Source organism: Dreissena polymorpha, chromosome 9 (genome assembly GCF_020536995.1).
Source record: "Dreissena polymorpha isolate Duluth1 chromosome 9, UMN_Dpol_1.0, whole genome shotgun sequence".
NCBI lineage: Eukaryota > Metazoa > Mollusca > Bivalvia > Myida > Dreissenidae > Dreissena > Dreissena polymorpha.
Window position 1 is genome coordinate 60,269,290 of NC_068363.1, and position 60,948 is coordinate 60,330,237.

A 60,948-nucleotide genomic window follows, 5' to 3' on the forward strand; every position below is an offset into this window, starting at 1 on the left:
ATCCAAGAAGTGTAATATCATTAATTTTAAGTGTAAGACCTATACGCTGCCAATTACTGTGTATGAAACTCTGAGACATTATGAAATTTAACTTGCGTGTTACATATGGACATTGGTTGATATTTTATCTTAACGACAAAAAAACAATAGCGTCTACTCGATATTTTGCTATACGATACATTCTGACATGGGTAAGAAAAGATAGTTCATTTTACACCAACCACCGCACAATACATACAGGATTTATCGTGAACCACAGTCCGTTCACCAGTTCTTTTTTCTTCCAACACATTTGTCCAGAGAAGTACAATACCTTTCATTTAACCGTGCATACATTTTGTCTTATTAGTATCTGTAAAAAATATTCCTTGTATACTTTTTCGAACTTTGATAACATGTTTGGAACAACCTGGTATATGTTAAGACATGCTACGTCGGTGTATTCAGCCAATCTTTAAAAAAGCTTGATACGTTCAAGATGAATAATCAAAGATATGTTAAATTTGAAACCGTTTTGTTGAAATTGATCATTTAAATGCAACCTTTAAAAATGTTTTATTGGTGTTTTTCAGTTTGTTATTATGTCGACAAAACAGGCTATTAATCTGTTTTCAATCTTCCCCAATGACAGTGAACGGCAAAAAATAAAACATGTGATGCAAGATAAGCAAAAGTAAACTATTTTGGACGAAGGTGAATTAAACTTGTATTATACCATCGGTTGCAAACATTTACACAATATTCTCATGTCACTTAGATTTTTTTCTACATCATAATAAAAAGACACATGAGTGATGATATCAATTGAAAATGCTGCTAATAAAGAATTGCAGTTTCAACTGATACTAAGTAACGTGGATGTATGAATCTTACCCTATTATTGTCTCATTGAATTGTATTGCAGAGTACCGAAACTAAAGAACATAGCGACACTGCACAAGAGTACAATTCACAAGATGCAACAGAAAATATGTTGAACAGTGAATCATCGGATATCGTTGTACGAAAACTTATTACGATTTTGTGATTGCAATACAGTACACACATTTAAACATTTTATCTAAGATTAAATATAGTTCAGATTTTTTTTAAGCTCTAGTATCGAACTGTAATTAAGACATGCATTCTGGTAAGTGTTATGTTACACTTACACATTTTTTATGGATGTAGTTCACCAAAAACAAATTATGATGTTGTGATATTTTTATATTTTTATATGTTAATGTAAATAACATAAAAAACTACTGCTAAACTACTGCTACAATGTGAAGAATACAAATGAATTTTTTGTCAATTTTACAAAATTTGTTTTGAATGACAGGTGTCTTACTTGCAGTTGAGTACTTAAAAGTTACTTTAAAGTAAAAATTTACCAATATTTAAATTATTGCGTAAATATCGCACTAGAATTGATTAAATAGTTGTTAAATATTACAATAATTTCCTACACAGACTTTTGTGCATTTGTTTTGCGTGTAGATATTCACTTTAACTATCAATTCACATATTTGCTTTGTGTATATAATTGGTATGTTTATATGTTTTTCATATCAAAATTGCTTGATCTACAAAAATTCGCGAGGAGTTATGCATTTTTTCCCATGTTTTTATTTGAAGTTTATAATTCAACGACGATGAAAATTACTAAGATACCAGATTTAGTTATGTTTTTTGTCTCATTTATGGTTAAAGATCAATTAATATACCCATTTCCCAGACTAAGATATTGTTAAAACAATGTATCGCGTTTGCGACTGACCTCTTTTATGCTTTCTAACACAAACTATTTACTTGTTTTTTCGAATACTCTGCATATACACACACTTGAACAAGCTGTAGATTACCTAGAACAAAACATATTTGAAACATATATTTATATGTGATATGTAAATGCATGCACAAAGCTAATAATTAATCATGTTTATACACTTTGCGATATTATGCTATAATGTCGGTTGTTTTAAGTGATTAATCATTATGTTAACCATGTTATCTGCCATCTGGAATGTAATTAAGTGTTTGACATGTATGCGAAATCGATCTTGTTCGATTTGGTGCGGTATATTCAGAATTGAGTCACACTGTTATAATTTTCCTGTTGGTACATATTATTTTTAAGTTGGCACCAACAAGGGTCTAACAATTGATCCACATGTGCACTCCGCAGTAAGTATATATACTATAATGTTAGTGATTTAAAATAATATTAAACTACGTGTTTGATAAGTGTTTGCTTTGGTACATATTTAATTATTAGTGTTTTTATATAATGATAATAATGTCAAAGTCAGCGGTGATTATACGTGTATAACAACATTAATTATAACTTTTATCTTGTTTTCAACAAATAATATATGGTTGACACATCGGCATAAATTTTCAGTGCTTAAAATACACGCTTTCTATTATATTTTATGCAAAAATTAGGTACATAAGTTAGTTTACATAAAGGTAGTTTGAACAAAATACGTGAATTCAAATCTTGAAAAAAGGTGTTTGGTTTGCAAGGGAAAACTAAGCGATTGCCAGTGACTATTTTCCTTAAAATATAATCTGTTATTTCGACAGGTAAAATTAAATGTAAGTTCATTATTAACGTTAACCCGTTTTTGGCATTCTCTACTCAAACAAGTGCATACATACTGTTTTTTTTTAATACAGCACGTGTGTAATGGTATCACAGTTGTAGAATTGGAATTCATATATTATAACAATAAATACTGATCATTATTCAGATTGACCTACCGCCGTAGACTAAGTCACTGGCGCATCAAAATGCATTGTTATTAAATCGTTTTGCTAGTTTACTAAACTATTTTGTTTCTCAGGCCTCGCCACATTCGCTGTGAAACGTTCATGATTGTTTAAAGTTACAGATTTTATTATTTTTGAAAATGCAATAAATGTATTTAAGACAATTTAAGTGAAGTGGAAGTTGCCATGCGTGTGAATGAATTTTCTAATGTTTACCTGTTTCAGGGGACTTAATGCATGAGTTATTTTATAATGTCAGAGTAAGGACAAAGTAAATTTACACTACTCAATCTACATGCATATGGGCAGTTCTACTTTTAGGATAAAACACTTCACAGTACGTGAAAATCGTGAATATGTTTTCTGATGGAAATAAGGAATTAAACAAATAAGCCGCTTCCCCTTCTTCTTCATTCGGTTTGACAAATAGCGTGGCCTGAAAAAAATAACATTATTGTTTAGTTTTAAGAACGAATTGTATTCATTTGTTGATTAATTGCACCATGATTGTTATGGTATAATGCAGCATGTAGTCGGCTTATAGCTAATAAAGTCATAAATGTAAATTGTTTGATTTGCGTTGTGTCTTTTATGCTTATTTTGATGTGAATTATATTTGAGTCAATCAAATGAGGCATTTTTGTAGAACTTATATAAGGTCATATAATAAACATATTTAATTTAAATATTGTTTCATACATATTCTTTTCAATTTTTTTACTAACTTAAATATTATCCATGAACGTGCACGCCATTGTCCTATTAGCAACGGTACCATGATTACACACAATTACCCCTGTTGGTAAAAGCAAGTTCCCTGTTGGACATTATTGAAGTTCCACAGTGATAGCGCGCTTAAGTTCCTTTCTTGGTTAACACAATTCCCCTGTTGGCACACATTAAAGTTCAACGGTTGGTACGCACATTGTACACCTATTGGTATACATCGTTCCCCAGTTGGAACACATTGAAGTGCCACAGTTGGAACGCACTAAGTTCCCCTGTTGGTATACACCATTCCCCTGTTGGTACACATTGACGTTCCACAGTTGGTACGCCCTTAGTACCCCTGTTGGTATACACCGTTCCCCAGTTGGCACACATCGCAGTTCCTCATTTGGTACGCACATAATTCCCCGGTGTGCATGTAAAATTTTCTTTGATTTATTACCCTATTTATCATAATGTTTATGTCAAAATCGTATTTTAGGTTCGAAACTTGTCTGTTCTTTATCACTTTCAGCTTTCTAGAATATGTGGAAATGGTGGTCCCCGGTTGGTAGGTTTAGAACACATTTCCCCGGTTGGAAGGTTTTACAAGTATGTGTGTGTGCGTGCGTGCGTGCGTGCGTGTTTGTGTGTGTGTGTGTGTGCGTGTGTGTGCGCGCGAGCGCGTGCGTGTGTGTGTGTGTGTGCGCGCGCACGCGTGCGTGCATGTGTGCACGTTCGTTGGTGTGTGAGTGCGCGTGCGTATGTGCAAAGTGTGTGTTTGTAAAATGTAAACAGCTTATGTGTTTCGAGTCGTTAGTTCTCGATTTACACTGTAACCAAAAAAAGGGGCTGTGTCATATAACTATAACAAAAACAAGAAAAACAACACCATGGCACCTGTCGACTTAACGAAGCTACAATACTACTCGGTCCATACTAATATGCATACATAAACAAACGACTAATGTTTTACAAATATAATATTGTACAATGGCATATTACGGGTAATTGTTTTATCACGCTATATTCCCCATTAGTATATCAAGGCCTCTAAATGAGCAAATATAAAAGTATATATTACTACTACTTGCATGTGTGCGTGTGTGTGGGTGTGTTAGTGTGTTTGTGCGCGCGCGCGCAAGCGTGTGTGTGTGTGTTTGTACATGCGTGCGTGCGTTGCGTGTGTGAACTTACACCGTATGAGATTGTGTCTTATAACAATAGACACAGATTAAGATGGATTATATAAGTATGATATGCTTAAAAAAGTACGTATCTTTATCGAATTAGAGAGAGAAAAAAGTACTTAAGTTAGGAAATTACAAACAATAAAAAACCTAGAGAAAAACAGGACAAAAAAACACACAACACAGATATTAGGGTGGTTTAGTTACAATGTCATGATTAAACTGGTTTGCACACGTATTACAAATATAGACTGTAAATGATATGATATAACATAAAAAACACCGTCAGTTCTAACACGGAGAGCCCTATGTTACCGGCGTCGATTTGTGCTAGCTGAAACCCTGCTGGCGTACGATAGTGAAGCTACCGCCTTCGGCCAATGTTTGTTGAGCCACGTCTGAAAATCTTCGTAATCGATTATCTCAGAGCGCTCTTTACCTCTCTGAAGCGTGCATAAAGCTTCCATCGAACGACCACGCTCGCTCCACAGTCTCGGGGTCCTTCAGCCTAACGATCGCTAGAACTTCAGCGTATAATTTTGTTAGGTCTTCATTCAAGAAAACACCGGAACCTTTGATTAGCTTTGCATTTCGCATTACATCCGATTTTGTTTGGCGCCGTATGAACCTGACGATGACCGGTAGGATCTTCTCTCGGTGATATTTTCCTATCCTATGCGCTATGTCTATATCTTCTTTTTCAACGCGCAGACCAAGCTTGGAACTTAAAAGGGACGACACCTGTTCAGTCAACGCTATTGAGGACTGAAATTCTTCGTCTCCTTGTAGACCCGTAATTCGCAAATTGTTTCTACGGCTATACTGCTCGTGCTCATTTAAAATTTCTGCAGTATGCTTTTCTGAGTCATTCAGCTTTATTTTCAGGTCTTGTAGCTCTTTGTCTTTGCTTTTTATTTGACAATGTAACGATTCAATGTCCTTTGTCTGGTCGAATATGTTGCATTCATTGATTTCCAACCATTTGACGACGGAGCTCAAAAATTTATCTTGGACTTCATCGAACGTTTCCTTAATCATGGTACGAATAATGGAGGTGTAATCTTTCGTAAGGACTTGGAACTAATCTCTTCGAGCCGCGATTCTATTGAGCGAATTGATAAACTTCCATAGATTGTTGCTTGGGACTTTCATGTTCAACTTTTTTCTTTTTCGAGTCTTTCTTGGACGTCTGTCCCTTTAAACTTTCGAATACAGACGAGTCTTATGAGCTATTGTCTGTTAACTCGCTCGCAGAAGATGAATGCTGGCGTTTGTTCATGATTTCACAACTAACACGGGATTAACGGGACAGTATTCACAATAAACCCTTAAACACTCTTGTTCACTTTAGCTACTGTCACGGTGAACTATTAACATTGATGCGTCACGGAGGCGCCAGACAATGACAATGACAATGGCAATCACAATGACCTTATGTGTGTATACTAATATTATGTCAATATCCAGGGTCTTTCTCACACCCCACCCGTCAATAGAAAAATACAAAAGCTTGAGAAAAGGCCTTCTCAAAGTCGCAAACCTCGTTTTATTTTTTTACATGTCACATCCTGTTCAATAAACTTCACATCACTCACAAATGTTATTTGTGTGCCTCACACGCGTTTTTTAGAATTACATTTTAAATTGATGCTCACTCAGCCGGAAGCGGATTGTCTTCATTATGAAATTGGTATTATTGATTTTTTCAGACAAGTTCAAAATTGGTACTGATAGGTGGAGCAAAAATGGCCGCCATGGGGTGGAGCAGTTTTCCCTTTTCGTTTATAATATAAACATGTAAAAACTCTAGAAGTTGCATTTTTATCCCAATCTTCATGAACTTTGGTCAAAGCGTATGTTTCCTTGATACTTTTGTATTGTAAAATGGTTCTTGTCAATCAGTATTAAAAACCAGGTCGGGTAATTTTCTATATATGCTTATATTAAATACTTTGGAAGATCTTAACCTCGACTTGAAGTCAGCCTTTGTCATATAAATGCTCTGATATATTTGCACACGAGTTTAACTCGTCTTTAATTTTATCTCATTCCCTCGGGTGAGCGACCCAGTGCCTCTTAGCCCTCTTGTTTGTGTTACTTGTTTTTGTTGTTTAAGGACATATCATTTTCTGAAATAGTCAGAAGTGGTTAGAGTAATGTCAAAAAATAATTCCTCATATTAGCATTCTATATTAAGTTTGGAACAATATGCAGAACTAAAATGTCATATACTTCAGTGATACATGAACCAGTTCTAATGAAATCTTTCAAACAGAGTAAATAATCACATGATTTCACCTAATAAACCACTTTCTTCTCGTGCATTGTAAGTCCTTATTAATTTTATTTATTTTTTGTTCATAAATCCATTGATACAAGCTGGGACCTACACTACTGTTTATGAACAAAACAAGAAAAAAAGGACTTCCAAAGCCCAAGAAAAAAGTGGTTTATAAGGTGAAAACATGTTATTATTTACTCTTATTGAAAGATTTCATTAGAACTGGTTCATGTATCACTGAAGCATATGTTATTTTAATTGTGCACATTGTTCCAAACTTCATAATACAATGTTAATATAAGGAATTATTGTTTTACATTACCCCACTCACTTCTGACCATTTCAGAAAGTGATATGTCCTTAACTTTGTTTTCATTTGTCTTAGTTTTTCTGAATAAATACTGATGAACAGTTTGAAACTCATTAGCTGTTGTGTGTTTTATAAATCATCTTTTTAAATTGGATATTTAGAATTAGAGATTTATAATTTAAATTATCAGCTTCTATGCGAAGATTTGAAGGTCAACTTATGTTAAATCTGAATAAAGTTTTTATTGAATCGTATATTAATGCTCACCATTATGTATCTGCTTGATACTTCACTGCAGCTATTAAAGTGTTACCTTGAACGCGCTTTCCGGGCTTTTAAATGTAAGATGTTTACATATCTCTAGTTGAAAATGTGCATGTTTTGTGTGAGAAACTAATTGGCATAAAGCCGAATTAAATACCAAAACTAACGTACTTACATCGATGAAGCGAAGAAAAGAGCGTTTCAATTCTTATACATGCAATTACGATTATCATTCTGCATATGTTTTCAATGGTTTGGCTCAAATACAATATAATTTGGGATTTATTCGTGCATGAATTTAGTAGGCGCCCCTTTTACAATACGCAGTTTTGACTGTGTGCATGTCGCACATGGCATAATTAAACCAAGTTGCCCCACGCTCGATTTCCTCGTGCGCTTCATGGAGGCAACTCGCTTCATTGAATATTAAAGCCCAGTCAAATGATATACTATAGCCAATCAGAATAATGTACACTAGTGAAACATAGGGCAATTGTAATTATGTAATAAACTGCAAGAAAAATAAAATGTTATTAAAGTCAATCGTTACTTAAATATTCGCCGTGCATTTTTGTCGTTTTACAATGATGACTGCACATAAAATTAGCGATTAAATGCATAATATAGGGTCAGACCATAGACCGATCTAGTCAAAGGGTACGTGTATTACAACTCATGTAAAACTATACCGGCTCGTAAACAAATATTTCAAATTTTTGAAAATATTTTGATAAGTAATGTGCGATTTAGACATAATATGGAAATATAAGCAAACTACAACCTTACTAGCTTTGAAGACTGTTCATGTTTTGGTATTATTGACACAGCTGAGTAGGTTATTTCGCTTTAGTGCAAATTTTGACGGACAATGAAGAAAGACTGATCACATTAACTAGCCCTAAAATTAATCTACAAATAACCCAATTTTGTGTCACATTTGAATAATTTTCCATTTCCTCAAAAACGAATTATTTGAACATTCAAAAAAAAAGTAAAAATCTAATTGCAGTATGAACATTTATTTCAAACATGTACTTTATACACTGGAGTTTTAGGAACAGAAAATCAAGTAAGAAAATACAAAATAAACATATCATATATTTGCGACAGTGTTAATATTAAATATAAGATTTACAATAGTCGTTTTGTTTAATATACTGAAGTTTGAAATAAAATGTTAATACATCTTTTAAAAGAACTATATTTTAAAAGGAACATTCCACAATTTACGAGGATTTCATAACAAAATGACCGCCAAGTTTTCAAACAATTAGTAACGTTTCATTCATTCTTTTGCAATCTAACAATGAAATGAAGAACATTGTGAATCTGTTTTTGCCAAGTTTGCAATGTCTGTAAATGTGTACAACAATATGAGCTAATTTATTTTAGCAAACAAAATAACAACGTTTAACTACTTCAAGATCAATTCCAATAACAAGAATATCAATTTGTGTTGCTTATCGAAACATTGTAAATAAAACTCGAAACGAAACTAACTTGAACTAAACTAACTTAACAATTAAATTTGCAAAATATAACCAATTTTCAAGCATATATTTTTGCATATGTAATTAGTAACCATCCAATATTTCAGTGAAGGCCAATAACAAAGAAGTCGCACTTTCAATCGATTCAGGAACTGGCAGTTGCTCCCGCTGCATTTCACACACATGTTCTAGGACGGGTATGAAATCATCTTTACACCCAAACTGCGGCTTCTTTACAAAGTATCTCTCTTGAATACAATCAATGGTTTCCAATTCGCAAGGAAGCCGAAATGAAAAACCTCAGTGCCACTAAGACACAAATCTGCAATATAAAACAAAGTTTTGAGTCGTTAAACACACGTTTTGCATGTATTAGCTAAAGAGAAAATCTAAACGAATCAATCGAGATTTGAGCTCTCTAAATGCCCATAAAATCCAACTAACACATTAATATTTATTGTTTGCAAATGTTATTTTTACCTTTATACCAAGCATTCCTGATGTAAAAATTGACTGTCTGAGGCCTTGCGTGTTTCAAAAGAATATACCAGAAACTCAACATCTGTTCGACGCGGGAAGTCATGAACCAATCTTGCAATAATGTGATGATGTCCAAATTATATGACGACATGATATGAAAAAGGTGTCATGGCTTAAAAAATTAACTCATCGTGTCGACTAAAACTATGATGGCAAGTCATTTTCACAAAGGCATGACGTCAAAAATTATGTAGATTTGTCGACTTAGATCACGTCGACCAAATATATTTTCGGGAAAAGCCGGAAACATTTACGTCGAGACTTCAACTTAATGTCGTTATGACGAGTAAAATTAAGGTGGGAAAAGCTACAAAACTATGTCAACATACCATGTTATTTCACAGTAAGTCGGTATAAATTATTCCGGCATGACCACATTATTGGGGTGTACCATATACGTTTCCGTATGGAAACGTATATGGTACACCCTGATACTGTGATGATGTCAACATTCTATGACGGCATGATATAAAAAAGGTGCCATGTCGTCAAAAATAGCTCATCGTGTCGACTAAAACTACGATGGCAAGTCATTTTCAAAAGAGCATGACGCCTAAAATTATGTTGATTTGTCGACATAAGATAAGTTGTCAAGACTTAAACAACCCGCATGTTGGCATCAGAGCCTAAATCTCTGAAGATATTTGAACCTAGCCGTCATGTAAATTTAACTATTTCTGTGTTGTTTACTGTATGACGGCATATATCTTGATGACTTGCAAGTAACATAATGTTGACATGGCGATATAACTAAAGGAGTCGATATAATTTATGTGGACAAAGGGCGTTGTTTAAAAATTATGAAAGCGTATATGGTACCCAATTAATATGGTCAGGCCGGATTAGTTTATATCGACTTACTGTGAAATAACATTTTTTATAACATGACTGACGCTCCAGGAGTGAAATAACGTAATGCTCAATTTCGTTTATTACACGGGTGTTATTTCACTAGTTATATAACTATGCAAATTAGCCGAATCACTTAAAAGATATTCGTACGCGCTGTCAAAATAATCAAAAGAAACATGGCCTCATTTGACATATCTGTCCAGTATGTGCGACTTTTAATGTTTTCCGCGTCGGTTGCCTTTATTTAATAATTTAATGTAACTGCTTGAGTACAACAACAAAAAACACGATTGTTTGTCCAGACCTACTTCTCATGCTCAGGTACACACAATGACCGCATTGCTGCTTCGTTATAGATATTGACCTTTCCTCTATATGGCACGGAGGGGAATACATGTGTGTTTTAAAGCATTTTGTTGGTCATGTTTTAAATAGAATCTTGCATTCGTGGTCGTTTTGTATTGAATTTATTAAACTCGTCATCTAAATGAAGATAAAAACTCGGCAAGCCTCGTTTTTATCTTCATTTAGATGACTCGTTTAATAAATTCAATACAAAACGACCACTCATGCAAGATCCTATATAGTTAAGTCTTTATTGCGCTATATTGTTTTGTTTATTTTTGCTCATTTTAAGTTCAGTTTTTAACGCAAATGTTCTATTGAGCGTACTTCAGTACTTTCAGATGTAACCTTCATATTTGGTATGCATGTGTATATGTACAAGGTCTTTTCATACGCACATTTATTTTGACCGCTTTGACCTTGACCTTGAACTTAGGATCCGCGTTTGGGTTTCAAAATCTGTATTAGGGTTTCAAATAATGCTCATAACTTCTTTGTCGCTTCAGAGGTAACCTTCATAGTTGGTATGCATGTGTATATGTACAAGGTCTTTCCATACGCACACACATTTTGACCGCTTTGACCTTGACCTTGAACTTAGGGTCCGCGTTTGGGTTTCAAAATCTGCGTTAGGGTTTCAAATAATGCTCATAACTTCTATGTCGCTTCAGATGTAACCCTCATATTTGGTATGCATGTGTATATGGACAAGACCTTACCATACGCACACAATTTTTGACAACTTTGACTTGACCTTGACCTTGAACTAAGGGTCCGCGTTAAGGTTCAAGATCAGCGTTTAGGTCTCGAAAAAATCTAATAACTCTGTCAAAGCATTTTTCGGCGGCATATGTCATCCTATGGAGACAGCTCTTCTTTATGAAGGAAAGTACAAAACACTGTTATTCATGTCAATGTAATCATTCTGATTCGTCATTCTGATTCGATGTGTTATTGAAAATAATATTTGTATGTTTATGATATATTTTTCTCCAAATGATTGACGTTCAAATGTTGTTGTTTTTTAGCTTTAAACATTTCTATAATTCTGAAAACATTTGAATAAAACTACAAAACAATGTTATTCATGTCAATGTTAATCATTCTGATTCGATGAGTTATTGCCCTTTAATGCTATAGGCACTATAAGGTATAATCTTTAAGGTTTCTGCAATCAGCAGCCACTAATTGAATTTGTATTAAAAATATAGAAGTGCCAAGATGCGCATATGGTCACATGTACATACATACATACATACATGCATGCATGCATGCATGCATACATGCATGCATGCATGCATACATACATACATACATACAAACATACATAAATACATACATACATACATACATACATACATACATACATACATACATACATACATACATACATACATACATACATACATACATACATACATACATACATACATACATACATACATACATACATACATACATACATACATACATACATACATACATACATACATACATACATACATACATACATACATACATACATACATACATACATACGTACGTACGTACGTACGTACGTACGTACATACATACATACATACATACAAACATACATACATACATACATGCATACATGCATACATGCATACATACATGCATACATACATATTGGTCCTTTCAATGCCTATGTCAACAAATTGGCTGCCCAGTGTTTAGCTCACATAAGCTCTTTAGTACTCATGGTGATATTCGATCGACCTGTGTCCGTTGTGAACCTTTGCCTTGTGAGCACTAGAGACCGCATTTCTTGTCCGATCTTCATGAAACTTTGTCAGGAAATTGGTCCAAATCATACCTCAACTGAGTTCTAAACTGGTCATGTTGGGTCGAAAACAAGGTCACTTGGTAAACGAATAAAGACCTTGTGATGGTTTTATTTAAATCATGGACGAGTACGAAAATTGTCAAGATCGGTGGGGAAATATGGCTTTCAGGGGCAGGGGCAGTTTTCTCTATATGTATAGTTTGTTTGAAACTGGTTCTGGTCCGTCAAAAACATGGCCACCATGGGGTCATTTTCCATATATTTTATGTAGTAAAAGAAGCTTGTGAACACCCTTAAAATTACTTTTTTGCTAATCATTAGCCCAATCTTCATGAACTTTGGTCAAAACTTTTGTTTCCTTGACACTTTTGAGTTGTAAAATGGTTCTGGTCAATCAGTATTAAAAACTATGTCTACCAGGGGGTCGGGCCATGTCTTCCAGGGGGTCGGACCATGTCTACAAGGGGGTCGGGCCATGTCTACCAGGGGGTCGGGTAAACCATGTCTCCCAGGGGGTCAGGCCACGTCTACCAGGGTGTCGGGTAAACCATGTCTACCAGGGGGTCGGGCCATGTCTACCTGGGGGTCGGGTAAACCATGTCTACCAGGGGGTCGGGCCATGTCTACCAGGGGGTCGGGTAAACCATGTCTTCCAGGGGGTCGGGCCATGTCTACCAGGGGGTCGGGTAAACCATGTCTACCAGGGGGTCGGGCCATGTCTACCAGGGGGTCGGGTAAACCATGTCTACCAGGGGGTCGGGCCATGTCTACCAGGGGGTCGGGTAAACCACGTCTACCAGGGGGTCGGGCCATGTCTACCAGGGGGTCGGGTAAACCATGTCTACCAGGGGGTCGGGCCATGTCTACCAGGGGAACGGGTAAACCATGTCTTCCAGGGGGTCGGGCCATGTCTACAAGGGGGTCGGGTAAACCATGTCTACCAGGGGGTCGGGCCATGTCTACCAGGGGGTCGGGTAAACCATGACTTCCAGGGGGTCGGGCCATGTCTACCAGGGGGTCGGGTAAACCATGTCTACCAGGGGGTCGGGCCATGTCTACCAGAGGGTTGGGTAAACCATGTCTACCAGGGGGTCGGGCCATGTCTACCAGGGGGTCGGGTAAACCATGTCTACCAGGGGGTCGGGCCATGACTACCTGGGGGTCGGATAAACCATGTCTACCAGGGGGTCGGACCATGTCTACCGGGGGATCGGGTAACCATGTCTACCAGGGGCTCGGGCCATGTCTACCAGGGGGTCGGGCCATGTCTACCAGGGGGTCGGACCATGTCTACCAGGGGGTCGGGCAATGTCTACCAGGGGGGTCGGACCATGTCTACAAGGGGGTCGGACCATGTCTACCAGGGGGTCGGACTATGTCTACCAGGGGGTCGGGCCATGTCTACCAGGGGGTCGGGCCATGTCTACCAGGGGGTCGGGCCATGTCTACCAGGGGGTCGGGTTATTGTTTATATATGCTTATATTAAATACTTTGGAAGACCTTAACCTTGACTTGAAGTCAGCTTTGTCATATAAATGTTCTAAATTCTTTGCACACGAGTTTAACTCGTCTTTCTTTTTATATCATTCCCTCAGGTGAGCGATCCAGGGCCTCTTAGCCCTCTTGTTTGTGTTACTTGTTTTTGTTGATTAAGGACATGTCATTAACTTTAGTTCATTTGTCTTACTTTTTCTGAATAAATACTGAAGAACAGACTGAAACTCATAAGCTGGTATGTTGTTTTATAAATCATCTTTTTAAATTTGATATTTAGAATTAGAGATTTATAATTTAAATTATCAGCTTTTATGCGAAGATTTGAAGCTCAACTTTTGTTAAATCTGAAATTGATTCGTATTTTAATGCTCACTATTATAGTATCTGCTTGATGCATCACTGCAGCTATAAAAGTGTTATCTTGAACGCGCTTTCCGGTCCTTTAAATGTAAGATGTTTAGTTGTCTCTAGTTTACAATGTGCATTTTTTGTGAGGACCTAATTTGCATTAAGCCAAATTAAATACCAAAACTAACCTACTTACATCGATGACGCGAAGAAACGAGCGTTTCAATCCTTATACATGTAATTACAATTATCAGTCTGCATGTGCATATGTTTTCAATGGTTTGGCAAAGAGACAATATAATTTTGGATTTATTCGTGCATGAATTTAGTAAGAGCCTTTTCGACTGTGTACATGTCGCGAGTGGCATAATTAATCCAAGTAGCCCCACGCTTGATGCTCGATTTCATCGTGCGCTTCGAGGAGGCAGCTTGCCCAGTCAAATGATGTACCATAGCCAATCAGAATAATGTACACTAGTGAAACATAGGGCAATTGTTATTATGTTATCAACTGCAAGAAAAATAAAATGCCATTAAAGTCAAGCGTTACTTTTTATATTCGCCGTGCATTTTTGTCGTTTTACAATGATGACTGAACGTATAATTGGCAATCAAATGCATAATTCGCTTTCAATAACAATATATATAGGGTCAGACCATAGACCAATCTAGGTACGTGTATCACAAGTAGACACAACTCATATAAAACTATACCGGCTCGTAAACAAATATTCAAATTTTTATGCCCCGGGTAGGGTGGCATATAGCAGTTGAACTGTCCGTCAGTCAGTGTGTGCGTCCGTCCGTCCGAAAACTTAAATATTACTTTTTCAATATTGAACATAGCAACTTGATATGTGTCATACATGTGCATCTCGTGGAGCTGCACATTTTAGTGGTGAAAAGTGAAGGTCAATGTCATCCTTCAAGGTCAAATGTCAAATATATGGCGTCTGTCCGTCCGAAAACTTTAACATTCGCCATAACTTTTTCAATATTCAAGATAGCAACATGATATCTGGCATGCATGTGTATCTTAAGAAGCTGAACATTTTGAGTGGCAAACGGTGAAGGTCAAGATCATCCTTCAAGATCAAACGTCAAATATATGGCGTCTGTCCGTCCGTCCGAAAACTTTAACATTGGCCATAACTATTTCAATATTGAAGATAGCAACTTGATATTTTGCATGCATGTGTATCTCATGCAGCTGCACATTTTGAGTAGTTAAAGGTGAAGGTCAAGATCATCCTTCAAGGTCAAATGTCAAATATATGGCGTCTGTCAGTCCGTCAGAAAACTTAATTTTTTTATGCCCCTGAAGGGTGGCATATAGTTTTTGAACTGTCAGTCTGTCTGTTCGTCCGTCAGTCCGTCCGTCCGTTCGTCCGTCCGTCCGAAAACTTTAACATTGCCCATAACTTTTGCAATATTGAAGATATTTTGTATGCATGTGTATCTCATGGAGCTGCACATTTTGAGTGGTGACAGGTCAAGGTCATCCTTCAAGGTAAAGGGTCGAATTTTGCAATATTAAAGATAGCAACTCGATATTTGGCATGCATGCGTATCTCATGGAGATGCACATTTTGAGTGGTGAAATGTCAAGGTCATCCTTCAAGGTCAAAGGTAAAATATATGGCTTCAACCCGGCAAAGTAGGGGGCATTGTGTTTCACGAACACAATGCCCCTACTTTGCCGGGTTGAAGCCATTGACACAGCTGAGTAGGTGATTTCGCTTTAGTAACAATTTTGACGGACGACGAAGAAAGACCGATCACATTAACTAGCCCTGAAATTGATCTACAAATAGCCCAATTTTGTGTCACATTTTAATAATTTTCCATTTCCTCATAAACGAATCATTTGACCATTCAAAACAAAATTAAGATCGAATTGCAGAATGAACATTTATTTCAAACATGTAATATATACATGTACACTAGAGTTTCAGGAACAGAAAATCAAGTAAGAAAATACAAAATAAACATATCATATATTTGTGCCCGTGTAAATATTAAATATAAGATTTACAACAGTCATTTCGTTTAAAATATTGACGTTTGAAATGAAATGTTAATAAATCTTTTGAAAGAACCATATTTTCAAAGGAACATACCACAATTTACGAGGATTTCATAACTAAATGACCGCCATGTTTTCAAACAATAAGTGACGTTTCATTCATTCTTTTGCAATCTAACAATGAAATGAAGAACATGATTAATCTGTTTCTGCCAAGTTTGCAATGTCTTTAAATGTGTACAACAATACTAGTGAATTTATTTTAGCAAAGAAAAAAAAACAACGTTTAACTACTTCATGATCAATTCCAATAACAAGAATGTCAATTTTTTGTTGATCATCGACACATTGTAAATAAAATTCGAAAAGAAACTCACTTGAACTAACTTAAAGATTAAATTTGCAAAATATAACCACTTTTCTTTTTTAAGCATATATTTTTGCATATGTAATTAGTAACCATCCAATATTTCAGTCAAGGCCAAGAACAAAGAAGTCGCACTTTCAATCGATTCAGGAGTTGGCAGTTGCTCCCGCTGCATTTCACACACATGTTCTAGGACGGGTATGAAGTCATCTTTACACCCAAACTGCGGTTTCTTTACAAAGTATCTCTCTTGAATACGATCAATGGTTTCCAATTCGCAAGAAAGCCGAATTAAAAATTCTCTGGTTCCATACGCCTCAGGCTGCTAGTACATTACCGTCGGTATCCCATTTGGTGCTTCCATGTGTCTTTGCTGCCGAATCCGATGAGAATTCCATAGATGGGTAAAATAGTTCAGATCATGTTGTATTAATGGTATGAAACAGAATCTCAAGCATTCTAAATACACAGGATCATCAATCCGTAGCAAGCCGCTGTGTACCATGTCCTTAAAATAGTTCCTCCAAAACACAGTAAAACTGACTCTTAAATTTACCCAAAAACGTTCAATTCTTTGATTACCAGTGGATCTCCCAGTCATGTAATTGTTCATTCCAGCCATGTTATCTCTGTCATTAAACCTAAACGCTATTTGTATAGCCCGTACCTAAACGTTTTCTGTCCCTGCATCGTCACGAACCAGACGTGGAACGCGACCAATCCGTTTCACAAAGTTAACAAAGATGCCCGCAATAATTCGATGGTCATTATTCGAATAACATGCCTCCAGCCATAACATGCATCTGGAAAATCCATCAACCGCCCCGTGTATAACAATTTCAAAAGTGGTTAGCGTAACATACCCATCAATTTGTTTAGTAAAATTAGGGCCTTTATTGGTATAGACTATGCGTCGCAGGCGATGTGCAGACCTCAGAGCAACACCCTCAGGATCAATTACCTTCAATAACACCTTGTTGATTCTTGGGTAACTTTGACATTTGTGATTGTGTTGACCAGTTTCCATATAGTTTTATTACCACATTCAGCCATCCCTCTTTTATATACTAAACGAATTACTCCTATAACGTCTGGAAGAGGAGACGACGCGTTGCGTCTGTTTAGCCCTAACCTTCGCAGTATACGTTTCAGGTTACTCAAACTGAGAGCAGTGTTGTGTAGGAAAGCAAGAATCCACATAAATCCAGACGCGTATAGCCCTGTTTGTGATAACGCGAAATCCAAGCATCCCTTTCTTGATTTGAAAGTACAGCTAACGGTGAGTCAACATATATCAGTACCACTAAGACACAACTCTGCAATATAAAAAAGTTGTGAGTCGTTAAACACACGTTTTGCAAGTATTAGTTAAGGAGAAATATCTAAATGAATCAATCTCTCAATGCTCATAAAACCCATCGAACACATTAATATGTATTGTTTGCAAACAGTGTATGTTATTTTTACGTTTATACCAAGCATTCCTGCTGTAAAAATGGACTGTCTGAGGTCTTGCGTGTTTCGAAAGAATATACCAGAAACTAAAATTCTGTTTGACGTCCGGAAGTCATGAACCAATGTTGCAATAATGTGATGATGTCAAAATTTTATGACGACATGATATAAAAAAGGTGTCATGGCGCAAAAATATAACTCATCTTGTCGACTAAAACTATGATGGCAAGTCATTTTCACAAGAGCATGACGCCAAATATTATGTAGATTTGTCGACTTAGATCATGTCGACCAAACATATTTTCGGGAAAAGCCTGACACATTTACGTCGAGACTTCAACTTAATGTCGTTATGACGAGTAAAATTAAGGTGGGAAAAGCTACAAAACTATGTCGACATACCATGTTATTTCACAGTAAGTCGATATAAATTATTCCGGCATAACCACATTATTGGGGTGTACCATATACGTTTCCGTATTATGGCGAGTAAAATTAAGTGGGGAAAAATCGACAACACTCTCTACATACCATGTTATTTCACAGTAAGTCGATATAAAAAAATCCGGCATGACCATATTAATGGGGTGTACCATATACGCTTCCGTAGTTTGTTGACAGAGAAACGCACTAAAAAAATAAGCAAAACATTGTCGACGTGATATAAACTGATTTACAAAGAAAATAGGTTCTTCGCTGTGAGTAAATACACTTAATATAAGGACCCGGATCCGAATTATGTGCATAATTATTGGCTCAGTACGCCGAGAACACAATAATTTTATTTTTGGCGTCGCTCTGGAGAGCGGAGGCTAGTATGTATTGCATTTTATTTTCGCTTATGGGAGGATATTACCGATATTTTACCGATCAATGTATATATTTTTGTTTTAAGAATATCTTGCATAGTGGTGATTTTTGTGTAAATTAGTGTAAATAAGTACTGCATTTGGGCCTATCACATTTATTACAACATTTATTGCAAATAATGCAAAGCTAATTGTTTTAATTAATAACTAATCCACAACTGATCACAGGGGAAAGATCACAGGGACTGGGCAAATACGCGAAACTTTCTGGTTTTGTATGAAAAAAAAACATAATCAAAATATATTTATTTTGTGTTTTTTCTAATTTGCCTATTTAGTGGAGAATCAATATAGTACGATATTTGACGACCTATCGCGCAAGCAAGTTTATTGAAAGGCGTAGTGGTACGAAAACGTATTAGTATATTAATATACATCACCAAATAGCAGTACACAAGTGATGTCAGGCGGAAAAGCTCAGTTGGGAGAGCGTTAGACTGAAGTTGTTTACGCAACAATCATCTAAAGGCCCCCGGTTAAATCCCGGGTTCCGGCACGAACGGAACAGTTCGGCGGCTGACATTTTTTTTTCAGTCAGGTTAATAAATATAATAAAGCTTTATTTTATGTAGACATTTTAAAATACGTTTTACTACAATTGGACATTTTTGCCGCTTATCAAGAAGGAGCTGTGTCCCAGCAACCCGTTTCCCTAGAATCAAGCATTCCTCAGAGGTTTTTTTAAAGAACCACATATAGAGCGCGAAGCGCGACACGTATTGCTATCAAGGTGGTATGGGCCCTTTAGCATTATCCGACTATCAAGAAGGAGCTGTGTCCCAGCAACCCGTTTCCCTAGAGTCAAGCATTCCTCAGAGGGTTTTTTAAAGAACCACATATAGAGCGCGAAGCGCTACACGTATTACTATCCAGGTGGTATGGGCCCTTTAGCATTATCCGACCATTACGTCCATAGTTATCTTCCTTAGATATTGAGAAATTTTGAAATCGTTGTTGGAAGTCCAAAATTTTCATCCGATTGTTCCCAAACTTGCGCAGGTTTTTTTTATCAATGAAGACCCAACCAAAACTTTATATGAGCAATATCGGACCATAAGTCCAGAATTATGTCTCTTTGAATTTAAAAATAAAAGTAAAAAACTGCTTGTTTAGACGATTATGTCAACATTTTTCATCAGATTATTTCCAAACTTACAGTGTTTTCATATCAATGAGCATTTTTACCTCATTTAAAATGAGAAACATCGGGACAATAAGTCCAGATTTTTTTTTTTTTTAATTTGACAAAATAAACAATTTCCACTTGTTTAAAAGATTTCACAACTTTCGTCTGATTTTTTCCAAACTTGTTAAGTGTTTTATATCAGTTTTATATCAGTATCGGAATATCGGAGCAATAAATCTATTATGATCTTTTACTGAATGTATAAATATTGTGAAATGCAGCTTCTTTATGCAATTTACAGTTTTCATTAAAAAAAAATCAAACTTTTACAGTGTTTTCATATCAATGAGTACTCAACCCCTATCGTAAATGATCAACGTAAGAATAAGTTCAGAATCATCTCCCCTTGAAGCTGAGAAAAATATGAAATTACGCTTACAAGATGAAGCAGATTTTTTTTAAACTACACAGTTCTGTTCCATTAATAAAAACTGCACACAATATGGCAGTAAAAAAAGGAAACCAATATAAATAAAATGAACTATGAAATATTTCAGGGTTACAACACAAAATCATAGATAATCGTTATTCGTGGATTATAATACATCATCATAAATAATGGTTATTTTGGGGCTATAACACAAAATTATAGATAATGGTTATACCAATATCTTTTTCTATTGTGTTTAAAATAATCGGCCAATATATTAATATTAACAGTAGAAAAAAATCGTTCCATGTAACTTCATCGAGTGCCTTTGACACTGAAATTCCCGACGCCCTTTGATGCTTTGCATCAATACTTATCTTGTACATATCAGTATTAAAGATTATGCACAATATATGTGACTTTTAGTGTACTTAATGTTGATAAAATGTACTGCACACATAAGAACATTACAATCTGCTTTTACAAACGCGTTAATCGCGGTTATTCGATATGAAAATTTGAAATGAAATTTTAAAATATACACCAAATTGTATACCTCATTTCTATCAGAGGGTAAAACAATTATATTATATAACGATATTATTGTTTTAGTTGTATGCAGTAGTCTTCAATAAGGTAATTGTATTACAAGCATTAGCAGAAATTGACTGCATGGGATCAATGGCATTGACTGTTGTGTTTAATACTCCAGTAGAGATACATATGGTCTTACAAGAGATGTTATGTTATACCCTATTTTTTTCGAGCTTAGTATTTTTATGTCCCCACCACTACAGTGGGGGACATATTGTGCTTGCCCTGTCTGTTGCTTTGTTTGTTTGTGTGTTTGTTTGTTTGCGTCAAGCTTTAACATTTTGCCATAACTTTTGCTATATTGAAGATAGCAACTTCATATTTGGCATGCATGTGTATCTCATGGAGCTGCACATTTTGGTGGTGAAACTTCAAGGTCATCCTTCAAGGTAAAAAAAACATAATCCAAGGGAAGTAGTAAGCTTTAAAGGGAGATAATTATCTGAACCTGCCAAATGAATAAAAATAAATAAATCAAAGCGGCGCAGTAGGGGACATAGTGTTTCTGACAAACACATATCTTGTTTTAGTATGTTTTTGCTTTTAGAGTTTAAAAATACGTGGTATGAAATGGCAGCATATATTTAAATTCAATAATTAATTAAATTAGCAAAGACGTTATTATTAACGTAAACATTACAATAAACAGTTGTTTACATCGCGATACGTATCAAAGTCATTTCAGCAAAATAACGTAATTTCGATTGGTCAGTCAAACAAAAGGTAGTTAATCTAAACGTTCAAACGCATTTTATTGCGAATTTGTAAAATTAAAATACTAACTGCATTAAGTTCGGGGTTAGATTTGTACTTTCGGAAGACTGTTGTTTTGTCACTCAATTTACATTGCGCGAATTCAGATTCACCCAGTGACGTCCGAAGCTGGAAATTATTGACTGCATGATCAGAATAGGTAAACATTAACACTTCGCGCACATTTGAACTAAAGCCATTATCGCAGAATGCTGTTCAGAAAATATACGTCCTCAAAAAATAACAAACACATATAACGTCAATGTTGAAATTTTATGCAGACAAAATGTTTTACTGGGATGCAGTTAGATCACGTGGAGAGACACCTGACGAAACAAATAATTTCTGACAGGCACCACGTTTTTATTCAATAGTTTGACGATAGGTCTGAAGGTGATTCCACCTGATGTACGGAGGCGCGCGGCCCTCGTCAACCCATCATTTCCGACAAGCCGCTCCAACCAGCCGCCGTACCACGGGGCTCTTTGTGCAATTAACTGTCACTTCGTTCCTTCCTCTGTCAATACGGCTTGAAAGGTGGTTGAGCTACATAGGCGTTCAATATGTGTAGCTGCTGCTTGGAACGTTGTTGCGTTGTCGGAAATCATGAGGCGCGGTAACGACCGTCTGCTTTTATTAAATAATTAATTAAATTAGCAAAGACGTTATTATTAACGTAAATACCACAATAAACCGTTGTTTGCATCGCGATACGTATCAAAGTCGTTTCAGCAAAATACCGTAATTTCAATTGGTAAGTCAAACAAAAAGTATTAAGTGCACTAAGTTCAGGGTTATGTACTTATGGAATACGGTTGTTTAGACACTCCATTTACATTACACGCATTCAGTTTGACCCAATGACGCCCGATGCTGGACATGATTGACTGCATGATCACAATAGCTTCAACATGAGCATAGACAGAATGATTATGGTTCATTTTAGGGAAATAACGATTTACATAAAACATGTCATATTCGAAGTATGTAAATGGTCAGTCAAACACCATGCAAGAAATCAGGCAAGAGGTTTAACCAAGCGCCGCTTAATACTTAACTACAAAGCGCCTGCTGGGCTTGGCCAACTCCGCGCAGAGATTTGACGGGAACCAGCATAGATGATGAGTGCGAGGAACGACAACTCTGTGTGCAGATTGGGGTTTGGTCTGTGTCCTTGGACGCGGTTTCTTGTGATGACGTCAGAAAATAGTTCACTGAATCCCTCCGCACGAGACTTACGTCCTTTTTACCGTTCAACTAGTCCATCGCTCTTGGAATGATATTTTGCGTATCAGTTATGAAGATTATGCACAATTTATTTGACTTTTAATGTACATTATGTTGATGAAATTTACTGCAGACATGAGAAAATTAAAATCTGGTTTTACAAACGTGTTAATCGCGGTTATTCGATGTGAATATTTCAAATGAAATTTTAAAATGTACACCAAATTGTATACCTCATTTATATTCATAAAGGGTGAAAGAATTGACATGACGCCTTATCGATGATTGCTCCGCCCACTTAATCACGTGGCTTAGCGGTTATCAAACCTAGACAAGCTAATGGCTTCTTAGCATATAGATTAACGCGATATTCCTGACGATTTTTTATGGACTTATTTAACACCCTTTACACTTGTAAAGGGATTGATATCATTAAGTTATTCTGCAAATGCAAAAACTATACGATTATAGAGAACATCAGCTATTTATAACGTGTAAATCGGTATATTAAACACGCTCTCAAACGCTTGCGCGTTTACCGAAATCGAATCCGTTATTACGTGTCATGGTGGTATTAGCAATAAATTAACACTTCACCGGTATTTACCCATGTTATTTACAAAAATATTACCGCAACATTCCCCCCTCCCCGTGTATTTGACACGAAATAGCGCTCCATTCCTGGTAATTCGGTGAAGTTTTACGCGCTTTTCGACGCCGAGTACTTGTGGGACATTTATCAATCACTTTAAGGTCGCCGTCGTGTAATGGATATGGTGTCCGCCTAGCGACCGGGAGGTCACGGGTTCGATCCCGACCGAGGGAGCGTTCTTTAGATCTCCCCCATAGACACCAAGTACTGGTTCTAGGACCAGGAAACGGACTCGAGAGCGTTTATATAAGCCTTAGGCTTTCGATGCAATCGAGCTAAAATAAATAGGTTTAAACTAAACTAATCACTTTAATTAAAAGCGCAAAACAACACAATAAGTTTGGTCATTGTCTGATATAAATTAGCGTTGTGCGAAGGGAAATTAGGTCATGCTAATTAATAAAGCTACCAATATCAGACGCTCGCGCCGGTTCCGACTTCCACCAAGTTACCGCATTTATTGGTTAACTTATATCAATAATAAAGAACTCTTTTAAAATAGCATTTATCGATACGTCTTTATTAAAATAGTAACAAAGTAGTTTTCACTTGTTGTTGACACACACAAAACTCGATTTTAACGGGGATTTAGTTAAGTTACACGAGGTGGGTACCAAAATTCCCCATTATTTTACATGCACACGTGACATAATTCATACTTAAAAATGCTTAGTTATTGCTTTTATGACATTTCAAGTTTGTTTTTTAAATAAATTAATGTTCTATAAGGGGATCTCGTTAATTCTTAAAGCTTCCACTCGCCCTTGTCAAGACCGCATTTCCGCGTTGGAAACGGTATACATTTTATTCATCTAACTTATCTTTCTGGATACCAAATGTCAGATTTGCATAAACCCTATTTACACCGTTGTTGCCATATTTCATTTCCATTTTTATCCGAACAAATTAAACGAAACTCGTTTTAAAAATGAGAACTAGGCATTCGAGCTCCAAGTGTGGATTAAAGGCGTTTATTGGTGACACCACATGTCTGCACATGTGTAGATACCGTTAATAAGATAAGATATCGTGTGTCACCTTCAAATAACATGTATGATGACAATTAATTCCATTACTATCAGAGTAATAAAACACAGCATGAATTAGGCTTCACGCTGGGTTTTATTTCTCGTAAAGTAATGCAGATGAATATTGCTGCTATTAATCACCTAGTAACTGGTAAAACTATTAAAAAACATGAACTATTATACGATGATCAGATCGATACCATAAACTATTTAAATCTGCTAGTATATTCGATAAAAAGATATTGCAATTGTCTTTTACAGTGTTGACGTTCGTGGGGCCGACCGCATGCATTTATCCATCACTTACACTTCTCAAGATCTCTTTTCGGCTTTGGAAACGATATAAATTCAATGTCACCAACAAATCTTTCAGGATATCTATTGTACGAGTTACATAATCCCCATTGACACCGTTAAACCATTTTTAATCTACGTTTTAAAAGAGTAAATCAAAAGAAACTCGTTATAATAAAAGTGAACCTAGACATAGCTTGTCTAGAAAATGGCGAACAGTTCGTTGCTAACTCGCGCGCCCGATTTATCGATCGCTGATTGGTAGATCAATTCTTAGATAAGAATAAAATATTTAGTGCAGTTAGTTCAGGGTCAGATTTGTACTTTTGGAAGACAGTTGTTTAGACACTCCATTTACATTGCGCGCATTCAGTCTGACCCTAGTGATTTAAAATTGCTGAAAACAGTGGACACAAGGATGCAAACCAGCTATGAACATAGTGAGTAAACCTGTTTTTGCTATGAACTATTTATAGCTACACACTATATATAGATATAACAGCTGACCTCGTTTACAGAAATAAACAATTTACAAATCGTGCAACATATAGAGCGGTCACCCACACCCTTTTTTCAATCTATACTGTTCGAATAAGAAAGAGCATCAACTATAATGAGCTTCATTGCCTCAACCCCAAACACTGCTGTTAAGAGGACTATTTCCGTGTTGTCAACTCCAGAAGACCAAGGTGAGCAGAAGAAAAATCGAGTCGCAAGCGTAGGCGTTTCTAGCTGTGAATTCAACTACACATTTGACAGTATGGCCGACTTTGAAAATCCTACTAATGTTGTCCTTGACGACAACACAATGAAGGCCATCAAACAGACAGTCCAAGAAGCAATCAACACCGTTCTCTCAACCCAAATGAAAAGTATGATCGAAACGATCATTACTGGTGTAGTGGATGGACTATCTAAACGGATAGAATGCCTTGAACTTGAAAATAACTCCCTTAAAAATGAAAATGGAATTCTCAAGGACCGCATGGTTAAAATAGAAAATACATTGGATGCCAGTGAGCAGTATAGCCGACGTAATAGCCTGCGTATCTTCGGCATCCCGGAAAATGAGGGCCCAAAGGAAGGTACTGATGGTATCGTTATGAACCTGTGTACGTCTATGGGAGCAGACGTATCCCAATAAAACAAATTGGTGCTCCTTATTGAAGAACTTATTATGTTCGCTTGGTTTTGTTGATGCCTGGACTTTTCAAGGTGTAGGTAATAATGACACGTTTCTATATATTGTTAAGCAGAGATTAAATGACCAATTTGTACAGAACTGGTACGCCAGATTAACTCAGTCTAGTAGAGCTTTATTCTACAACACAATTTCATCTTTTAGATTTCAACCATATCTCGAATGTTTTAATATAAGCAAGTTTTGTCAATCGTTTTCTCGTTTTCGAGTCTCATCGCATAGATTGCATATTGAGACTGGTCGATGGACCAGACCTTTGAGTACCTCAATAAGTGATAGAAAATGTGCAAGGTGCAATACAATTGAGGATGAATATCATTTTGTTATGGAATGTGTAATGTATACTGACATAAGGAAAAAATATATTGGCAGAAAATATTGGTTTAGACCTAGCATGGCTAAATTTGTAGATCTTATAAAGTCAGAAAATGAGAGTATACTTAGAAACTTAGGAACCTATATTCATAAAGCATTTATTATTAGAAATGAGGTAATGTATAGAAATTGACATGGTAAAATTGTTGCAAAATGTGTTTCGTGTGATACTGAAAATACATGCTTTCTATGTGTTTGTTTGTACTTGAATTGTATATATTTCGTGTTTTCAATGTTTTTCTGCTGAAACTGTTAATATGTCTGATGTACTATGTATGTTCCTTGGTATATTACAGAAACCATACGCAAACTATGTTTACATGATTGTTGGTTACTGTTACATACATTTTGTCATACGGATAATAAATATGATATGAGGCCTTTATGCCGTTTTAATTGTTTTAATTGTTAAGTATACCAGACTATGATAGCGTGCTATTTAGAACTGTAATGTATTGTAGTGAAATACGATTACATTATAACATTTACATGCATTTTTCTATTACGATTAATAGATAAGACATGTTGCCTTAATACCCTTTGTATTATTAGTAGTTCACGATCGTACAATTAATGTATTATAATGTGTCATTTTAAGTCTAGTTTCCACAATATTTGTCTTACATGTTTCTTTCGGTAAGACAAATATATGAAAAGTGGATATAAATTGTTAAGTACAGATGTTAGTGATAGCAGTTGCATATGATATCAGTCTTACATTTTCGTTTCGGTAAGACATATATATCTATGGCACTCGTCATGTTAATTCCATAGATGTTAAAATACCATCTGTGATAGATATATAACTCATACATGTTTAATAATTAAACTATATTATAATTTTTTGTATTCAAAGGTTTCTTTGCGATTGGTTATTTTACTTGTTTTTCGTAATAGTAAAATTGAACTAAATTTATAAACATATCCGAAGAGACCGATGTAGAGAAACCATTTAATGCAGGATAAAGTGGTGTAATATGGCATACTTATGTAAATGTGTATGTTATGTCGTTGTTTGTTAAATCGATGCATATGTTTAGAATACAGCCCGAAAATGCTTCCTTTAAACAACATACTACCATGCTTATATGATGATATTTGATAGTACGAAACAAATTAGGATAAATGTATGCTACATTTTAAAAGCCAATTTCTATGTTTCTACATTGTTATTAGAATATCATCCAGTAATCGGATTGAAGAAACCTCTAAGAAAAAAAACATATTGTATTATATCTTGAAATAGATTGGTTAAATGCTTAGAAAACGTTCCAGAATTATCTTGCATGTATGCTTTTTGAAATATTGTTTTCAAAGCGATCTTCTCCAAATGTTGGAAACATACAACTACAACTTTTGTTAAACTTTTGTATTCTAGTCTACACTGTTCGTCAACACTTGTATTGTATATATGTCCTCGTGGGCTTAAATGCCTTATTGGATTGAAATAAACTGTCTGTCTGTCTGTCTGTCTGTCGTATTCATAGGAGAAATTGATCGTTCACACAGAACCGGAAAACCAGGAGGGCGACAACCGCGGCCTATTATTGTAAAATTCGTCAGCTACCGAGCAAGGCAGAAGCTGTATTCCCTAAGACGAGACCTGAAGACAAACAGCGATTACGATCGGGTTTTCATCAATGAGGACCTTACCCAGCGACGTGCACATTTGTTATTTGTCGCGCGTGGACTGGCAAAAGCAAAGAAATGTGAAAGCGCCTGGTCTAGTGATGGTACAGTGCTGATAAAGGTGATGGAAAACGGCCAGTCAAAAGTCAAACGCATCACTTGCGAAATTGATTTAGACAAATATAAATAAATGTTACTGTACTAATTTTTTGTGTGCAGTGTATATCCAAAATATACTGCTATAAATGAACAGCACGATTGTCACGGGATTAACGTTTTTGTTTACGCTATTCGATATGGTATGTCTCTAAGCTCAGAGTTAATCTATAAATCCCGTTATGTAGCTCCACATCACGAAAATACTTGTTTTACTGCTGCTAGCTCTATTTGATTTTAACTTCTCTCAAAATACGAACACAATTATAGTGTGTTTAAATTATTCTGATACAAAAGCTGTATTCATACGCAGTACACTATGTTAGTTGTAATTATTTTCAAATATGCTTAACTGTACGTTTCATGAAAATTTTAAATTATTCTGATACAAAAGCTGTATTCATACGCAGTACACTATGTTTAGTTGTAATTATTTTCAAATATGCTTAGCTGTACGTTTCATGAATATAGCATCCATAGTTTCTTATTCTATCTAAGCATTCCTTTTGCATACAGTTGTATACAGAAGTCTTTATTAACGCACGAAATGTAAAAACTATCCAGGTAGTGGCCTCAGGCTTCATGAATCGACAACTCAATGTGTGTGTGCTTATTTATCAAAACTTAATGTTTCTTGGGCAATCGCTTGTATTTTTGTGTCAATAGATGTGTTAATTACACGCTGGGACTTTATTTTTTCGTGTTTTTTTTTGCGTGTGGTCTTCCTATAGTGTAAAGGTATCCGTGTAACTGTCAATACAAGTTGTGTTGAATATGTAATAAGTATTAACGGGTACTGCATCATATAATTATAAAATCTAAAATTGATGGTAACGTGTATTGCATTTGTTTGTTTATTTATCAAAACTAAATGTTTTTCGAGCAATCGCTTGTATTTTTGTGTCAATAGATGTGTTAATTACACGGTGGGACTCCATTCTCTCGTTTTTTTCCTGCGCTTGTGGTCTTTTTCGGCGTCAGCTGTATACGCCAGCTTTTCACCTTAGCCTGACCTTTGTTAGCGTCCAATAGAACTCAAATAAAACTTCCCGCGGCCAAGTACAGATGAATACACTTCATTGACTGCATTGGCTGATTTGATAATACCACTAGAACATTGGAAACATGTCCGCGTCTTTGTAACACTGTTTTACTGCGTGTTCAGCATGAAACAGTTTTATCTCTAATAAAAAGGCTTTATAGATAGAACAGTTTTACACTCAATCTCGACATCAATACAGTTTGTGCGTACATCTTTTATTTTCAGAGGATTTTCAGCGCGAGAACGTTGTGTACTTAAAGGCCATGTTCTCATATTTAGTACTGACTTCCATATTCCTGTCAACATGTTATATGTAAAAGTATAAAGAGCAGTAGAAGCGATGCCTCACTTTAATGTGTTGCATTTCAACCCGCGAGGTATAAGGGGTCAGTTCGCGGTTAGTGTGTTTGAATGTCAGAGTTTATATACAGATCAGACCTTCTGTGCTGTTCGGAGTTCGCGGTCAGTTATATAATAGTTATATAATAAAGACGCTATAGCGTGAACTAGGTGAACCGGAATTTTCTTTACCACCAGAAAGATGTGAAATGAAGATATCCAGCGATATTATTTTATGGCATGTCAATAATAGATTCTTAATGTGTTTTCAACAATACCATGATAAATATTATTTTTAATTAATTAACAAGAATTATTCCATCATATTTACTAATGTATTATTGCAGCATATTGACTAATGTATTAAGTATGAGCGCGATGATTCTCGATACTGTTAATAATCGAATCAAATACACGTAGCAATTCCCGATAAACCACTCAAACAGGTTTGTTCGAAGAACGCGCGTATACATATTTAAAATATGTACGGAGACTTCGCGTGTGGCCGGTTGACTTTGGTTTTCTTTTTTGTATCTATAGGTTTATGACCAGCAATATGTAATAATGTAAAATAAGCCGCGAAAACTCCGCGTAACATCCCGTACTGCGTTTGATGCAGCTAAAAACTGCACAGAAAAAGATATTAGCTATCCTTGATCTCATTCATTTAAATCTTTACCTTCCATAAACTCCAACCACAATCAACGCCGTATATCTTTTTTAAAGATATTTCTTGTTTATAGTGTAACTGTGTATACTGCATCATTTAATTTTAAGATCTAAAACACTTGTGCAATGATGCACCTAAATTTATGGTAACGTGTACTGCATCTGTTTGCAAACACTTGTATTTTTGCGTCAATAGATGTGTTAATAACACGTTGGGACTTTAACTTTTCGTGCTTTTTTTTCTGCGTTTGTCGTCCTTTTATAGTGTAAAGGTCTCCGTTTAACTGTCAATACAATGTGTGCTAAATATGTAATAAGTATAAACGGGTACTGCATCATATAAGTATAAAATCTAAACGACTTGTGCAACGATGCACTCAAATTGATGGTAACGAGTATTGCATGTGTTTGTGTGTGTGTGCGTGCGTGTTGCCTGTGCATGTGCGCTCGTTGGTTTTGCACCATTGTTAGCTACGAAAGCATGGGTAAAGTGCATAATACAATATACATCCGTTGTCATTATCAAATTATTGTGTGTCCTTTTATTTTTCGTTTGAGATGTCACTTTAGTTATGCTTGTTCCGTATAACATTATATATTGCTGTATATTATGTTATAACAATATTTTTGCAAGTTGTGAAGTGCTTGCACATTTTCATATATGTATATGTGTACGCTTTCTTAAATTATTATCGCTATGCAGACGCTTACTACAATGACTTGCATGCAGTTTGTAACTGTCCCTTTCAAAAGTACACTACTTTCAATTGTACTTATTCCATGCTTAGCTGTTAATCCTAGGTTGTTATCATGAGCTCATGTATAAACCCAACATAACCTTACATATCATGATAATGATACCAAACATATCATCATCCTTTATCATCTGTCTCTTTGCCTCTCTATTTTCTACTCTCCTCCATATCTTATACTCCTATGTGACGCTGTTCTGTCGCAAACAGCGTAATCGAATGTTAACTTTAGTCTCGTCGAAAGATCGCATTGTCAAATGCAACAAACGTATCATGTCAGCGTTTCAGGCACATCTTGTCTTCCTTGGGGCATATCATTATAATGCACAGTAAAAAGAGACCTGGTAACGCGGTCATGATTGCTGATAAAGCATCAGCTAATTTTCCGCTATTCTTACACGCTTTTTATGCATGTCAACTATGGCTAAATATTATTAGCCTCTTCTCATTGCAAATTAATATATACTTGTCTATGAACATATCATTGAGTGTTGAACACCCACGAAAATGTGTCCTGATAGGAAAAAACATGCATGCGGATATTCTATTTTTCAAAACGCTTCTTAAATGTCTCTTGATTGTCTTAACATGTTGCTGGATCTCTATAGTCCTATTACGATCAGGTGATATTCATACAAATCCAGGACCTACCTCGCTTGATCAATCTCTTAATACAGAGGCAAACAGTTCTACATCAATTTCCAATGCATCAGCAACAAACAAATTAAGTTTTGTTCATTACAACATTCAAAGTCTTATGCAAAAACTTGATGTTCTTTACACAGGCCTATGTGAATATGATATAATTGGTTTTACTGAAACATGGTTAAATAGTTCTATTCCATCGACCGATCTCCTCTTTGAAGGCTTCCACCAGCCAATCCGCAAGGATCGCCCATCCGACCCTCATGGGGGCGTTGCAATATACGTTAATGAAACTATTGCTTTCAAACGAAGACACGATCTCGAATTAAATAATGTTGAATGTATATGGATTGAAGTTTTCGCCTCAAAACATAAATCCATTCTTTTTGGCGTGTTTTACAGACCGCCTAGTGCGGATAGATTGTATATGCAATACATCGAAGATTCTATAGGACTAGCCAGAGAAACACGAATAGATGATATAATTATTACAGGTGATTTTAATATAAACGCTCTTGCCGAATTATCGGCACGTAAAATTAATGAATTATGTCTACAATACGACTTAACGCAACTTATTCATGAACCAACAAACTTTACTGAACAAACATGTTCAATTATTGATCTAATCTTTGTGAGTAATCCGAATACTGTATTACTTTCTGGAACAGGCGAACCATTTTTAGACCAATCTATTCGGTACCACTGCCCTGTCTTTGTCACATTAACATTTACAAAACCCATATGTAAAACTTTTTATCGACATATCTGGCGTTACGACATTGGGGATTATTCAAAACTAAGACAATTAATGACAGACACTAGTTGGGATCTTCTTAAATGTGATAATGTTGATATTTATGCAGAAAATATTACCAAAACAATTGTAGAAATTGCAGGATTGTGTATTCCAAACAAAAATGTTTGTATACGTTCTCGTGATCTGCCCTGGCTAAATAATAACATAAAGAAAAAGATTCGACAACGAAAACGTCTATACCGAAAAGCTACACAGCTAAATAGTTATACTCATTGGTCAAATTTTCGTCGTGTCAGGAATGATGTCGTATTACTTTTACGTAATTCAAAAAACGAATATTTTAACAATATTGCATGTAAACTTAAGTCATCCGACCTTTGCGCTAAAGACTGGTGGAAAACACTTCGAACATTTATTCCTACCAACACAAGTTCTTCAATTCCTCCTCTCTTTGATGAACAAACACGTAACCTTGTTGCAAATAACTCATGTAAAGCTGATATGCTAAACAGGTATTTCGCAAGCCAATGTTCAATTGACGAAAGCAATCACGATCTTCCACCCATGAACAATTCAAACGATAACAGTCTTCAGTATATTCATATTAACCAGGAAGAAGTCATTGACTCAATCAAATATCTCAAGCTAGGTAAAGCATCCGGTCCTGATGGAATTGATAATCGAATCCTAAAAGAAGCCATGCATCAATTAAGCTATCCATTGTGTGATCTGTTTAACTCTTGTCTTAATACTCAAAAAATGCCTTCTTGTTGGAAAATTGCTAATGTCTGTCCGATTTTTAAAAAGGGTGATCCATCTCTAGCGTCTAATTATCGACCTATATCATTGCTAAATACTATTGAGAAGGTCTTTGAGAGAATATTACATAAACACATTTTTAACTTTCTACGTGCAAATTCATTTTTTGCGCCCACGCAGTCTGGCTTCTTGCCTGGTGATTCCACAGTTCATCAGCTAACATATATTTACGATACATTTTGTAGAGCCCTAGACAATGGCCTTGAGGTCAGAGTTGTATTTTTTGATATTAGTAAAGCTTTTGATAAAGTATGGCACAGAGGTGTATTATATAAATTACAACAAGCAGGCATTCGAGGTAATCTATTATCATTTTTATCCAATTATCTTACTGATCGAAAACAAAAAGTAATCTTACCGGGAGCACATTCAAGTCCTATGGAAATTATCGCCGGTGTCCCCCAAGGCTCTATTCTAGGCCCACTTATGTTTTTAGTATATATTAATGATATTATCGCCGACATTCAAGCACATATACATATGTTTGCTGATGATACTAGTCTTTTCATGGTCGTAAATTCACCAAATGAAACTGCAGCCGTATTGCAAGAAGATATTGATAAAATTTCCAGCTGGGCCGATAAATGGTTAGTTTCTTTTAGCCCGTCAAAGTCAGAATCCATGCTTATATCTCGAAAAATTAATAAACCATCGCATCCATTACTGACTATGTCAAACATTATTATACCGAGTGTTAATGTTCACAAGCATTTAGGCGTACTTATGTCCAATGACTGTACTTGGCATGCGCATATTTCTTTTATAAAGACAAATGCATGGAAACGAGTTCATATAATGCGTCGTTTAAAAACGATGCTTGATCGAAAATCCCTAGAGAAAATATACTTTTCGTTTATTAGACCACTTCTTGAGTATTCAGATGTTGTTTTTGATAATTGCACGCAATATGAAAAAGACGAACTAGAAAAAATCGAAACCGAAGCCGCGAGAATAACATCTGGATGCACACGCTTAGTCTCATTAGATGATCTTTATAATGAGTTAAGATGGGAATCTATCAGTCAACGTAGACGTAAACATAAATTAATATTTATGTATAAAATGAATTCTAGCAATGTTCCAACTTTCTTACAATCTCTTTTGCCCGCAACAGTGGGGTCGGGTAACAATTATTCTCTTAGAAATTCTTCACATTTACAAACAATTCAAGCCCGCACATCACTATATTCAAACTCGTTCCTTCCATCTACTGTATCGGAATGGAATAATCTTCCTGATGATGTCAAAAACGCTGAATCGATCCTTTCATTTAAACGGCGCATAAACAGTGATAGACTGACTCTAAATCCTTTATTTGCATACGGCGAAAGACGCTCTCAAACGCTACATACGCGCTTAAGAACACATTGTAGCTCCTTAAGTGAACATCTATTCAGACGCAACATCGTAACATCCCCTTTGTGTCTCTGTGGACTCCGCGAAACGACTTCACATTTCTTTCTCGAATGCACCCAGTATGCACATATTCGCGGCGAACTTATCAATACGATATCTATATATTCCGCCCCATGCATTGAAACTATTTTATATGGAGACGACACTCGTGACTACTTAATCAATACTAAAATAGCTGATGCAGTTCATAAATTTATAATTAATAGTAAGCGATTCGATACGTAAATATGCTACAGAACGGCTCCCTTACGCCTTTTCCCCCAAAGTCTTCAAAACCTCCTTCTTCTTTCTTTTGTTTCCCAAACTTCTACCACCTCATCTCCTACTGTCATACTATTACCTACATGTATAACAATTGACACTCTGTAATCTGAGTTTCTTTTTTTTTTTGCCTAGTGTTTTTCTTGACCAATAACTTTGAATCCAATTATGTTCGTACTAACCCATGCAACTGTATATATACTGAGGCGAGGGAGAAGAACACTATAAGACCTTGTCTTCCGTTCTCATCCCATTCAAACATGTTAATATTTATTATAGATGTTGTATGAAATCGTATGTATAAACATGCTTGTTTGAAATAAATATGTTTAAACTAGTCTGACCCAGTGACGCACGATCCTGGACATGCACGCATTCAGTCTGACCCAGTTGGATACCACACATAGCATTTCAAAAATGTGCCCCACACATAGCATTATTACATTTTTAAGCACACACTCCGGATCAGATGTATTTGTGCAAACATACAATGTAAGTTGTTTCTCTTTGAAGAACTACAATGTCCGCCCTATTTTTTTTAAACCTTCGACAATATTATAATGAACGTTTTTGTTGATTGAATAAAAAATATACCATACATAGCATTTCACTTCGCGCGTTTTCAAACACGCGGTTGCACTTTTTTGAAAAAATACTTAATTTTGCGTAAATTTAATACAGTTGTGTATTTTGACAATGACCGGGCACTCGTCTTTGTTTTTTTTTTGAAAAAGGTGTTGAATTAATGAAGACATTATCAAAAACGAAGCGATGGTTTGTTGACATCCGATTGTCCCACACATAGTCGAAAAAGTCACGTGGTACAGGCACCTTGATTATGTGGCTTGCGACTTAAAGCAGTATCTCCTTACGAACATTCAGATATGTTCAATTTGTTAAGCTAATCTGTAAACAAGGATGATGAATTGTCACGCTTGCCTAATGCGACAAAAACAACGCCATCAATTTAATACGAGGATCATTTACATTAAAAAATATCTTACTGACTTATATTAATTAAACTGGTCGGCTGTATCGTATAAACAACTTCATAAACAGTAGAAATTGCTGTATATACGTCATGAAAATCGCATGAAAAGCACGTGCACTCAGAACATATGCTTTACTAAGGTATCCCAAACATGCTAAACAAGAAACCGTCGGAGACGGGTGATGCTCCCCCAAGTTTTTTCGTCACAATATTGCACTATATATTCAGATAAAAGGAAACGTCTTCAGGGGCATAACTTTGGACAAAATAATACGATGAATGGTTAAGCAACTTAAAAATTTCAAAGGGCCATAACTCTCTAAATAAATCATCTAACCAGAACCCACTAATAACATGCGCATCTCCTCAAGGTAGTTAAGCTTCCCATAAAGCTTCATTGTATTCCAGTCAGTAGTTGGGGAGAAATAGTCCGGACAAGAATTGCACTATATGTACAGTTTATAGAAAATTTCAAAGGGCCATAACTCTGTGAAAAATCATCCGACCATAACCGGCTGATAATATGCACATTTCCTATTCGTAGTGAAGCTTGCCATAAAGTTTCATTGAATTCCCGTAATAAGTTGCTGAGAAATAGCTCGGACAAGAATTGCACTATATGTACAATGGAAATTTTCAAAGGGCCATAACTCTGTGACAAATCATCCGACGAGAACCGGCTGATAATATGCACATCTCATCTTGGTAGTGAAGCTTCCCATAAAGTTTCATTGAATTCCGGTCATTAGTTGTTGAGAAATAGCCAGGACAAGAATTGCACTATATTGACAGTTAATGGAACATTTCAAAGGGCCATAACTCTGTGAAAAATCATCCGACCAGAACCGGCTGATAATATGCACATCTCCTCTTGGTAGTTAAGCTTCCCATAAAGTTTAATTGAATTCCGGTCATTAATTGCTGAGAAATAGCTCGGACAAGAATTGCATCATATGTACAGTTAATGGAAAATTTCAAAGGGCCATAACTCTGTGAAAAATCATCCGACCAGAACCCGCTGATAATATGCACATTTCCTCTTGATAGTGAAGCTTCCCATAAAGTTTCATTGAATTCCGGTCATTAGTTGCTGAGAAATAGCCCAGACAAAAATTGTGCACGGACGAACAAACGAAGCGGCGACTATATGCTCCCCCCAAAAAATTTGGGGGGAGCATAATAAAAAGGCAAACAGTTCGTCCTTGCTTGAGTTGAATCTGGTTGGGTAAAGACTGCTTTTTCATGTGTACTCACTAAACTAAATTGACAATTAATAATGTAGGAAAACTGAGGTTACGCAGTAACTCTTCCTATGCGATAATTGTCAAGTTCCTTATGCAGTAACTTTTAATTACTAGTATTCAACATCTGTGCCACGGAGTATAGAGACACAACTCCTGGAGCAATCACCTTTTAGGGGCTTAGAAGACAACACAACACACGCGTCTTGTATAATAAAATTCTTCACTTTATTGATTGACGCAAACAGATGTTAAATGACGTAAGACGAAGATGTTAAGACTCGAAGACGTTAAGATGGTTATCTGCAAATAACAAAGCTACCTAGACATAATACAACATTCAATCAGACGCATGCATTATATAAAATACATGATTTAACAAAGGTTGTATAGGTCATGATACAAACAATATCTCATGAATACTCGTACATAATTGTACATTCATACAGATCACACTTATACAATCATTCAATAAACATATAACATTATGTGTGTTTTTCCTGCCCTTTACCAAAAAATCTAATCTTATTAAGATATCAAAAAATTACTGATAAAATATTAGGAATACTATCGATAAGGAAAATTATTACTCTCATAAAACTGACAATTATGAGGTAACAAATTATTACTTACTGCATTTTGCTATCTGTAGTCCCCAAAAAATGAGTAACAATCGTGCAAAACCCACTAGTTTCAGAGTCTACTAGCACATGAGTTTCTAGGTTCTAAGTACACTGAAGAGTTGGGCGACTTGCAATAGAAATTAACATAATTAATATGCATGAGTTCTAGGCCTGACCAATCGACGTTCAAAAATGGCCCCTAAACATCAGATCTAATTATAACTTTTGCCTTATATGGAGCATTCCTGCTCACCTTGGAATGCCCTGTGTCTGTTTATTCTAACAACAACAGTGACACTAGCAGAGGTTGCAGCTCGGGTGAAACTGTCATTTTAATTAAAAATTATGGTCCTAGCAGACATGGGAAATGAACAAAGCGCCCATTTATATGTCCACCCATGGCAGGTGGTTCCTGCCAGTCTTAGTCTCTCACAAATAACATGATGTAAATGTAACTGTCATGAATAGATTTGGGTAAAATTAAACACATTTTCAAATTTATTTTCAAACCAACAACTCCCTAATTATCTCTTCTTAATAAACGTATTAAGAACATAACAAGCAACATACACACTCAAACAGCTGATTAAATGTTGCATCAATATTTTCAAACAATATGTATATAATTATAATAGTAACAGAAATACAAGTATGTGGTTTTGAAATATATAAAAATGATGTTTTCATAAGTTTGCTTTCAAACAAACAACTCACTAATTATGTATTTTTAATAAAACATATTAGAAAGGTAACAAGCAAATATTATAGAACACATAACACTAAACAAATTAGTAAATGTTGCATAAAAATTTGTAAAACAATATTGGAATATAATTATTACAATGAATAGAAATATATTCGTAACAGAAATAAGTGGTATTGAAATATGTGTGAATGATATTGTCTTAAATTGGAAGGAGGACAAAACATTCAAATATATAGTCTTAAATTGGAAGGAGGAAATTTTTTTTTTTAAATCACACTATGGTCAATGAAAGTATCAGTAAAAAGAGCACCGCATAAAGGGTGCCAAACTGCCATCGCTCGGCTGCGAAAGCTTGTCAGATTTTTTTTTAGAGGTCATGGTGACCTTGACCTTTGACCTAGTGACCCAAAATTGGGTGTGGCATGTAGAACTCATTAAGGTGCTTCAAAGTTGTGGGTGGAAGCACTTTGATTTTTGAGCCAATGTTAAGGTTTTAGCACGACGCCTACGGCGGACGGCTGACGACAAGCTGGCTATGACAATAACTCGGGTTAATCCGAGCCAAGCTAAAAATGGGTGTGGCGTGTAGAAATGAGGAAGGTGAATGTACATATGAAGTTTAAACGTTGTAGGTGGAAGCACTTTTATTGTAGAGGTTATGTTAAAGTTTTACATTAGAGGTCACAGCGACTTTGACCTTTGACCTAGTGACCAAAAAATGGGTATGGCGTGTAGAACTCATCAAGGTGCATGTACATATGAAGTTTCAAAGTTGTAGGTGGAATCACTTTGATTTTAAAGCGAATGTAAACGTTTATGTTAAAGTTTTATAATAGAGGTCACAGTGATCTTGACCTTTGACCTAGTGATCCAAAATTGGTGTGGCGTGTAGAACTCATCAAGGTGCATGTACATATGAAGTATCAAAGTTGTAGGCGGAAGCACTTTAATTTTAGAGCGAATGTAAAGGTTTATGTTAAAGTTTTATATTAGATTCACAAAGACCTTGACCTTTGACCTAGTGACCCAAAAATGGGTGTGGTGTGTAGAACTCATCAAGGTGCATCTACATATGAAGTTTCAAAGTTGTAGGTGGGTGAGTAACGAATGTCCCCGACCTCAAAATATTGGAAATCGGGACAAATCGTGGGGAATCGGGTCGTAGTGGAATACCCCTTTTAGACATGATTTTGAAAGATCTAGCTGTCAGATTTTGTTTATCCCTTCAATCTGCTGGTGTAGTTTTCAATACAATTTTAGATTTAATGTACTTTAAGTTTGGTCAACTTTCAATTTTCCCAGATAGAGATACCATCATTTCAAGAATGCCAACTAGGTTTAAAAATGATTTCCCAAAGACATTGGTTATTATAGATGGTACTGAATTCAAAACACAGGTCCCAAATGCTTTAGGTCTACAAAGTCAAATATACAGTGATTATATTATCATCAACAACATTAAAAGCTTTAATAGGATGTGATCCATGTGGAACAGTAATATTCATTTCGAATTGTTTACTGGTTGTATCTCTGACAAGTTAATTTGTGAAAAAAGTGGATTCTTTAAATTATTGAGTGTGTAAGTAGAATAAATATTAGAAACCAGATTTTTTTCCGCCAGAAATAACTCTTATCCAACTTGACAAGTACAGTACGACTCTGTTTTTTGCTGGCAAGTTTCGTTTATATCCAGGTGGAGATCGTGAGGCTTTTCGCTTTTCCTCATCAACCTCCAACACTTTGCCGTGACCGTCACTTTCGGAAGAAAATTGTCAAATACTTTAATTTTATGAATATAGCCCTGCGTGTAAAAGTTCAAGGCCCTTCTTTTTATACTATCGCACACGTTTTGGCTGTTTGGAAGGAATTTTATAGAGATATTCTCAGGAATATGGTTGAGGCAATTTGATGCAGAGGCTGCGGAGTCAGCCATTTTGGATGAAAGCTTGTGAGGCATAGCAACAGTAACTACCGTCACCCGGTGTAGGGGTAAAATTCTGGAACAGTGCATTGGTGCTGCTCTGCTTGGGATGACATCATGTGCCTGAATACAAATTACCAAGGCATCTAGATATGATAACATTTCAAAGGCTAGGATACACTGGTAATTCTTTATTCATATATATTTTATGTAGTTATTGCAAATTTTGCATACGAGTTTTGATAGTTTATGTTTAAATTGTAAAAAATATCAGATATGTTGGACATTTTATTATAAATTTGTTTGCAACTACAAACTTTTTTTTGCAGGGTGGAAGTTGATTGGCCAAGCTCGGATATTGAAGACTTATAATATCCGGACTATGATCCAGATGATCTTACAAATCATCAAACTTACTTTGACCTATCAATTGACCAGTCGCCAAATTATCGATCGCTCCGCCCACATAGTCACGTGGTCTAGTGATTAGAAAACTCCGACAAGCAGATCGCAATTATAGCGGATTACGTGAGGGAAATTCTATATTTGTAATGATGTATTATGCTCTTTTCTATAATATAAATTATTAAAGTCGCATAATAAACTAAACTGCTTTGTAAAACGTTAATACAATCATAAAAACTTTAGAGAGAAATGGCGTAAATGAGTTAACGGCAGACTGACTATCAGAAACGTTTCTTATACATATTGTATAGGGAGTTGATGAAAAATCCGTTGTAAAAATGAGCATTTATTTTATATTGATTTTGAACTTGTATTCAACCGTCTGACAGTGAACCCGGTGGCTATTCATATATCATTTTGAAAATATTTTTATTAAATGCAAATGACATATCCATATCATGATGGATTGTTTGGTTATTAAAAATGTTTAGATCTTTGTTTTATTGTGTTATTTTTTAAAAAGACACCGATTTTTTTTATTTAGATGTAAATTAAATTTTGATTGTGATCATAATTTAATACAGGCCTAATTTCGTGGTTTCATTAACAGATAGTCTAATATGCATTTTATTTCATTTATGTTTAATGCGAACCTGTTACATTTCACTATCAAAAACTGAAATGTTGGTATTACGGTGCTGTTCACGAACATTCGAATTGAATACATTTATCATATTATGCATTTGCTTATTTATAACAAGATGACCCTTATATGTTAATTGCAATTTTCACATTTCTCCCCGTATCAATATATGTTGTATTAGAAATGTTGTTGTTGTATTATAAGCCGTACATTTTACACTTGAAGTCGCTTTAAGCTGGCTAATCCGCGTTGAAATCACCTTTTTGTTGTTTTTACTTTAGTTAAAACAATATTTAGGTTAACAATTTATAATGATTTCCCTTGTTTATGATCCACAGAAAATAAATATATAATTGGAAATCATTTAAGTAATTAAATAGTTTTCTTGTGTACAGTACCTAACAATGCCTTACTGTTCCTTCATTCTGAGATCCACGCAACATACTGTTATTTATTAATCATCGACAATTACGCTGAGATTAATAAGCACGTGTGGCAATTATTATGTTGCCCAAACTGCTTAATAATATTGTGCATCAAACGGTATAACACGTTTTATAGAACACACACCTGGTGTGGTTAAACTATTTATTGTGTTTGTTTTCTCATTACTCGTTCATATGTTCAAGAAATAAAGATAAAATAATAACCTTTTATAAAGTATTATAGCACCTACAATTTTGAATAATGATCGAACAGTAATGATCATGCATTTGATATAAAATCTGTGTAAACTCTTAAAATTTACGTCCATTCCATATGTACAACACGCTTTGTTTGTCGGACAAAATGGCGGCCAGATAAGCGTTGCTGAGGGGTGTGTGAAAAATCGATATCTGATTGGCTGATCGACAAAATGTGGGCGGAGTTGGCGACGGGTCAACTGTGTAAGTAGACTTACAAAGCTTATGATTATTGAATATTGAAAGAAATTATGTATTTATTCTTAATTTGTTTACTGTGTTTGATTTGTTGTAGTTTTTTATACGCCCGTCTATGACGGGACGTATTATGGTATACCCCGCGTCTGTCCGTCCGTCTGTTAATGTCGTACGCTACGTCAAATATCCTTTGACAGATTTTCTTCAAATTTTAACACAATCTTAATATTGATAAACCCTGATCCCCTTTCGTTTTTGACGGAATTCTGAATTGTCGTTCCAGAGTTATGGGACTTTGTTCGTCAAAATTTCGTGATTTCATTGAATGTCCTACTGTAGCTCAAATATCCTTCGATGGATTTTTTTCAAATTTCAACACAATCTTAATATTGATAAACCCTGATCCCCTTTCGTTTTTGACGGAATTCTGAATTGTCGTTCCAGAGTTATGGGACTTTGTTCGTCAAAATTTCGTGATTTCATTGAATGTCCTACTGTAGCTCAAATATCCTTCGATGGATTTTTTTTTTTTTTTTTTAGTATCCCTGAAAAATTGAACAAGGTGAGCTTTTTTCTATTCCGATTGTACACTACCACTTACCCATCTACATTTCTCTTTTATTATTGGTCAAAATATCTATAACAGGTTTACTTCAACTCCATATCCTCTAAAGAAATGCATACATATACTAAAAAAAAGATATGGTATGAATGTCAAGGAGACGGCGCTCCATGCTCATGTACTTATAAAATAAACCATGTATTCAAATACAAATAAACTGAAGTAAAAAAATGATTCAAAGGGTTATTTATTACCTTACTACTTCATTGGCGAACGACGGGCGTATCATGCGCTCATGGCGCAGCTGTTTATTTAGTTTTGTTATCCACAGATATGTTATTCAAAATCTGTTCATTTATATAAAACTACCTTCTAAGTATGGTATGCATTGATTTGTTTATACTGTATCTTTGTAGTCAATAAGATGTTTTGACCGGTGTTGCGCATTATTCAACATTGTGACTGATGATGATGTTGGTGATGATCTTCAACAGGTAAGTTACGAAAAACCTCTAACAGAGTTGACAGATTAAATAATAATAAAGACAAATAAACAAAGTGTTGATCCATATCAACATTTGGTTTTGGCTATGTTAGTTCTAGGCATCAGTTCAAAGCCACTATCAAATAAACAGATCAGTAACAAGCAATATGTACCACTAGTATATATGTGACCTTGTTCCAGACTCCTTATTTAGTACCTGCAAAAACAGATACATTGTGATTCTGGCAGTTTTACTGTCAAAAGTGTGAACATTTCTTGTGTAGAAAGTGTCTTGACATTACATGACAAGTTGTTTACAAGTAATAATGTACTTGGAAAGGTACACAGAGTGAAATGGCCAGTAAACAAAGAAGTAGACAGCCTTTCACAAAAAATTCAAAGTGGACTCCAGGTATTTATAAAATGCATGTGTTTGTAAAGTCTTGGTCATCAATGTTATTTTTAAGTACATCTATGTTTTTTTTGGACATTAATGCCCTAAAAATTGATTATTCAGGAGGATATAGAGTCAGGGAAAAACAATTTATTACTGAATCCCACAACCAGAGTGCTTGAGGCGCTGACACAGAGTCTGCGCTACCAACGGATCTGCCAGACCTTATAGCTGCAATAAGAAGTGAAGGAAATGTACAACAACTTATTATTGAATTCCACAACCAGGGTGCTGGAGGTGCTGACACAGAGTCTGCGCTATTGAAAAGATCTGTCAGACCTTATAGTTGTAACTAGGAGCGACTGAAATGTACAACCATTTATTGTTGAATGCCAACAAAATATGGAAAAGTGGTTTTCAAAAATTAAAGTGATATTATGAGCATTTTTCACTGTTGAATTGAGCTGAAAAGAATTAACAGGTCAAAAGAGTTAGTTAAAATGTGGTTACTGACCAATTATCTGCAACTCATCTTGCTACCAGTTGTTTATAAAAATATATTTAATATTCGATATTCTTACGTGACTTACCCAGTCCTCTAAGCCGAAATGATCCGTAAAACAAAATTGTGTCTTTAAGTCATATGAACGAATCTGCTCTAAAACTAAATTTAGGTTCACATGGTACATGCATGATCAGTTGTTAAACGAAAGTAAGGTTGATATTTAAACACATTTTTTTCTCTTTCCAGGATATTGGTGTAGTATGTTGATGCTGAATTAACAAATGTAAGTGTATATGAAGTGAAAACACCAAAAATAAGCGATTGCGATAGACACCTATACACTATTAGATGCCCATAATATCATTTTAAGTATACATTTGTTTCAAAATGTGGGATAAATGTGTGCCAAATAATCAAATATGAGTTGAATAAATCTTGTTGAGCTGCATTATATAATGTGCTACATAAGTATTTTTTATTGTTTATTGTGTTTTCCAGGATTTATGAAGTGTAATCAAATAAATTTAAGTTTGTTCTGGATAAACTTCTGATATCATGTTCATGTGTATAAAGAGCTGATTCAAGTCTGTGAAAAGTCTTCACTTGATTATAGTTGCAATGTTTGTCAGTTTCCAGGCCTCGATTTCTCGAACATTCTTAAGTCAAATTATTAAACTTAAGCTGGTAAAAACCAGCTAAATCTGATGGCTTAAATTAGTCCGATTTCACGAACAAAGTTAGGGGATTAACTTAATAGCTTAATTACGTCATTTTAAACCAAGTACTCAGCAGGTTTAAGTCTGTTATTGCGACTTAAAAATGGCGGAGATACGGCGTCGTATTCGTCAGTTGCAAAGAGTTGTAAGGGTAGAGCGATTTTTTCAAGATAGATTGAATCCGCTTGAAGTCCTGTCGGACGAAGAGGTTTTTCTGCCATATCGTTTCCGAAGTAGAACGATAATGGACATTGCTTAAGTGCTGTTCACTTTCTTAGAAAGGCCGACAAAACTCGTCACCTGTCCCAACACTTTTGAGCGTTTTGGTAACGCTGTATTTTTTGGCATCGGGAGCCCATTATGTGGTGATAGGGGACGTGCATAGAGTTTCAGCGCCCTCTGTATTCAGATCTGCCAAATGTGTTGTTAAACTGCTGGCGCAAATGGGCGTACATCGAATAAGATTTCCAAGAGTACTTGGCGACACGAAGGCAAAGTTTTGTGTGTCCAGGTTACCAATCCTGGATTTGTGTTGTGCTATATATGGATTTACCTGTTTCTGCCATCTTGATGTATGGGTGTGCATTTGTGTTTTTTTGTTGTGGATTACTATGTTTTTCACACTCCTGAATTTATGGGTTTTACAGATTAGCTTTTTTGTAAGATTACATCTGGATTATTATATTCTCTTAATTCCTGGACTGAGCGTAGTTCAAGGGATTACTATATGGCTTTGGGGCATGCATTGTGTGAGGGACACCAATCTGGCTGTTTGAGGCTCGATGCTGAGACCAAAGACTGTACTGTAAGGAAAGCTGTTTCATGACTTGGACAACTTGATTGACACTGCGTTTGGATTTTACCATGGGTGGCCAAGAAAAACATAAACAACAAACGCTGGATATGAACTTTATATTTTACTTATAATAAAAATGATGGCAATAAAGTATTGGACATTTCTCTCATGTCATCATTAAGGAAAATAGTTTAAATGGATACCTACTAAACAATTATCTTCATAATAATATAATCATTTTGACATGTGTCTTACCTTTTTAGCATTATAATATGTTTCTTTCATTATTTTTATATTGCTTTGCTTTAGGTGACGTATGTTGTAAGATGATGCGTTTTTATCTGCTAAAGATTTATTGTGATTTTTTTTGTAAGTTGGTGAACAATGTATTGGGAATAATTATTTTTAATTATTATTAAACAGTATTAAAATTTTGTATTTGTAATGAAGGTTGATATAAACTAGCTTTGGTTAAATAAAAATAACGTCTGAACTTTCAAAAAATGAATGTCAGAGTGGATTTTGGGCACTTCTTGGCAAAAGATTGGAAGTGCATTAAATGTTTTAATTCAGAATGTCTAGTATAGAATGGATGCATTTCCAACAGTTTCCCGCCCTATTATGGCTGAATAATGGCTAAATAGCCTTCGTAATCAATATCAAAGAACTACTTGGTTCTCTGTGTTACAGTGTTGCGTTTATGTGCTACATGAAGTAAGAACTGAATGCCAGGGACTCTGTCAGCCATTCCTTCAACCATAGCGTGTGTGTTAAGCCTGAATATTTAAACATAGAGGCCCATTCCATCAACATGGAACGGAGGACATGCTTACAGTTTGGACAATGCAGGGGGCATGGAACTGAGTCAGCCTGCATATTTGGTAATTACATCAATACCACAAGCTTCATCACATCCATTAAAATTGTATTCATAGAAATACACTTTTAAGTACATTTATGCTTTTTTTTATTTATAAGGTATTTTTGCTTTTTTAGGTAAAGAGAAGCCTGAGGCCGAAACGGGGGCCATTGAAAAGAGACCTTTTGCCAAGAAGTGGCAGAACAGGTAGAAGCCACACTTTATTATCATACAAAATGGCTGATAAAATGGGTTTTGGGCACTTTTTGGCAAAAAAAATCACAGATAAGTGCATTCAATGCCTTAATTCTGATTGTATTATATGGAATGGTGGCATTACAAAACAGTTCCAAACCCTTTTATGGCCGAATCAGGTATAATTACCTTCAGACAAAAAAATCAAAAGCATACTTGGTTTATTGTGTAGTGTTTATGTGCTGCATGAAGTCAGAACTGAATGCAAGTGACTCTGTGAGCCACTTATGCAACAATAGATTATGTGTTAAGCCTGAACATTTAAACATAGAATCTCATTACACTAACATGGAACGGAGGACATGTTAACAGTTTGAACAGTGTTTGGGGCATGGAACTGAGGCTGCCTGCATATTTGGTGATAACATCAATATCAAAAACTTCATCACATCCACTAAAATTTTATTAATAGAAATACACTTAAAGTACATTTATCCTTCATTTATATCTATGTTTATAAGGTGTTTTTTTATTTTTAGGCAGAGGGAAGCCTGCGGCTGAGACGGGAGCCATTGAATAGAGACCTTTTGCCAAGAAGTGCCAGAACAGGTAGTAGCCAGACTTTATTATAATACAAAATGGCTCATAAAGTGGATTTTGGGGCACTTCTTGGCAATAAAATCACAGATAAGTGCATTCAATGCCTTAATTCTGATTGTATTATATGCAAAGGTGGCATTACAAACAGTTCCCCACAAAATTATGGCTGAATCAGGGCTAAATAAGCTTCAGACAAAAAATCAAAAGCATACCTGGTTTACAGTGTAGTGTTAATGCGCTACATGAAGTCAGAACTGAATGCCAAGGACTCTGTGAGCCACTTATGCAACAATAGCTTGTGTTTTATGCCTGAACATTTTAACATAGAGCCCCATTCCATAAACATTGAACGGAGGACATGTAAACAGTTTGGACAATATAGCGGCCATGGAACTGAGCCTGGCTCAGTTGCATCAGTTTGGTAAAAATAATGAACAGTTAACAACATGAGGCTATCTAGTAGATGTAAATTTGTTATGTAACACGGAGTTAGGAGTGTTGGTCCAACACGGATGCATTTGATCTCTTTCATCTTAACAGTGAGTAAGGACTCTCTATAGAAGTTTTTAGATGTGATATGTTATGCAATTATAACATGACATTGCAAAATGCATCAAAAACAATGCAAGTACTACTAATAAAGCTTCCATGGATGGGCATTTATGTGCATTGAAAGAATTGCACTGTGCATTTCACAGTATAAGCTTCCATCTGAGTTATCTAAATAGATTGTTTAGGCCACTTAATAGAGGTCGATGTAATTCAAATATCGAATGATTATTTTATGATGTGAACATTTGGCAAAATGAAAAAAATTGGCATGGTCAAAAACATATAAATTTTAAATAGCTCGTGTTAAATGCAGGAATTTTCAAGTATTGAAATTTCGTGAAAATTATTTGTGTACATCATTACAGATGACTAGCATTATAGGACGCTGTCTTCACAGAGAGAAGCAGTAGGCCTTACAACCTGGCAATAAAGGTTCAAATTGTTGCCGTGAAGAAACCGGAACCTTACAAGAAGGATGGCAAAGAAATCACTCATGCATTTCGCCATGAGTGATGGCACCGCCATCATCAGAGGAATTTGTTACGACATGACGAAGTTTCCCAAACTGAAGGTAATTAATACTCTGTATTATAAAAAGTTTGCTGAAAGAAAAGGTTTAGGCATTAAAATGCAATAAAAGAAATGATGTTATCTCAAGGCTGAACATTTTGACCATTGAAAATAATGTACAAAAGTTCAATCATTTACATCAAACATGAAACAATTGAGAAATGGGATTTTTTTTTAAAGTCCACTTCAGCAGTCATGACTAAAGTGGTGGGGGATATAACAACCTAACAAGAGACAAATACATGTTTTAAACATTAAGGAAACAATATAGATGTATAACTTGACTATTATTTATCATTAATTCACTTAAATTGATATGTTTATTGTAGAATGGGTTTTCAGATAAGTTCTATCGGGATTTCAAAACGACAATCAAACGCTTTTTCCCGTTGGAGCCATTGTGGAATATGCATGAAATTCAGATCTCAATATGAGGGAGGTAAACAGCATAACTTGTGACAGCCATGGATTTTGGTCAAAGGCGACTGTGTGCATCAGACAGAAGATATAATAATGCTCATAAATATATATTTTAGGGAGGTAAACAGCAGAACTTTAGACGGCCTTAGATTTTGGTCAAAGGAACCTGTGTGCGTAAGACAGAACATATTATTATGTTCATAAGTATATATTTCAGGGAGGTAAACAGCATAACTTGTGACGGCCTTGGATTTTGGTCAAAGGCACCTGTGTGCGTAAGACAGAAGATATTGTATTCATAAATATATATTTTCGGGAGGTAAACAGCATAAAGTGTGATGACCTTGGATTTTGGTCAAAGGAACCTGTGTGCATAAAACAGAAGATATTATTATGTTCATAAGTATATTTTAGGGTGGTAAACAGCATAACTTGTGACGGCCTTGGATTTTGGTCAAAGGAACCTGTTTGCGTAAGACAGAAGATATTATTATGTTCATAAGTATATATTTTAGGGAGGTAAACAGCATAACTTGTGACAGCCTTGGATTTTGGTCAAAGAAACATGTGTGCGTAAGACAGAAGATATTATATTCATAAATATATATTTTAGGAAGGTAAACAGCATAAAGTGTGATGACCTTGGATTTTGGTCAAAGGAACCTGTGAGTGTCAGGCAGAAGATAGTATTATATTCATAAACATATTATTTTAATATTTAACAAGAGATGTGTTTGTAAGAAACACAATGCCCCCTATTGCACCTCTTTGAAATAAAATTTCAATATATCATTTGACAGGTTTAGAAATTATCTCCCTTTTAAAGCTCATTACTTCCCTTGGATTGTTTTTTTTATACTTTTGACCTTGAAGGATGACCTTGACCTTCTACCACTCAAAATGTGCAGCTCCATGAGATATACATGCATGCCAAATATCAAGATGCTATCTTCAATATTGAAAAAGTTATGGCCAATGTTTAAGTTTTCGGACGGACTGACAGAGATCTCAAATGCTATATACCACCCTACCAGGGGCATAAAAATGGTGCACAGTGTGAATGAAGACAGACTAACAGCCATGAGGTGGATTAGTGAACTCAAAACATCCAGACATGCCCAGAAGACATCTAGACCAATGTCTGCTAAAGACAGGGATCTTAAACCCCACGTAGACCAGAATGCAGTCCCTCGTCAACCAACCCCAGGCCTTAGTGGACCAGCTACATGTTCTTGATATGCTGCAGTGGTTACTGATATGCCATTGTGCAAAGTACACTTATTTCTGAGCTGGTAAAAATAGGCAAGCTAAGAAATTCATGCCCGACAATGTCGAGGTTAAAATGTTGACATGACCAACAAGTCCTTTAAAAATGCATTGAAATGGTTTTATGCCCAGCTGCTGTTGAAACTACCAAAATTTTAACCTCAACCAGAAAAAGTGAATCAGAAAAAAAAACGGTTATTCCAAACCCTAAATTCTTAATCTGTTACTTTCTAAACTTACTCTGTAAGTCAAATTCACCGACAGGTTCACACATGTATCGATGCCGTAATCAATCATCCAAGATTCAGCAATATAGATGTGGAACATATATCATTTAGCCACTGAGATAAATATTTTAATTGTGGGTGGAGATCCACCAAATGTTCCATCGGGATATCAAATAGACAAATCAATCATCCAAGATTCAGCAATATAGATGTGGAACATATATCATTTAGCCACTGAGATAAATATTTTAATTGTGGGTGGAGATCCACCAAATGTTCCATCGGGATATCAAATAGACAATCACACGCTTTTTCAAGTTGGAGAAGTTTTGACGTATTCCTGAATTCCCAAATTCGTTATGAGGGACGTGAAAAGCGTCACTTGTGACAGCCATGGATTTTGGTCACAAGTGCCAGATAAAAGATGTCGTCATGATCATAAATATATTTAATCCATATTTTTTAAAGTATTTTTGATTAGTGAAACATCACATTGTCTTTTAGTGAAACATCACATTGTCTTCATTAAAACGTCTTAAGCAGGAAATGGGGGATGCCTTGCAGCAGAACAAGCAGGCAAAGACCTTTTGCTGGGATGGCGTGATGAAGTTTCGGACAGGAGTGATATGGAAGGAAGGACACTTGATGCCATAAAAGGACTTTAAAATGTAATGAAATAAATGAGAATAAGAAAAATTAAAAATTAAAAAAGAGACCAATCAGCAGTGTATAAAACACTGAGAAAAAATATACATGAATTACGTAACTAAAATGTATCTTTAAGTCACTAAAATTAATATGTTAATTGTTGATGGAGATGTTCCATCGGGCTTTGAAATCGACAATCCCAATCTTTTCTCCGCAGGAGTCACGGTTGAGTATGCATGTCAACCCGGATTCATAATTAGGGACCTCCAAAGCGTCAGTTATGAGCACCCTAGATTATGGTCAAAAGCGCCTGTGTGCAACAGACGTAAGATTTTGTTATGATTATTAATACATATTTTTCATATTAAAAAAAATAATTGTGTAATGTAACGTCACAGTGTCTTCATTTCAGCATCTAAAGCCTGAAAAGAGGGATTTCTTGCAGCAGGACGAGCAGGCAGAGACCTTCTTCTGCTGGGATGACTCTTTGATGATGCAATGAGTGGGAATAATTCCTTGCCAAGCTCTTTCCTCCTCACCTCAGCCTGAACCTCCTCCATCAACTGGGACCTAGATCAGTCTTTAACCTCCGATCCCCCAGTCAACTTTCATAAAAATGATTGATGCCGGTGTTATAAATCCCTCCCGTTCAGAGTGGTACTCGGCACCGGTATTGGTACGTTAACAAGATGGGTCTGTGAGGTAGTGTGTGGACTATAGGAATTTGAACGCTGTGACTGTTAAGGATGTGTATCCACTGCCCCTGATTGAAGATTGTATAGACATGCTTGTGGGGCAAAAGTGGTTTTCTTAGCTCGACCCCAATTCGGCGTATTGGCAGATTAAGAGTAAGGAGTCTGATACGAAGAAAACAGTGTTCACTACCAAATACGGGCTCTTTAAATTCGTGCGAATGGCTTTCGAGTTGTGCAATGCAACATTTGCCAGGGTGGTTAACCTGGTATTGCAGGGTTTGACGTGGAACAGTGTTCTCGCATTTTTGGATGACATCCTGGCAATTAACAAAACATTTGCAGAGCACATAAAAACTCTAGGAGATGTCTTCCTTTGTTTAAGGCATTATCAACTAAAGCTTATGCGGAAAAAATGTAAATTGTTCCAACATGAAGTGGAGTTTTTGGGGCGTATCGTTGGACCAGATGGATTAGGGGGTGTCGCCTAATGACACCAGAGTGGTGGTTGATTGGCCTGTTCCTATGAGTTGCAAGGATCTAGAAAGGTTCCTGGGGTTAGTGAATTATCATAGGATGTTCATTGAGAACTACGCAGGAAGGTCTAGACCGTTGTATGAGGTAGTGAAGGAATTCAGGTGGGGTGAAGATCAGGAAGCGGCTTTCCTGGATCTCAAGAAGGCATTGGCGGAGGCTCCAGTGTTAGGATTGCCGAATCGAATGGATCCATTTGTGCTGGCCACGGATGCGTCAGGCAAGGCTATTGGTAGAGTATTGACTCAAATCCAGGAGGGAAACCCAAGGGTTATATGTTACGGGTCATTTGCCCTCACAAAAGAACAAGTGAGGTATTGTACCACCTGTAAGGAACTTTTGGCTGTGATCCGATTCACAGGGCAGTTCCGCCATTACCTCCTGGGTCGGCAATATCTGGGACACACTGACCATAGTAGTCTAACATCGCTTCTAAACTTTAAGGAGCCACAAGGACAAATAGCCAGGTGGATTGAGGAACTGAGTAAGTACCACATGCAAATCGTACACAGGCCTGGCAATAAGCATGGTATTGCCCCCCCCCCCCCCCCCCCCAGCGGACCAAATGCAGTCCCACGTCAACCGACTCCAGGTATTTTTATGCCCACACTTTCAGAGATGGACAAATAGTGTTTCATAGCCTGCATATTCGTTCTCCCTTACAACACCGTGATTGACTTCATATGAGGTGTGAAAATGTCTTTATACGCATTAAATTCAATAATTAAAGGTATTTTGAGGATTTAAGAAAACACAGTATTTCTCCTTTAATGGTGAATATCTATAATAATTACATACTACTGTTGTTACAAGGTTTGTGTCCATATTTTTAAGTAGTAATTACTACAAAAAAAATGGACACAAAATCTTATTTTATTAAAGCAGTAAAAGTATTGACATGACATCCTTTTCAAATATGTCTAAATAAGATAAAACTTTGCAAAAATTGTCACTCTGCCAATATTTTAAATCCCTTGAATAGCATAACAACACACAACTTACCATTTAACAAAATAAATATCCATATCAGATGCTCGTATCATTTCGAGTATATCATAAATGACCAATTTCATGCAATTTCTGAAACTAAATTGACTTTTCAAAAGCTCCTCCACACCTGCAGTCCATTGATAATGAAAAAAGCATGGCATACTAGGCCAAAGCATCTGCTATAAATGGCCTTAAGGTGGCCAACATGATTATGGATGACAAAAGAAGACAAGAGCACCGCCTTGCGGGTGCAGACCGCTCATCTATTTTTCTTTTTTATCTCAATTTCAATCACAAAGGAGGGAGGGTGGAGTGGGTGGAGAGGGGTGTATAGTGTGGGGGTGTGATCATTTATTACAATATCTTCCAAAAATGCAAAATAAATGCAAAAACAAATTATTTTGGGGGGGGGATTCTTGGGTGGGATGGTTGGACGGTATTTAAAAAATAAAACAAGAGCACCGCCTTGCGGGTGCAGACCGCTCATCTATTTTCTTTTTAAAGGTGAAGGGACTCTCAATTTCAATCACAAAGGAGGGAGGGGTGCAGTGAAGAGGGGTGTATAGTGTGGGGGTGTGGACATTTATTACATTATGTTTCAAAAATGCGGAAAAAAAATGCAAACAAAAAACAAAATTCGGGGGTGGGGGGGGGGTGGGGGGGAGGGGATTCTTGAGTGCGATGGTTGGACGGTATTTCAAAAATAAAATAATAAAAATAAATATTTGTCTTTTTAACCGTTTCAAAAAAGAATTGGGGGGCTGGGGTGGGGGTGTATAGTGTGAGGGTTTGGTGGTCATTTGTGAGATGATCTTAAAAAAAAAAAAAAAATAGGGGGTGGGGATTCGGGGGGGGTGGGGGGGGGGAGGATTCGGGGGGAAGGGCACGGGGGATTGTTTGGGTGGAGTCTATTGTGGTATGTCAGGTAAGAGTAGTTTTGTCAAAGTATCAATCAAATCTAATCATAAATAAAGAAGTTATGGCAATTTTAGCAAAATTTAAAGTCACTATAACGCTCAAAATCAACGAAAATTAACAATCAGTGTTCCTTATAGCAATAGCCAAAATTTCAACGCTAGATGTGGTGTGATTACTTAGATTTTTGTAGATACAAAATGCTTGTTTTTATTTATTTGTGGCCACAATTAATTCCGAGTGTGTAGAAATACCGAAATCCCCGTAATTACCGAAATCCCCCGAAATCCCCAATAATATTGATTATTTATCAAAATACTGCGAATATTAAGATAGAATATTGCAAAATACAATCTATTCACTGATTTCTGTACCTGATCGTGCTTGTGAAAACATGCACTAGAATTCATACTCGGAATCCCAATAATTATGTATATATTTTAATTTTTCACTACCAAACATGGATAAAAACAATTTTTCATCAGTGAATAGATTGTATTTTGCAATATTCTATCTTAATATCCGCAGTATTTTGATAAATAATAAATAATATACGGGGATTTCGGTATTTCTACACACCCAGAATTAATTGTGGCCACAAATAAATAAAAACGAGCATTTTGTATCAACAAAAAGTAATCATACCACATCTAGCGTTGAAATTTTGGCTATTGCTATAAGGAACACCGATTGTTAAGGTGTTAACTTTATTTTACGAAATACTTAACGAAATTTTTGTTGCTTTTGAGCGTTATAGTTACTTTAATAATTTGACCTTGAGAGTAAAGGTCATTCAAAGGTCAAGGTAAAATTCAACTTGCCAGGTACAGTAACCTCATGATAGCATGAAAGTATTTGAAGTTTGAAAGCAATAGCCTTGATACTTTAAAAGTAAAGTGGATCGAAACACAAAATTTAACCATATATTCAAAGTTACTAAGTCAAAAAAGGGCAATAATTCCGTAAAAATGACAGCCAAAGTTATGCAACTTGTCCTTTTACTGTACCCTTATGATAGTTTGCGAGTTTTCCAAGTATGAAAGCAATATCTATGATACTTTAGGCGTAAAGTGGACCAAAACACAAAACTTAACCAAATTTTCAATTTTCTAAGTATAAAGGGCCCATAATTCCGTCCAAATGCCAGTCAGAGTTACATTACTTTGCCTGCACAGTCCCCTTATGATAGTTAATAAGTGTTGCAAGTATGAAAGCAATAGCTTTGATACTGTAGGAATAAAGTGGACCTTAACACAAAACTTAACCAAATTTTCAATTTTCTAAGTATAAAAAGGGCACATAATTCTGTCAAAATGCCAGTCAGAGTTACATTACTTTGCCTGCACAGTCCCCTTATAATAGTTAGTAAGTGTTGCAAGTATGACAGCAATAGCTTTGATACTTGAGGAATAAAATGGACCTAAACACAAAACTTAACCAAAATTTTCAATTTTCTAAGTATAAAAAGTGCACATAATTCTGTCAAAATGCACGCCAGAGTTATCTAACATGTGCTCGAGTAAGAGTACACATGATACAAAGGAGGCTATGTAACGTGATCTTTTTTGGATAAAATATTTTATCTCTTGGCATGCCATCTTCTGTGTTAGTTTTTTTTTAACTCAATAATCTTAAGGTCATCATTTAATTTTTAGTATACTTATGCTTCCTTAGTGTTTTAAACACTGACGAATTCTCTCCTTTGTAGATTTTCTACCTTATTCAATACTTGATGGTGCATGCTTTAACTGATCAGGACCATAACATTCTGAAGGAAGGGCATCTGTGTTCTGCTGTAACCTCTTTGAACACCTATGGTTTCTCCAACAAATACAAGAAAGACATAAGAAAAGGCATGTTCATAAAAATACATGTACATGTTAAATAATTTTTTGTAAGTATTTTTGCAATCTAATGTCACATTGTCTTCACTAAAACTCCTTACTCAGGAGGTGGGGGATGCCATGCAGCCGGACCAGCAGACAGACACCATCTTTTGCTGGGATGACTCTATGAAGTTTCTGGAAGGAAGGGCACTTGATGCTGGGAGGGACATTTGAAAAGATGAAGCAATTTACATTTGATACCAATTGATCTCAGTTAGGAGATACAGAGACAAATGATGCATAATGCGCATGAAGAAAGATAAACAACCATGACCCAGATAAGTGAAATGACAATTCACACACCATCCAGACATTCCCGGAAGAAATCCAGGCCGATTTCTGCAGGAGACAGTGATCTGCCCCACCCCCATTTTGGACAAGATGCATTCTCTCATCAACCAACACTAGATATTTTTATGCACCCACTTTCAGAAGCTGGCCATATAGATACAGTGTTTTATAGTGTACTGTCTTCTATATGTTCTCTTACTGTACCAGTCCTGTGTAAATGTTGAATTCTGGAATTCTGTGTAAGCCGGTGCTAGGGGGTGTGAGTGATGCAGCATATTTCACTTTCACTCATGAACAGGCTCCATCAAACCAAGCTTGCAACATTTTCATTTTTGCTCTTGTAACCCATATTTACAGCTGATGTATACTTAGGTATATCAAATGCCTTGCTTTAAAATACTTACTGTTTTATTTTTAAGGGAGACTCCAGTCCATTTCTTGCTTCAGATAGTGCAAAAACAGAATATGTTCAGATGGAAGCGTCAAGTTCCAGTCCCGAGAGAGAAGTTAGAGGAAGATTGCCAGGTCGTGGGAGAGAGAGGGACTCGATTATTGAGTGGGTGCAGAGGGTAGTCCAGACGAAGTGGATCCAGAGGACTTAGATCAAGGGGTCGAGGTTCGAGGGGCCTGGGGCAAGCTACTGAACAGAGAGAACAAGCCTTGGCAGAGATTTGGCAGCAGCGTCAAGACAGTATGAAAGTATATTTACCTAGATGGCACATGTATTAAAATCTTTACGATGATTCTTCTGGATAAGATATTGGCGTCATATAATTATGTTTTGATAAAATATAGCTGCTATTGTAATTGAACATTTCTTATTTCTCCATTTTCAATTTATGTTACCAAATCAGTAGCAAATATGAAATATGACACATGTATCCTTGTTCACAGTCAACTGTGAAGCAGTAACAACTGTTAAGCAGTAACTTCAACTGTCCTGCAGTAAATTTGTGCTATTACTACCACTGATAAGCATGTACAACTATATCCTAGAAAGTCAGAGGTGAGACTGTACAATGTAAAACGTCTAGGTATTCAGTACTTTTAGTAATGTAGCAAAAGACTGAGTTGATAAAATTCTATTGTGCTGTTTTCCAGGAAGAGTTGTCACACATGACAAGAGAAGACATGTTGGAGGTCTTACAGAAGGCTGTAACAAATTATCCAAGCCTCATGTTTGATATAATAAGGCCTGCCTAGTGACAGCCTGGAGGCTTCCACCCAGGACCAGTACCAGATTGGCGTGTGTGTGGGCAATGTCGGGAGATGCCCACAGAACAAGAGGTGTGCTGCGAGAGGGAAAACTGTGTCTTTTCAAAAGTTTTTACCTTACTAATAAATTGTAAAAGCCATGGCATACAGATTTTCAAACTCCATATGTATATGTACCTCACTGAGATGTACAACTCCAGTTAAGAAATGGATATTGGTTTGTTAATATTTTTTAATCAACTGTTATTAGTTATATTGTTACACATATAAGTGTACTGATTTAGATCGCCCTGTGTTTCCAGTTGGGGGTATTTTTACCTGCCAGGTACCGGGATGTAATAGAGAAATATTTCTTACTTTGAGGAAGTATCAAGAACATTGGATACAGTCACACGTCGCTACGAGGCACCGCTTCCTCTACAATGGATACTCCAAAGGCAATTGTGCTAGTTGCGCCACCAGACTTCGCACTGGTTGATGCTATGGTGAGCGGCTGGCTGCCAGATGGTATGGATGCAGTGTCGTAAGAAGTCAATGGGGTGCCAGGTTTTAGATTCTGGGATGACAACGAAGTCAATGAGGTTGTACAGTTTATGCTGGACAATATCATTGATTTTAGGCTATTGAAGGATGACACGCCGTATGTGGCGGTGTACCCTCCAGCAGTATCACCGGCATCGCCACCATCGCCAACCAAGTTTGATGGTACTTCAAGCCATAAGTGGGAGATATTTGTTTTGTTTGTTTTAAGTTTTTTTGTTAATTTTGTTAATTTGATTAGCTCTGTGATTTGTTGAGCTGTTAATTCCTTCTAATTTGGACCAGTAATCGACTGGTCCTAGCCCCTTGCTTGTCTACAGACCTCATCGCGGTGCAAGGGTGAACATCTACTGATAGTAATATCTTTAGATGGCCAACAGGTAGACTCCTCTTAACTGAAACCAATGTTTTCGCTTATTTCTCTTGGGCCACACACATACAATGAATACAGACAGACAGACAGACAGACAGACAGACAGACAGACAGACAGACAGACAGACAGACAGACAGACAGACAGACAGACAGACAGACAGACAGACAGACAAACAGGCAGACAGACAAACAGGCAGACAGACAAACAGGCCAAAAACAATATGCCCCAGATCTTTCGAATGGAAGAATGATCAGCATACAAAAGAAGCTTATTTTTTACCACTGCCTGCATTACATATATTAAGAAAAGTAGTGGCCCCAAGATGGATCCCTGGGGAACACCGCAAGTAACCTTAACCTTATGCTAATAATCCCATATTTGAATATGCGGGATTATCGAGTAATTGATAAAGACGGAAGAAGTTGCATGCATGCGATTGAGAAAATTGAAACGTATGTATTGGGGAATCGAGGGACTCAGGAAAATACGACAATTACATTACAATCAGTTATTACGCAATTATCACTCCTCCAGATGCTGTATCCTACAGATATGTGCGAACAGGGTTTTGTTTTATACGCCGCATTTAAAAAAGACAGAAAAAACCTGTCAGGGACATGGGTGTGAAATATATGTTGAAATTTTAAAACGGATACTCTTGAATATCTTCTAACAATCCTAATAATCCTATATTGCTATATTCGCTGTGAAGATAATACATGTAACATAGAAAAATCGTACTTCACTGTGAACGCTGTGAGTCGCTGTGAATCACCGCGGAGATTCTTTTTATAGCATTCGCGGTGATCATGCTTGACCTAGCGTGATAAAACGCGCGAGATCGCGATGATTTGTCCCCCAAAATAAATAATGACCACTGCGTGTCGGTATTTTAGGCAAATTTAGCATATTGTAAGTTAGTTGAAATTACAATTTTAGAAATATACATATTAAAAATAAAGTTTGTTTAATTAAAACTTAATTAATGAATGTTTTATGGTTACCATTTTATTCAAAGTCTGAATACTTTTGGAGGAGAGCGGTTTGCAGATTCACTTAAAGGATTATTCGTTAGTAAGGAGAGAAAACAAATTATTTGACATTTGATATGTGGGCTGTTATATCCATGTTTTCTTTATTTGTTACAGAAGGTGCCTTTTACAATATTTTAAGGGATCAAGCAACTGGCCGAAGTGGGCGATTATATCCCTTTAATCGCCCGGATCATTGTCAAAAAGTTATTGACGGGTTTGATGTTTTATCTTTTTCCATAGTAACAATTAAGAGACCAGATTCAAACCAGTCTGATCAGTTCATATCCGGCAACAAGAACGACAGCATCTGATCATCAGATAAATTTACTTATGAGGTCCTCTCAGCTAAGAACCCTACTTGGCAAGCGCAAACAAAGATCTGTCAACAGGGCTGAATCTGCTATACAAAGTCTTGTTCATTAATTATAAATACAACTGAAGTATAGAGAACATTTTTATGATTACTATATAATTATATTGTTTATTATGACAGTCTAAATGACTACTTTCATGTCTTTCAGGCAGTGCTCGAGTGTTGGCTCGTGCCAGGAACAAGGAAATAGAGAAGAAGAAATTTGATCAATTTTTATCATATCACAAGAAGCCTGGAGAGGTCCTGGGAGAAAACGTCGTGCACAAAAGGCATTGTTAACCAGCGATGGCCCCACAGATTCGGAAGGATCAGGTAACAATCATACAATCGATTTGTAGCACATGATCGCTCAGTCCGGAATTTTGGTGGAGTTTAACACAACTGGGTGTGGTACGGTGGGTTGCACCTTACCAATATTTGATCATCCTGAACATCCTTCCATTACACAGTCCGTCGTACCAAAAACACCTTTCTTGCAACAGCCCATAATCAACAATTCTGCCATTTCAAACGCCGCTGCATTGCAGCAAGTCTGCCTTTCAAATGACGATTTAGCCATCCATGTACCAAACCAAATGAAACAAGCAAATTCGTTGAATTGATATCCCCCGCCAAATAAATTTTGT

At 36.1% G+C, this 60,948-nt stretch overlaps 1 protein-coding gene across 1 annotated transcript; it reads left to right on the plus strand.

Moving 5' to 3' along the window:
- The first annotated feature begins 25,773 nt into the window (after positions 1 to 25,773).
- Positions 25,774 to 47,755, plus strand: LOC127846087 (uncharacterized). The gene is made up of 3 exons (XM_052377265.1): positions 25,774 to 26,320; positions 47,137 to 47,206; positions 47,734 to 47,755. Exons 1-3 carry the CDS (start codon positions 25,822 to 25,824, stop codon positions 47,753 to 47,755), a joined length of 591 nt encoding a protein of 196 aa, XP_052233225.1. The 5' UTR covers positions 25,774 to 25,821.
- The last annotated feature ends 13,193 nt before the right edge of the window (positions 47,756 to 60,948 follow it).

Bases quoted from the DNA above. Each gene is read 5' to 3' on its own strand.
- LOC127846087 (XM_052377265.1), top strand. From the start codon at position 25,822: ATGAGCTTCATTGCCTCAACCCCAAACACTGCTGTTAAGAGGACTATT. The intron at 26,321-47,136 runs GTACGTCTATGG...TTGCTTTTTTAG, and splicing joins TGGTATCGTTATGAACCTGT to GTAAAGAGAAGCCTGAGGCC. The intron at 47,207-47,733 runs GTAGAAGCCACA...TTTTATTTTTAG, and splicing joins GCCAAGAAGTGGCAGAACAG to GCAGAGGGAAGCCTGCGGCT.